The sequence below is a fragment of the Lucilia sericata genome, unplaced genomic scaffold (assembly GCF_015586225.1).
Source record: "Lucilia sericata isolate MDLA Ls3-8-SP2 unplaced genomic scaffold, ASM1558622v1 Contig000634F_arrow, whole genome shotgun sequence".
NCBI lineage: Eukaryota > Metazoa > Arthropoda > Insecta > Diptera > Calliphoridae > Lucilia > Lucilia sericata.
The window spans coordinates 1-72,089 of record NW_023994640.1 but is presented as its reverse complement, the minus strand read 5'-3'; the positions used below and the strand labels follow the sequence as shown (position 1 = coordinate 72,089).

The 72,089-nt window shown below is 31.0% G+C and overlaps 6 protein-coding genes across 7 annotated transcripts in view; 2 read left to right on the top strand and 4 right to left on the bottom strand.

The window, feature by feature from the left end:
- Positions 1–4,697, bottom strand: part of LOC119606907 — a 22,412-nt gene extending 17,715 nt beyond the window's left edge. The window contains 2 exon segments of the mRNA XM_037960569.1: positions 3,188–3,554; positions 4,497–4,697. The gene's annotated coding sequence lies outside the window, so the exon portion shown is untranslated.
- Positions 4,698–17,526: 12,829 nt separating this feature from the next.
- LOC119606902 (fatty acid synthase) lies at positions 17,527–33,153 on the bottom strand. Its single transcript, XM_037960563.1, has 4 exons — positions 32,485–33,153; positions 19,045–26,439; positions 18,800–18,943; positions 17,527–18,723 (listed from the first exon to the last, which is right to left on the bottom strand). The coding sequence occupies exons 2-4, from the start codon at positions 26,056–26,058 to the stop codon at positions 18,610–18,612; spliced, it is 7,272 nt and encodes a 2,423-aa protein (XP_037816491.1). The 5' UTR covers positions 26,059–26,439; positions 32,485–33,153; the 3' UTR covers positions 17,527–18,609.
- A 3,240-nt stretch (positions 33,154–36,393) lies between these two features.
- LOC119606905 lies at positions 36,394–37,248 on the top strand. Of its 2 annotated transcripts, none has more exons than XM_037960567.1 (3): positions 36,394–36,632; positions 36,701–36,906; positions 36,979–37,248. In XM_037960567.1, the coding sequence occupies exons 1-3, from the start codon at positions 36,566–36,568 to the stop codon at positions 37,156–37,158; spliced, it is 453 nt and encodes a 150-aa protein (XP_037816495.1). In that variant the 5' UTR covers positions 36,394–36,565; the 3' UTR covers positions 37,159–37,248. The 2 variants fall into 2 exon arrangements, with proteins under 2 accessions (XP_037816495.1, XP_037816494.1); XM_037960566.1 differs by having other exon boundaries at positions 36,976–37,248.
- An 8,536-nt stretch (positions 37,249–45,784) lies between these two features.
- Positions 45,785–50,995, bottom strand: LOC119606896 (UV radiation resistance-associated gene protein-like). The gene is made up of 9 exons (XM_037960552.1): positions 50,397–50,995; positions 49,168–50,343; positions 49,026–49,103; positions 48,402–48,959; positions 48,203–48,338; positions 46,982–47,306; positions 46,717–46,925; positions 46,048–46,653; positions 45,785–45,970 (listed from the first exon to the last, which is right to left on the bottom strand). Exons 1-9 carry the CDS (start codon positions 50,837–50,839, stop codon positions 45,863–45,865), a joined length of 3,639 nt encoding a protein of 1,212 aa, XP_037816480.1. The 5' UTR covers positions 50,840–50,995; the 3' UTR covers positions 45,785–45,862.
- Positions 50,996–52,122: 1,127 nt separating this feature from the next.
- On the top strand, positions 52,123–56,142 carry LOC119606895 (MTOR-associated protein MEAK7). The gene is made up of 7 exons (XM_037960551.1): positions 52,123–52,408; positions 54,249–54,500; positions 54,567–54,891; positions 54,957–55,211; positions 55,291–55,409; positions 55,474–55,674; positions 55,742–56,142. Exons 1-7 carry the CDS (start codon positions 52,280–52,282, stop codon positions 55,853–55,855), a joined length of 1,395 nt encoding a protein of 464 aa, XP_037816479.1. The 5' UTR covers positions 52,123–52,279; the 3' UTR covers positions 55,856–56,142.
- A 4-nt stretch (positions 56,143–56,146) lies between these two features.
- LOC119606894 (neither inactivation nor afterpotential protein C) lies at positions 56,147–64,016 on the bottom strand. The gene is made up of 17 exons (XM_037960550.1): positions 63,404–64,016; positions 63,039–63,342; positions 62,699–62,979; positions 61,858–62,525; positions 61,244–61,792; positions 61,035–61,185; positions 60,831–60,972; positions 60,501–60,772; positions 60,093–60,379; positions 59,877–60,026; positions 59,265–59,368; positions 59,134–59,181; positions 57,927–58,114; positions 57,347–57,460; positions 56,987–57,288; positions 56,649–56,916; positions 56,147–56,585 (listed from the first exon to the last, which is right to left on the bottom strand). Exons 1-17 carry the CDS (start codon positions 63,686–63,688, stop codon positions 56,283–56,285), a joined length of 4,416 nt encoding a protein of 1,471 aa, XP_037816478.1. The 5' UTR covers positions 63,689–64,016; the 3' UTR covers positions 56,147–56,282.
- Positions 64,017–72,089: the final 8,073 nt, after the last annotated feature.

Sequence of the window (72,089 nt, the reverse complement as noted above, 5' to 3'; positions counted from 1 at the left end):
GTTGACAGTAAAACAAAAAACTACATTCATATGTAAGTAAGTGTGCAAATGTACGTGGATTAAATAATAATTAAGTTCAAAATAATATTACGATGATAGAATTGTCCACTGGCAAAAACGTCATAATGCAAAATATTTTAAATCTATCATTTAAGATTTGTAATTGATAATTTAATAACATACATTTTTAATTATTTTATCCTTTAAATACATTTCCTAACTCCATATTATTATTTTTTAATATTTAATACTTTATATTTGGAGCAAGTTAAATTTAAATTTAACAAAAACTTCTCAACTCACCCTCGTATGTAATTTAATAAAAAACAAAGCAATTCTTTTCACTAACTAAAAAAGGGCGCTAAAATGCTTCAAATAAATATCGCCTGAGTTTTTTTAATTTCAAATATTTCCTAGCTTAAAGATTCTTCAGAACACTAATGTGTGACACAAGTCCATTTAAATCAATTGTTCGCTCATTTTATCAACGACTTCGAAAGTGCGTTTCCTACGAAGTGATCGCACATAGTAATGTGGGAATGGGAATTAAACGCTCATAAATAAATTAACGGTGACATAAATAAAATTAAAAAAAAAAAGAAAAATAAACAAAATTCATATGTTTTAGTACGAATTTAGTTGATGTGCGCCAGAATTGCTAAAGTCAAGGCAAGATTATTCCTGAGTTTTAAATTGATCTCTCTTTAAGCTAATTTTTTATTTGTCGAAATGAGCAGTTATCACAACACATTCTCCACAACTGAAGAGTGTTTTTTTCCTGCGATCACTTCGTACGATTGAAGCACGACAAATTAGCCAGCATCCACATTAGTTGCCGGCTAATTTTGTGATTTTACTGGTGATAAAAAAGTGCGTTGACTTTTAGATTTTTATCTTAAAATGTGTTTTTTTATGTCTATAGAGTAGTTGTAGAGTATATTGCGATAGGTCAAGGTCTTTTAGATACGATGTAAGAAAACGTTTGTGTTTAGAATTTTTTAGAAAGAGAGGAATTTTGGAAATTGAAGTTTTTGACTAATTTAAGTCAAATAAGAAGTAGAGTAAATGAACATGTTTAGTTCAGTTCTAGTTCAGTTCTAATTCAGTTCTAGTTCAGTTCTAGTTCAGTTCTAGTTCAGTTCTAGTTCAGTTCTAGTTCAGTTCTAGTTCAGTTCTAGTTCAGTTCTAGTTCAGTTCTAGTTCAGTTCTAGTTCAGTTCTAGTTCAGTTCTAGTTCAGTTCTAGTTCAGTTCTAGTTCAGTTCTAGTTCAGTTCTAGTTCAGTTCTAGTTCAGTTCTAGTTCAGTTCTAGTTCAGTTCTAGTTCAGTTCTAGTTCAGTTCTAGTTCAGTTCTAGTTCAGTTCTAGTTCAGTTCTAGTTCAGTTCTAGTTCAGTTCTAGTTCAGTTCTAGTTCAGTTCTAGTTCAGTTCTAGTTCAGTTCTAGTTCAGTTCTAGTTCAGTTCTAGTTCAGTTCTAGTTCAGTTCTAGTTCAGTTCTAGTTCAGTTCTAGTTCAGTTCTAGTTCAGTTCTAGTTCAGTTCTAGTTCAGTTCTAGTTCAGTTCTAGTTCAGTTCTAGTTCAGTTCTAGTTCAGTTCTAGTTCAGTTCTAGTTCAGTTCTAGTTCAGTTCTAGTTCAGTTCTAGTTCAGTTCTAGTTCAGTTCTAGTTCAGTTCTAGTTCAGTTCTAGTTCAGTTCTAGTTCAGTTCTAGTTCAGTTCTAGTTCAGTTCTAGTTCAGTTCTAGTCAGTTCTAGTTCAGTTCTAGTCAGTTCTAGTTCAGTTCTAGTTCAGTTCTAGTTCAGTTCTAGTTCAGTTCTAGTTCAGTTCTAGTTCAGTTCTAGTTCAGTTCTAGTTCAGTTCTAGTTCAGTTCTAGTTCAGTTCTAGTTCAGTTCTAGTTCAGTTCTAGTTCAGTTCTAGTTCAGTTCTAGTTCAGTTCTAGTTCAGTTCTAGTTCAGTTCTAGTTCAGTTCTAGTTCAGTTCTAGTTCAGTTCTAGTTCAGTTCTAGTTCAGTTCTAGTTCAGTTCTAGTTCAGTTCTAGTTCAGTTCTAGTTCAGTTCTAGTTCAGTTCTAGTTCAGTTCTAGTTCAGTTCTAGTTCAGTTCTAGTTCAGTTCTAGTTCAGTTCTAGTTCAGTTCTAGTTCAGTTTCTAGTTCTAGTTCAGTTTTAGTTCACGTTCTAGTCAGTTCTATTCAGTTCTAGTTCAGTTCTAGTTCAGTTCTAGTTCCGGTTCTAGTTCAGTTCTAGTTCAGTTCTAGTTCATTTCTAGTTCAGTTCTAGTCAGTTCTGTTCAGTTTAGTTCAGTTCTAGTTCAGTTCTAGTTCAGTTTCTAGTTCAGTTCTAGTTAGTTCTAGTTCAGTTCTAGTTCAGTTCTAGTTCCGTTCATAGTTCAGTTCTAGTTCAGTTCTAGTTCAGTTCTAGTTCAGTTCTAGTTCAGTTCTAGTTCAGTTCTAGTTCAGTTCTAGTTCAGTTTCTAGTTCAGTTCTAGTTCAGTTCTAGTTCAGTCTAGTTCAGTTCTAGTTCAGTTCTAGTTCAGTTCTAGTTCAGTTCTAGTTCAGTTCTAGTCAGTTCTAGTTCAGTTCTAGTTCAGTTCTAGTTCAGTTCTAGTTCAGTTCTAGTTCAGTTCTAGTTCAGTTCAGTTCCGTTCTAGTTCAGTTCTAGTCAGTTCTAGTTCCAGTTTCTTTAGTTCAGTTCTAGTTCAGTTCTAGTTCATTCTAGTTCAGTTCTAGTCAGTTCTAGTTCAGTTCTAGTTCAGTTCTAGTTCAGTTCTAGTTCAGTTCTAGTTCAGTTCTAGTTCAGTTCTAGTTCAGTTCTAGTTCAGTTCTAGTTCAGTTCTAGTTCCGTTCTAGTTCAGTTCTAGTTCAGTTCTAGTTCATTATTATTAAAAAATTCCCTTATTAGCAGATTATTCTCAAATCTGTTCTAACTGTCAAGGATCATATTATGGAGAGTACTATAATTCTAGAAAATAATGACAAGTTTTACTCAATCCCTATAATGATCTTAAAAGATATCTATGTAGATCTTTAGAGTCTACAAAATTAAATGTTGCAGAACTTCTAAAAGGATATTTTGGGAATTCTTATTATGCTTATCATTGCTATATAAAGCTCTAATAAAATATTGATGTGCTATTAAAGTAAAAAATAAAATTTCTAGTTTGCAGTTTTATTTTACAAACAATAAATAATTTACCTTTTCAAAGTTAATTCCAAATGCTACAATGATGATAACACCGGCTCAGCTTCAATTTGTTATATTTTTTCTTTCACAAAAAATTTCGAATCACGTTTTTCAGTTTTCGTTTAGTGACACGTACAAACGTTAGAAATTAAATTCACAGTAAGTGTTTAACAATAAAATTGTAAATTTTCATTGTTCACCAAAAGAAAAAGATCTCATTAAAAATAAATTGTGCACTTAATTGATTTAAATATTCCAGTGGATTTTATTTAAATGTTACATTTTTATACACAAATATAATTTTTTATAGAAATTGATTATTTTTTCATTTGAGTTTCTTGAATGTCTTGATATTTTAAGAACAAATGGGAAAAGATGCCTGTAACCAAAAGAAAAGAAATAAATTATAAGTAAAAAGTATTATTTATACTTTTAGAGACAACACAAAAAGGCTAGACAAGATTGAGGATCTTGCTATTGGTGGTGGTGATTGTGGTGATGAAGTGATAATGATAATAATAATAGATTGATTATCTACTTGAAAGTTGAACAGCATGTGTTTAATAAACAAAACAATTGTTATAATAATAAATATTTATTTATTTCTTTTGTTGTTCACTTTTAGCACATTTTTAGCGATTGTAAGTTATCATCATCAACATTTACACGCGATTCCAAAAATTATCATTATCTTAATGAAAAAGACGATAATGATGATCACGATCGTATGTAACAAACCAAAAACAAAATAAGGGTTCAAAAAAAATAATAAAAAACAAAAAAGAATGAATGAAAATATGAGTGAATGACAGATTGTTGTAGTGATCGTTACTAGCGGTAGTAGAATGACACAGATTTTTTTATTTATATTATTTTAGTTAATGTTTTAGCACAACTTGTGATGATTTTTTATTTAAAAAAATATATTTCTATTTTCTCTTTGTTTTTTATGAATTGTCACTGAAAACTTGGTTTTTAAAAAATGCGTGTTATAAATATTTCACTTTTGTTTTTATTTCTTAAGTTGTGCTTTCGATTTAATTTTAACTATTATATTCAATAATATTTCAAATATACCACAAAACACAAAAATTTATAAACCGGAAGTATTTGCAAGGATAATGTTTAATCAAAATATATTGTATGGACTAACTCGTGCATTTGTGTCAAACGTTTAATCTGTAACTGATTTTACAAATCTTCATTAAATTGATTTTCTGTTCCCACTAAAATTTAACTCAAAGTTTTTGAGTTGATTTTTTTTTAAATGATTTAATATTTATTCCAAGACTTTTCTTTTCGTTTACGCGAAAATAACAACCTGTTGCAGGAATAACTCGTTTGTCAATGCCTTCCGTACCGTTAGTCTGTAGTCATTAGAATATCTAAAGCATCCGATCGTCTCTCACAATATATTCGAATACTTTTTAGTTCGTAGACTTAAAGTTTATGTCTGAGCTGGCACGATAATCGTAATATACTAACTAGTAAGTAACTAGTATACAATATGAGTAGAAAAAACTGTTACTGCAAAAAAAGAAAATACAAATGGAAAAAAGTTGAACAAAAATCTACGTTATTTTTTTTTTTGTTGTTTCGCTTAGAATTCATGTCAGTGGCACCGTTGTAGTATTCGCGCGGTGTTTCGATGATAATCGTTGTGTTGGTATTGGTGTTTTATTGTTGGGATTTTGATCATCCATCGTAAGGGAATAAGACTCAATCTCTTATCATCACAGACAAACAAATATTTGGTCTCGCTTATATTCAAAATATTTTTATTACAGACGTGTGAGTAGTAAAATGAACGAAAAAAAAAACAATCACTCAATAAAATATCAAAGAGATTAAAATGATATTGTGTTTACATTTGAATTTTCCATACACTGAGCGAAAAGCTTAATGGAAAGAAGTTGGAATTTTTAAAATTTTTTTGATTATATACCGATATTATTATTAGGATTCTGTTGTCAATTATGGATCCATCCCGAAAAAAATTCAAGAAATATTTTTGTGATCGATCTGTCCGTATTGCATTACGATTAAGTGATTTTCAAAAGTGGACCAATTATGGGCCGATCCGAAAAAATTTCGCTGAAATTTATTAATGTGTATAATATATTCGAATAAAATTTTATCCCGATGTCATTCTTAATTATTATTTACGATTAAGTGATTTTCAGAAGTGAACTTTATATGGAGGCTTTGACCATTTATGGGCCAATCGGAAAAACAATTTTGCTAAATTTTTTTATATGTACGATGTCATTATTAGTTATTTACCATTAACGGATTTTCAAAAGTGGTCTTTATATGAAAGTTATGACAAATTATGGGCTGATCTGGAAAAAAATTAACAGAATAATTCGTGTATATAATCAGCTTATTTGAGAATAATTTCATACCGATTTCGTTATTAATACAAAAGTTCTTTGTATTTTCGGAAGTGGATTTTATCACCCTTATCGCCAATAGAAGTGAAATTTTTGTTCCCCTGAAATATTCATTCTCCTCGAAGGGGAAAATTTCTATCGTGACCTTGTGAACAATTCATTCACAATAGTTGATTTTGTATGCAACAGCTGTTCAATGTTTACAAAATACCACCCAACAAATTTGACAACATCACGACAAAAAAGTTAGCGAACAAAAAAGTGAAAAGGGAACATATTTCACGTGAAATGTTGATTGGCGATAGAGGTGTATGTGTATGAAAGCTGTGACCAATTAGGGGCCGATCAGGATCCGGTGTCTCATATATGTACGTGAAGGGGATATGAGAACTATGGTCAATTATAGACTGATCCAGGCTTTAGTTGTTAATAAAATGTATATTTATATTAGATTGATATGTGGTAATACCGATATCCCAGAAAGACTGATATGGTTTCCAAAAAAATGGTAATATTTTAATAGGTTGTTTCGGAGTTTTCATAGATTTTGCTGACTTTAATAGCGTTCTTCTCGAAAGCATGTCTGATAGAATTAAACAGGCCGACAAATTTTTAATCCAGAGACAAAGTATACCCGTTGAATCCGAATCGGGCCTTAGAATTTCTCCATCACATCTGGGATTTGAGATATCGTGTCCTGAAGTTTGGAAAACTCTATTTTTGGCACTTTTTGAAACGAATCCTTTAGAAATGTCTAACTCGATCTCAGGGTTTTCAAATTTTGTCGACCTGTGTTATTGAAGATTTGGATCTCGCAGAAATCTGGGTTTTACTATTAGGAATCGGAAATGGAAAAATTACGGACAGAATGACACCTTTTTTAAAGAAAGTAAATCTTTTTTTACAAAAAGGGGATTAGATTTGTTTCTTGGAAAGATAAATGGAAAAGTTGGAATGTCAGTTTTAAAAGTTTTCTTGTTTAGCTCTACAGTGTTATTTTTTAACTTTTTTGTTGTCACATCATTGTAAAAGTAAAGACAAATTAAAAACCTAAAAATAAAACCATGCTCTAACAACAATAAAATTTTGAATTCAACACCCCTGATCGTAATACTTATTCCTCCTCGAGTGCTTATTTGCTCTCACCCAAACACCCACACACCCTCAAAAACACTTTTTCACTCACACACTACTTTCTCTTTTATTGTTTCGTTTAGGGGAGCGTATGAGTGATATAAAATTTATAATCATATTTTTATTGCACACACTTTTGCTTTTATCATTATTCTTTTTCATTTTTTTTTTTGCTAATAATATATATTTTTATTTTTCCATTATTGCTTTCTTAATAGTTATTAAATTATTTATTTAATAATTTATCTTTATTTAAATGTTTATTTCATATATTATCTTCGTATATATTTTTATATCACATTAATAACAAAAATATTTGCCATTTGCACAAGTAACTAAATGACTATTATTTTTTTGGGGGAATTTGTATTATTTTCTGTTTTTTCCCATCATAAAAATGACGATGATAATGTACTAAAAACAAATCTAGTTTATGTTTAATGCGAGTATGTTGATTTTGATTACTATTACTCTCACAGTGATCAAATAAAATCCACAATTTCTGGTGGAATTTCGAAAATCACAGTTGATTTGTTGTGTTTGTTTTAAAGACGGGGTTGTATTTTTAGAGTAAGTGTTTTAGAAAAATGTAGGATTTTTGCAAAATTCTATTTAAATATTTCTGCAATAATAATTAAGATTTAGTGTATTAATATTAAAAAAATACCTTTATTTGGTAAATTATGATAATTTTTTTAAAGAAATTATAACATTTATGAAAATATAACCGTGTAGTTTAATCTTAAAATAAATTTTCTTATAAATAATTTATAAATTGATATAATTTTTTAACACCCAAAAATACTGGCAACTTATTTCACATCTTAATGAATTATTTTATTTTAAAAATAACATTTGTATACAACTTAATCAGTTTGGACGTACTTTAGACCCGATCCATTACGCTAAATACATTACAAAACTGCTGGTAAAATTTAAAACAGATCAAGTATATGTGCTTATCATTTGAAGATCGAAAAAGTACCCAAAATCTCCTTCTTATAAATACTCATTTAATAAGGACCCAACTTCATTAGTTTCGGTTCCCCGCCAAAGAAAATTCAAAAGGTATCATTTAAAGAATCAAAAGTACTAAAGCGTCCCCTCTTACAGATTCTTATTCAATCAGGACCCTGCATGTTAAAATTGCAGTTTCATTTAAACGACGAAAAAGTACAAAAAAAATTTTCTATTAAAGAATCTCATTCAATAAGGATCGTTATGTTCAATAATTATGGCTTTATATTATGGAACATATAAAAAATACCATTTGAAGAACGAAAAAGTACCAAAGAGTCACCTCCGACAGTTTTATGTTTCTAGGTTCAATAGTAATTAGACCAATTCTAGCTTATGCTTCAATAATCTGGTGGACTGCTTTGGGCAAAAAGTGTTATATCAAACTACTACATGGAGTTCAGCGTACATGCTGCTTGGGTATAAGTGGTACCATGTGTACTACTTCAAGCAAGGCTCTGGAAACGTTGCTAGATATTCCACCCATTGAAACATATTTAAAATATGAGACGGCGCTTACAGCCGAACGTCTCTTTTCTTTAGGCGAACTGGCTAAAAGCGGTTATAGGACACGTTATCAATGTATACTGGACACATTGGAAGGTTAAACACAATCATTGGACGTGACTGATCTCATACCGGAAACTTTGAAACACTGATTCCAGATAGAATGTCTTGGTCAAACGGAACATTAGAGCAAATACCAGTAGGAATCCGTTGCTAAACGGATGGCTCTAAATTGGGGAACAAGGTGGGCCTGGGGTTCTATATTGAAGACCCAGAAACAAAAATATACCACCATAACACAAGCTTCCAGGCAGAAGTCCGAGCAATAATGGAATGTGTAAATTGTATATATAAATATGGCGCCCACAGGGCTTAATATATTTACCGACAGCCAGAAGGCAATTAGGGCGATATCAGGTGATAGAATTAAATCTAAGACTGTATTGGATTGTAAGAAAGCTTTAACTGATCTAAGACCGTATTGGATTGTAAGAAAGCTTTAACTGAATACTCTCCCAGAGATAAAGTTTACATCATATAGGTACTAGGGCGAATGTAATAAATAGCTTTAAAAAGAAGGGAGCTTGAGGTAGTTAACCTGACATTCCTGACTAACACTGATTGGAAAATTCTTAGAAATTATGTCCAGGAAACTGATTTTTTTTTCATAAAATGGATTGCACAACAAGGCCGATAGTGGCCTAGTTGTATTTCTTCAGATTTGATGTAGTATACATCCTCCTATCAACCTAACCTAGGCTCAATATTACAGAAATGCAAAAAGTGAATGAAAAAAAAACCGCAAATTAGGGTCGTTGTGATAAAACATTTTTGTTTCTATATTAATATTGTTAAAATTTATGCATTTAGAACGATGAAGTAGCGGAATCAATTCATCCTTTGCGGAAAGTTCCAACAAAAATGGAACTATTTTTCCCCTTTTCGCCCAGGAATAGACTTTTCGAGAATTAAGTTTGCAAAATACAACTAAATTGTTTTTTGTTTTAGAGATCTTTGGACCTGCTCCGGATGCGTTTGTGAGGACTAACATAAACTTGAAAACGTATCCTCTTTAGCTTTGATGACAATGTGTAGTGTTATAGTCTGTCAGATCGAATGTCGGATCTGATTTAATTAACTAAGACGATTTAGTTGTGTCCTTCCGTCTGTTGAAGGAGGTTGGCTCCTAATGGTAGGAGTTGTCTTTCTTCCTTTTATTAAACCAACAAAGACTAGTTTTCTAAATAATTAATTAAACAAATTTGAAGAATCCCCTTTTTTATTTTCTATATAACAATGGTACGATTTCATTTGATTTTCATTTAACTTAAGCAACAATATTTAATATTTTTTTTTTCTAATCTAATTATTTTTACAAATAATTTGCCATATTTTTTTTTTTATTTATAAACAATATTTTTATTGAAAAAATCAACAATAATTTTTAGACATAATCACAAGTTATTGATATGAAATCGTCTGTAAAATTTTAACTATTATTGGCTTCATTAGCACCTACCGCTTGAGCTACTCTTGCTGTCTATTTTAAACATGTGTTAATAAAGCACTTTAACTATTTAATTGAAACCATATTCAATTTTAATTAATTTATACAAAAATATATATAAATATAAATTTGTTTGAAAATTCATAACTGCTTGATAAAAGCTTTTATTAGATGAAAAATTTGTTTTATAATTATAAACCTTTTAAAAAAAGTAGCAAATAATTTAAACATGTGTTTGATTATGGTTATGGATCGTTAGCAAAATATAGAAAAAAGTAAATATTTGAAATAAATTTATTAGTTTTGTATGGATTTTATTGTGGCATAAAATTTCTGCTAATCATTTTGACGTCGTTTCGAGTTATATTTAAATATTTTTTAGACTATTTATTAGACACAAAACATTATTTGTTTTTTAAATCAGTAATATATATATATTTTTTATAAATTTTACATGTTTTTAATCGTTACATTTATGTATACAAAAGGCCTGGATCTAATCTAAAATAATGAAAGTATAGTGTTAATAATAAAAAATTTTTATATTATTTCCAATAGTTTAGATATTCGTCTATTTTTGCTAATGACGGAAAATGTTTCCCGATTCTATTATACCTATTTTTATCGATTAACAACACATCTATTTAGACATGGAAATTCAGTACTATTTTACTTTTTGATATCAATACCTTCATGTCATATTAAGTACATTTTTATATTACGAACTTTTAAAAGTAGTTCACACATTAGTCAGTTTATTGCTCTATAGACTTGTCCATGGACTAGTATAAACATAAGTTCGTAGACTTGTCTATAGGCTAGACCATAGATAAGTTCATAAAATAGTCCATAGAATAGTCAGTCAAGTGGTCAATAGCTTATTGAATTGATAGGTCTATAGCGTAATCAATAAACATGTCGTAGTCTTGTGCATAGACTAGTCAATGGGCATTGTTGATTTCTTGCGTCTGCATGGACAAAATTCTTTAACAGAATTTTCTGGGGTCGGATTTTTGCTCATATCTCCATGTGTGATAGAATTATTGTATGTTTAGATTCCAAAGGTATCTAGTTTCTTCAGAAAAGTAATTTTAACAGTCAGTTAGTTAGTTAGTTAGTTAGTTAGTTAGTTAGTTTAGTTAGTTCGTTAGTTCGTTAGTTAGTTAGTTCGTTATAGTTAGTTAGTTATTAGTTCGTTAGTTAGTTAGTTAGTTGTTAGTTAGTTAGTTGTTAGTTAGTTTAGTTCGTTAGTTCGTTCGTTAGTTCGTTCGTTCGTTCGTTAGTTCGTTCGTTCGTTCGTTTCGTTTCGTTCGTTCGTTAGTTCGTTTTCGTTCGTTCGTTCGTTCGTTCGTTCGTTCGTTCGTTCGTTCGTTCGTTCGTTCGTTCGTTCGTTCGTTTCGTTCGTTCTTCTTGTTCGTTCGTTGTTCGTTCGTTCGTTCGTTCGTTCGTTCGTTTCGTTCGTTCGTTTTTCGTTCGTTCGTTCGTTGTTCGTTTGTTCGTTTGTTCGTTCGTTCGTTCGTTCGTCGTTCGTTCTTCGTTCGTTCGTTCTTCGTTCTTAGTTCGTTCGTTCGTTTGTTCGTTCGTTCGTTCGTTCGTTCGTTCGTTCGTTCGTTCGTTTCGTTCTTCGTTCGTTTTCGTTCGTTCGTTTTTTTTTTTTTTGTCGTTCGTTCGTTCGTTCGTTCGTTCGTTCGTTCGTTCGTTCGTTTCGTTCGTTCGTTCGTTCGTTCGTTCGTTCGTTCGTTCGTTCGTTCGTTCGTTCGTTCGTTCGTTCGTTCGTTCGTTCGTTCGTTCGTTCTTCGTTGTTCGTTCGTTCGTTCGTTCGTTGTTTCGTTCGTTCGTTCGTTCTTCGTTCGTTCGTTCGTTCGTTCGTTCGTTATTTCGTTCGTCGTTCTTCGTTCGTTCGTCGTTCGTTCGTTCGTTTCGTTCGTTCGTTCGTTCGTTCGTTTCGTTCGTTCGTTCGTTTCGTTCGTTCGTTCGTTCGTCGTTCGTTCGTTCGTTCGTTCGTTCGTTTTCGTTCGTTGGTTCGTTGGTTCGTTGGTTCGTTTGTTCGTTCGTTCGTTCGTTCGTTCGTTCGCGGCCTGCTCCCTTCTGCCCGCCAATGATTCATTGCTTGTCAAAGTGTCAGTACTTTCAATTTACATTTCTGTTGACATCGCGTGACCTATCAGATAAGCTAGGGTCTAAATATTTAAATAACTGTTGTTTCATACAAACCAAATTAATTGTTAATAAATTCAAATACAATTGCTTTTAAATAATAATACAACAACAATAATGTATGAACTGTAGACGTTTAATAGATTTATTTCTCTTTATTTTATTATTTATTTAAATATTTTTAAATTCGTTTTTTTAATAACAAAATATTTAAGTTACTAATTAAGTCCAGTTAATACCATTTACAAATTCAATGTTTACTAAAATAATTTGTATAATTCAAATGTTTCTTTGTATAATATTATATTAGGTTCATTTTCATTTGTTACAAAATTTATTGCAAATATAATTTTGCATTATCAATAATTAACACCTTACATACATAAAGGTTATTAATTAATTTAGCTATATGAACTTTTTCTTATTTAAATATTCTTTGATTGTTCGTTATATGTACATCTCATTATGAATTTGATTTAATTTTGAGTTTTAATTGTATTATTTTATATATTTTTTTACATTATTCATTTCATTTACATGTTATCAGTTAATAATACGTAGAGTAACAAGATGATTTTTTTTATTAACTCTGCACACTTTATTAAGCAAATATTTGCTACGTTTAGGTCACTGATTTGTCTCATTTGCAGAAGATTACTTCGCAGACTTTATGACTTTTTTAGAAGAGCAATAACATCATGAAAAGCGGTGGACATGAATTTCAAATTATTTTCGTTTTTAATGTCTGTAAATACAACAAACAAAATTACAGATTACTACTAAATAATGGCTATTTTCTTACTTGTTATATAGCTTCTACCTTTTGTCTGCTGGGTTGTGTTAAATTATTCGTTTACACTCTTGATTTGTTGGCAGAACGATTGGACGCTTTTCTATAGTCATGTAGTGAGTGATAAAGATATTTTTTTTTAGAGTTTGTTTTCTAACATTTGACTTTGTGTTTGCTGGGTATACATCAATACACGCGAGTCATAATTAATTTAATATCAATTAAGTTAATTTCTTATCAATAAAATTACTCTCTAAATACGTTTAATTTTTTGTTAAACAGATTTTAAAAAATTGCTACAGACACTACTAAATGTAATTAATCAATACGATGCATAAGTGTGCCAAGTAAGCACTCTTAGCAGACAAAGAATATAATTAGAAGTATAGCGAGCATAGGATTTTGTTTCTATTTCCCAGAAATAAAATGATTTAAATAGACATGAGAAACCTATACACTTTAGAACAGGCATGGAAAATTAAAATCTATTGATTAATCTATCCAGTAGTTAATTGAATAGGCTATGGATTAGTCTATGGGCTTTTCTATTGACTGATCTAAGGATTAGTTTAAAGTCATGTCTATTAACTAGTATAATGATTAGCCTATTGACTAGTCTATATAACTAGTCTAAATATTAGACTATTGACTAGTCTATGAACTTGTCTATGGACTAGTCTATTATCTAGTCTAGTAACTAGTATATTAACTAGAATACTGACTAGTCTATTGATTACTCTGTAGACTAGTCTATTAACCAGTCTTATGCCTTTATTATTGAATAGTCTGTTGACTCGTAGACCAGTCTATCGTTTTATCTATTGACGAGTTTATATACTATACTATTGTCTAGTCAGTAGACTAGTTTTGTCTGAATGATAATTGTTTTGCTCATCTTGTGTTTAATACCTTTTGTTCTTTGTCATAACTTTTATTTTGTTGATTTGCCATTCGACTCATCTCCGTTTATATCCCATAAAGAAACGTTCGTCTTCTTCGTGGATTTGTCAATCATAGCGCTTTAATCCCTTATCAATTGCTCTTAAGGTTTGGTTTTCTAGAAAAATCAACTTAATTAAGTTAAATTTAACTTTTGTTTAACATTATTTTAAGTTAACGACATCATAAGTATGTATTTTCAAAAACAGGTTTTGAACTATGCTTTTCATTTCTGCTACATTTTTTAAAATAATTTGAAAAAGCATTGTATACTTTTGGGCCTATGGAATAATAGAGATTTTTACTGTGACTGGCCAGACTTGGCTGCGGACCACGCGAATTTTATCATCGACAGCTAACGGTATTTCTGTGTTTAATATGGGTGATGGGTGATCATAAAATATGCTTATTTTTCAATTTAAACGTGTTTTAACAAAGTTATAAGCGATTTAATATTTTGACAAAAACATCGATTTTTGAAGGAAAATATGGATGATCACAAAATAAGCTTAATTTTCAATTTAAACGTGTTTTAACAAAGTTATAAGCGATTTAAGATTTTCGACCAAAAAAAAAACATTTTTGAAGGAAAATATGGGTGATCACAAAATAAGCTTATTTTTCAATTTAAGCGTGTTTTAACAAAGTTATAAGCTATTTAAGATTTTCGACCAAAAAATCGATTTTTGAAGGAAAATATGGGTGATCACAAAAGAACCTTATTTTTTAATTTAAACGTGTTTTAACGAAGTTATAAGCGATTTCAGATTTCGAACAAAAAAATCTATTTTTGAAGGAAAATATGGGTGATCACAAAATAAGCTTATTTTTCAATTTAAACGTGTTTTAACAAAGTTTTAAGCTATTTTAAGTTTTCGACTAAAACAATCGATTTTTGAAGGAAAATATGGGTGATCACAAAATAAGCTTATTTTTTAATTTAAACGTGTTTTAACGAAGTTATAAGCGATTTAAGATTTTCGACCAAAAAAAAAACATTTTTGAAGGAAAATATGGGTGATCACAAAATAAGCTTATTTTTCAATTTAAACGTGTTTTAACAAAGTTATAAGCTATTTAAGATTTTCGACCAAAAAATCGATTTTTGAAGGAAAATATGGGTGATCACAAAAGAACCTTATTTTTTAATTTAAACGTGTTTTAACAAAGTTTTAAGCCATTTTAAGTTTTCGACTAAAACAATCGATTTTTGAAGGAAAATATGGGTGATCACAAAATATACTTATTTTTCAATTTAAACGTGTTTTAACAAAGTTATAATCGATTTAAGATTTTGACAAAAAAATCCATTTTTGAAGGAAAATATGGGTGATCACAAAATAACCTTATTTTTCAATTTAAACGAGTTTTAACAAAGTTTTAACTATTTTAAGTTTTCGACTAAAACAATCTATTTTTGAAGGAAAATATGGGTGATCACAAAATAAGCTTATTTTTCAATTTAAACGTGTTTTAACGAAGTTATAAGCGATTTAAGATTTTGACAAAAAAATCGATTTTTGAAGCAAAATATGGGTGATCACAAAATAAGCTTATTTTTGAATTTAAACGTGTTTTAACAAAGTTATAAGCGATTTAAGATTTTGACAAAAAAATCGATTTTTGAAGAAAAATATGGGTGATCACAAAATAAGCTTATTTTTATACCCACCATCAAAAAAGATGGGGGGTATATTGATTTTGTCATTCCGTTTGTAACACATAGAAATATTGGTCATAGACCCGCAAAAGTATATATATTCTGGGTCCTCATTAAATTCTAAGACGATCTAGCCATGTCTGTCCGTCCGTCTGTCTGTCTGTCTGTTGAAAGCACGATAGAGTCCGAATGGAAAGAGCTAGAGGGTTGAAATTTCACATAAATATTTCTTATAGGTAAGGTTTGTTTGGTATTGAAAATGGGCAATATCGGTCCACGTTTTCGGATAGCCCCCATACAAGTGGCCCTCGAAAAGCAGCTTTAACAGCCATAACTTGCTTAAAAATACGAATATAGCGATGAAATTCGACATAAGTAAGTTTCTTATGATCCAAAATCAATATGCGAAATTTTATGAGGATCGGTCCATAATTGACCCTACCCCCCATATAAGGTCCCCTTCAGAAAATGACTTTAACGCTCATTACTGGCTTAAAAATACTAGTATATAGATGAAATTCGACATAAGTAAGTTTCATACGAGTCAACATCTATCTAAAAAATTTTTATCGGTCCATGATTGACCCTACCCCCCTATATAAGATTCCCTCCAGAAAATGACTGCAACGCTCATTAATGGTTTAAAAATACGAGTGTAGCGATGAAATTCGACACAAATAAATTTAATACGAACCAAATTCTATCTACCAAATTTTATCAGGATCGACCCATAATTGACCCTAACCCCCCCCCCCCCCCCCCCCCCTATATATGGTCCCCTTCAGAAAATTACTTTAACGCTTATAACTGGGCTAAATATACGAGTATATAGATGAAATTCGACATAAGTAAGTTTCATTCGAGTCAAACGAGGATTGATGGTGGGTATATAAGATTCGGCATAGCCGAATATAACACTCTTACTTGTTCAATTTAAACGTGTTTTAACAAAGTTATAAGCGATTTAAGATTTTCCACCAAAAAAATCGATTTTTGAAGGAAAATATGGGTGATCACAAAATAAGCTTATTTTTCAATTTAAACGTGTTTTAACGAAGTTATAAGCGATTTAAGATTTTCGACCAAAAAATCGATTTTTGAAGGAAAATATGGGTGATTACAAAATAAGCTTATTTTTCAATTTAAACGTGTTTTAACAAAGTTATAAGCGATTTAAGATTTTCGACCAAAAAATCGATTTTGGAAGGAAAATATGGATGATCACAAAATAAGCTTATTTTTCAATTTAAACGTGTTTTAACAAAGTTATAAGCTATTTAAGATTTTGACAAAAAAAAATCGATTTTTGAAGGAAAATATGGGTGATCACAAAATAAGCTTATTTTTCAATTTAAACGTGTTTTAACGATGTTATAAGCGATTTAAGATTTTCGACCAAAAAAATCAATTTTTGAAGGAATTATGTGCCTATGCCGTTTTGACAACGTTTTTGCTTGAAGTTACAGTCGTGTTCTTTTAATCTTTTCAAGCTTTTAAAATTTATTACTTCTTGTACTTTGCAAGTACTTGGAAAATATTTCAATTTTGGAAGATAAATTTCATTTTTAATAAAAAATGTTCAATGAAAATTTAATAATAACAACGAATTTTCCAAGAATATAATTTTTGTGCGGTAAGAGCTTTGAATGCGTCAGTGAGAGAATAAAAAACAATTACAATGTTTTAACAAAGTTATAAGCGATTTAAGATTTTCGACCAAAAAATCGATTTTTGAAGGAAAATATGGGTGATCACAAAATAAGTTATAAGCGATTTAAGATTTTCGACCAAAAAAATCGATTTTTGAAGGATTTTTGATCACAAAATAAGCTTATTTTTAAATTTACACGTGTTTTAAAACAAAGTTATAAGCGATTTAAGATTTTCGACCAAAAAAATCGATTTTTGAAGGAATTATGGGCCTATGTCGTTGTGACAACGTTTTTTCTTGAAGTTACAATCGTGTTCTGTTTCATCATTTAATCTTTTCAAGCTTTTAAAATTTATTACTTCTTGTACTTTGCAAGTACTTGGAAAATATTTCAATTTTGGAAGATAAATTTCATTTTTAATAAAAAATGTTCAATGAAAATTTAATAATAACAACGAATTTTCCAAGAATATAATTTTGTGCAGTAAGAGCTTTGAATGCGTCAGTGAGAGAATAAAAAACAATTACAATGTTTTTTTATTAATTTCCTTTATTTTTATTTCTATAAATATATAGTATACATTTATAATTAATTCTTTTTTTTTTTTTCTTTTAATAAATTCAATTTTGAATATTATTTCTTTACATACATAAACGTATATATTATAGTATATTATTATATCCACTTATTTGCATAATTTTTTCACAATATATAATAATATCAATTTAAAAATTTTTAGTGCAAAATATCTAAATATACATACATTTATTATGTTATTATTTTGTTTATGTTGAAATTTGTTTGTTTGCATTTTCAAATAATATTTCTTAAAAAAAATATATCAAAAATGTGGAGAAAATATTATACATATTAAAAAAGAAAAACAACTTAAAATTAGTAAGGATTTTTGAGAAACTATAAAAATATAAAAAAAATCAACTAAAAGTAATCACAAAACGATATTAAATTTAAATTATTTGGTAGATTATAAAAAAAAACTTAAAATTATTAAACGTATAGTAGATTTTGTTTGTTTGTTTGGTGGTTAGATTGTTTAAGGAATGTGTAGTGTTTGTTAAAGTTTATATACCAAGAAATCGGTATATATTATAATGAAAATATAAATTCATTTATTAAATCTAACACCGATGAGTTGTCGTTTAAGTTGTAAACAAAAATTGGACCTACATGAAATACAACCTAAACAAGAACACATCAGAGTAGTTAATAAATTAAACGAAAAGTTTAGATAGTAAGGAAGTTAGACTACTAAACTAGGGTAAGATATACATAGATAGATATTTGTGTTTAAGTGCCAAAAACAAAAATTAGAAATGAACATTTAATGTGCATTTTGTTTATGTTTTTGTTTGCTTGCGATTTTAACGAACGATTCCTTTAACAATATTTTATATAATTATACATAGGTGATGTTGTTTTGTTTATGTTTTAGTTTGTGTTAACAATTTGCAAATTACCCATAATTATTATGTGTGGTAATGCAAATATTCTAAAATTTGGTTTATGCCTTAAATGAAAGATAAAATGAACGTATGAATAAAATGTGCGTTTTGTTTGCTAAATGATGAACAACTAACGTTAAGTTTGAGGTTGTAGAAAAAATTTCCTATAAAGAAATTTTCCCAATTTTGTTGGCTTTGTTTTTGTTGATTTAGATTTAATTGATAATATTATTCAATATGCTTTCAATCTTTTGCAATGATTTCTCTTCCACCAAGAAGGTACGGTGATTGCCTTCAACGGTCAAAACATTCACAGATTTCTGGCAGACCTAAAAAGGAGGAAAGATGAAAAGCAATAAGTAATGGCTCACACTTGTTATGGGCATATAGCAAATAGATATTTACCTCATTAAGACCATAGTCTTCTTCTAATTTGGCATAGTTTTCAGTGGGTTTGACTAGAGTAACATCACACGATACTTTGGTGGAGGGCACGTATTTGTCGGCGGCATACAATTTCTTGTAGAACGATGTAGCTGCTTGTACAATCTGTAATAAATAAATAAATAATAATTATTATCATGAAATTTTTAATTTACAAAATATTTTCATAGAAATTTAAAGTTTTCTTACAAAAAAAAAAAACTTACCAAATCTGTGGGCTGGTTAATTTCGGCTGCAACAATTTCTGCACATTTAGCTACCTTGCTTTCCCATGTGGGAATGTTCAACAACACCTTGGCGACCAAACTGTAATCAATGTTGGCTACAACCATGCCGAAGTAGGCCAAACCATAAGCTTCATTTTGATCATCGGAAGTATTCAAACGTTGCTTGAAGTTGGTGGTATACCAGTTGACATATTTGGGAGCACCGTCCAACATAACAAGTTGGGCATTTTCCTTCATCTTCTCCAAATGCAAAACAATAACAAAGGCCACTAAAGCACCGAAGGAGTAACCAGCAATAGCATAGGGACCCTTAGGTTGGACAGTGCGGATTTGTTTCAAGTAGAAATCGGCCAAGGTATCGATGGATTCAAGATTGGCTTCAGCAGTGCATTGCAGACCATAGACAGGACAGTCCAAACGGGAGGCCAATTGCTTGAGAGCATCGGCAAAACCTTCAATGGGAGAAACCACGAAGAAGGGACGTTTCTTAGAGTCGGCAGGAGCAGCTGATTGTAGACGTACAATGGGTTGAGTGGGCATAAGTTCTGTGGTGAATACCACTTGAGTACCATCACCAAATGGACTTGGGCTAGGTGTTCTGTGTACAGGAGATGCAGGTGAAGCTGCAGCATCACTGCCTTCTCCACCGCTTAGTTGTTTCAATTGACCGAAAGTCAATTGTCTGATTTCTGCGGGGGCCATTACAATGTCAAAGTTACGCTCAAGTGTTTGTTTGATTTCAGCGCCCATCAAAGAGTCCATACCCAAATCGGCCAAAGAAGCAGAATCTTGTACGTTCTTGGTGTCTCTTAAGCCCAAAATGTTGGCAACACAGGCAATTAAACTAACACCACCGGATTGGTCGGATTTACGTTTCTCGGCTACCACCATGGAGGCCAAGACAGGGTGTGGTTGTTGCAGGAAGAAATCAATAGTTTGTAGGCATGAGGACATTCTTTGTGGCAAAGTTCCACCAATAACTGTGTCATTGTCACCAAGATTTTCAATAACCAAGCCAGTGTCACCAATAGCACCCCATTGTATGGCCAAACCAGGGAATCCGCTGGCTTGTCTCAACTCACAGATACGTTCCATGGCGGAGTTGGCGAGACCATAGTTAGTTTGACCAATGTTACCACGACCGCAGGACACACTGGAGAAGCAAACAAAGTAATCGAGTTCGGAGCACATGTTTCTGGAGTATTGATCCAAGTATTTGGTACCTTGTACCTTTGATTCGCAAACAGTTTCAAAGTCCTTAACAGTTTGATCTTCGAGCAAGGCATCTCTGAGTACAGCAGCCAAATTGAAGATACCACCAACTAAAGCCAAATTGTTGGCATTCTCTAGCAATTGTTGGCAACCCTTGGCGCTGGTAACATCGCTAGTGTCAACCAAAACCTTGACACCTCTATCTTGCCATCTTCTGATCATAAGGGATTGATAACCAGTCTTAACGCCGGATCTGGAGGTGAGTACTAGATATTTGGCACCTCTGGAAACCAACCAGTTGGTCAGCTCAAGACCAAAACCGCCCAAACCACCAACGATGATGTAGCTCTTTTCGGGGTGCATGTAGGTACGGGGTATAGCATTAACCAAACGAGCTGTAGGTTTGACAGTTTTACGACCATCCTCTTCATCTCTGACTTTAACGACAACCTTGCCGATGTGTTTGCCGGAAGCCATGAAACGGAAGGCGGATTCAACTTGGTGTTCGTTGAAAACTGAAGTGGGCAAAGGTCTGACGGCACCAGATTTAATACCCTCAGCTACTAAGGAGACAACTTGGTTCTGCATGGCTTCTTCACCTTCCATGACACTGTCCAGGAGAATACCATGGAATGAGGTGTTCTTGAGGAACACGGACATGCCCAAAGGTGAGTTGTTGCTCAAATCGAATTTACCGATTTCCAAGAATCGGCCATTCAAGCCCAAACAGCGTACGGAAGCTTGAAGTTTTTCTTCAGCCAAGGAGTTCAAGACTAAATCTACACCACGTCCTTGTGTCTCACGCATAATCATTTGTTCGAAGGAACAGTCACGAGAGTTGCCAATATGGCTGTCCTTAAGTTGAGGGAAACGTTTCTTCAAGAATTCTCTCTTTTCCTTGCTGCCAACAGTGGTGAAGACAGTCAAACCATGATGTAAAGCAATGGAAATGGCAGATTGGCCAACACCACCAGAGCCGGCGTGAATCAAGATCTTTTCACCCTTCTTCATTTGACCGCGCACCACCAAAGCGTAGTAGACGGTGGCATAAACACAGGGTACAGTAGAGGCTTCTTCCATGGTCCAGTGGTCGGGAATCTCCCACATCATGTTCTTGGAGGCAACACATGTGGTAGCCATTGATTTGGCGGGTACCATAGCCATAATTCTGCGACCCTTAGAATCGCGACCAGCAAACTCCAAACCTAATACGCAGTCCTGTTGGGCCAGATCACCGGGCAAAGCATCAGCTGAAAGTTTGCCAGAGGACAACATGACGTCACGGAAGTTAATGGGAGCATAGTAAACAGTGCACAATTCTGAATTATCATCCAACAAAGAGGTGTTCATTTGAGGAGCTTCAATCCATTTCAAGGAAGCAAGATCACCCTTGGTTAAGGCATTGACATAAGCATGCTCAACTTGCAAAGTGGCCACATCAGTCTCCAATTTCAAGTGACGGAATGTGCCCCAAGTGGAGTTCTTCAAAACGTTGTTAATAAGATCCTTGGACAATTGTTCGGCATAGAATTTGCTGGTGAGCGAGAACTTTTCAGCGTTCTTATCTTGAATAAAGACCATGCGGGCCAATTTTCCACCATTTTCATTCTTAATGCAGTTCATGAAACCAACAGCACCGAATAGTTCTTCTCCTTGGCACACAACATAGACGTAACGTTCAATTTCGGCGGCCTTAGCCAAGGCTTCTTTAAGGTCATCTAACCAGTTGAAGTTGGTTTCGGTGACTTGTACGACGACAGCTTCTCTTTGTTTCAAGTCGACGGGTTTACGAGCCATAACTAAAACTCTGGAGCCTCCAATGACTTGTTCAGTTACAACGGTCAAACCAGATTTCTTTAATAATTCACGGCCAGACTTGTCGTATGATGTTGTAGATTCTTCAAAGATAAGGAAGCCGTTATCTTTAATGGTGGCTTTACTGTTCTCCAAAATCATGGTATCAGGTCTCGACAAAACATCCAAAGCATAAAGGAAATGACAGTTCTGCTCTACCGGTTCTTGAAGAATATTTTTGGATATAATGCGTACACCAGATTCGGCACCTAGAGCTGAGGCAATAGTCTCCTCGTTGTTGTTATAGGTGGCTACAGCGACATCGGCGGTGATAGTGGGTTCTCCCTCAATAATTTGTAACAATTTAGCGGCCAATAAGACATCGGGGTTGCGGCCATTAGCCAATTCTACACCCTTGATTTTAATGGCACCCTGAGAGTTTTCAATGAGTGTGTGAAGAGCCACAGTCAAGGCTTGCAAGCGGGATTTCTCAGAGTTTTCGTGCAATTCAGCGTGGTTAACATTGGGCACGAAGGTGTAACGTTCCAAAGTGGGTGGATTTTGGGTTCCAGGTCTCTTGGAAGCCAAAGAGGCCTTCAAACCTCTCATTTCAACACCAGCACTCTTGATGACATTGATATCGCCATACATATACACGGGCACACCATTCTGAGTTAAGAATTCTTCGGATAGTTTGGACATCTCTTCCAAATGCTTGGCTGGATTAAGGACGGCCTTTTCAATACGAGTAGGCAAGTATAATTCTCTCAAGTTCTTGCTCAAGATGCTGAATTGTAGCATGGTATCCATGAAACTGATCCAGTTGCCAACCCATTGCAATTGACCAGCATTGGCAACAGTATCGGATTTAACAATACCTCTGAAAATGCCAGAGTAATCATAGCCACGAAGTCTCAACTCCTTGTACACATCGTTAGTGTTCAATTCTTTGCCCAAAGTGCTGGCTGGCAAAGCATCCAAAGGCAATTCTTCTCTCTCAATATCATCGGGAATGGAAATCTTACCGGAAACAGCTAAACTGCCACCCTCGCAGATTTCAAAGTTGCCAGTGCCATCGAAGAAGTTCAGGCCGAATTTGACCACACCTTCCTTGTTAAGAATGGTAGCTCTGTGGAATACGACATTCTCCATAACGACGGGGCACTTTTGATATTCCATACCCTTCATCTTGGCGAAGGTCATCCAGGCCAAAGTCATGTAACCAGTAGCAGGGAACAAAATTCTACCATCAATGGTGTGACCAGCCAAGAAAGCGTCCTCTTCTTTGCCCAAATTGATTTCGATGACGGTTTCACCAGAAGTTGTTTCTTTGCCGTATTTGGGAACAATCCATTTTTGCGAATGATCCCAGCCAACCTTGGAGTTCAACATAGGTGTACCACGACCAACAGGATAAGTAATGGGTTTGAACAAAGTCAAAACTTGAGGTTGAGCACCAGCAGCATAGATTTTACCAATGTTCATCAACAAGAATTCAACATTGTTCTCATGACCACGTTTCACCAAGCTGACATTGGTGGCATCGGGGCCCAAAGCTCTCTTGAGAATGGCTTGCAATAAACCAGTGGGAGCAATTTCAACAGCAATAGCATTCTTGGGAATATGTTGCAAAGCCTCGTGGAACAAAACAGGCGAAAGTAAGTTGTTCACATGATAAGCAGCCGATGATTGTTTAGCTACGGGGGTATTCCAGGCAGATTCGGGAATACTGGTACTAATCCATCTGCTAGTACGGTTCTTGGCATTGGGAATGATTTTCTCCAAGCTCTTGCGCAATTTTGGTCCGGCATCAGCAATGTATTTGCTGTGGAAAGCATAACCGGATGATTTGACGGCCTTAGCAAAGATACCTTCAGAGGAGAGTTGGGCTACCAAAGCGTCAATCGAGGCATCAGGACCAGAAATGGTGCAGTTATCACCACTGTTGTGGCAGACGGGGAAACAATCGGCAGGCATACGTTTGTGGGCTTCTTCCCAGTCCAAACCAATAGCAGCCATTTTGCCGCTGGGCAATTTAGTATCTTGAATGCTTTTACCTCTCCAGTAAGCAGCCAAAACAGTCTGTTCTGGAGTAAAGCAGCCATCGGCATAAGCACAACCCAATTCACCTACGGAGTGACCAACAATGCCATCAGGCTTGATGTTGAGAGAAGCAAGCAAATCGGTTAAAGCAACCTGCATGGCAGCAATCGAAATGAAAGAGTTCAAAATGTTATCGAAACTTTGTTCAGTTGATCTGGTCAAAACATCGACCAAGTCAATGCCTTCTGGTCTTAAAGCTTCAGCGCAGCGATGAACAGAATTGGCAAAAACTTCGAATTGCATAAGATCCTTAGCCATACTGGCCCATTGACTGCCCATACCGGAGTAAATGTACCAAATGGGGCGGTTTTCATCATTGAACTCCACAACCTCACGTTGCAAGGAACCCTTGGTGTCCATGACGCAATAACCACGGTAGTAGTGGAGAGGAATGTTCTTGGAGTGGATGTCGTTGATCAAAGCCAAGTATTCATCGTCATCTCTGTGGGCAGTAGCATCTTCCAAAAGCTCTTGAACAGCATCAAAAGTGCGACCGGAGCAAACGACCATCTTTGGAGGTCCAACAGTGGGAGTAATGGCCTTGGGTTTGGGATTGGATTTTAAGATAACATGGGCATTGGCACCGCCAAAACCGAACGAGTTGATACCAACAATACCGCCTTCCCAGGGAAGATTTTTGTCAACTACCTTCAAACGGCCATCCATTAAACCGTATAGATCAGGATTGGGGTTTTTGTAATGTAAATTGGCTGGAATAACACCTTCTTCCATGGCAATCAATACCTTGGCAATGGAGCAAACACCTGATGCGGGTTCAGAGTGACCCATGTTAGATTTTACTGAACCAATGAGCAAGGGAGTCTTACGGTTCTTGCAGAAGAAGTCGGTAATGGAGTTGACTTCTTGAGGGTCACCCACTTTGGTACCAGTACCGTGAGCTTCAACATAGACGACATCGTTGGGGTCCAAGTTGATTTCTTCATAGGTTTCTCTAATCAAACGATTTTGCATCTTACCATCGGGATAAGTGATACCCTGTTCTTTGTAACCATCAGTGTTGGTACGTACATTCAAGACGGTGGCATAAACACGTTTGGATTGACTGACCTTTTGCAAGAAGATGACCACACAGCCATCGGATCTTACATAGCCATTACCAGACTCATCGAAGGCTTTGCACATGCCATCAGGACTCAACATGTTAAGACGCTTGAATTGCAGAGACATGGTGGGTTTCAAAATAACACCCAAACCGGCAACGACAGCTGAATCACATTTGCCATCTCGCATATCAGAGAAGGCCTGTTCCAAGGCATACAAAGAACTGGAGCAAGCAGTGTCAACACTGTAACTGGGTCCTTTAAAGTCAAAAGTGTAGGAAACACGATTGGCGAACATAGCTCTGGCGCAACCAGTCAAACCATAACCATTGACACGATCTTGATCGGCAGTCCAGTATTGTTCGGTTTCCGAAGCCGAAACACCAACATACACACCAGTGCGGGAGCCTCTAATTTCAGAAGGATTTACACCGGAATCTATAATAGCCTCATAAGTACACTCCAATAACATTCTCATTTGGGGATCCATACATTCGGCTTGCTTTTGATGCACACTAAAGAATTGTTGATCGAAATGTTCCAAATCTTCATCCTTGATTTTACCAATACGATCGGGTAAACCGTACAAACCCTTTTCCCATCTTCTGGGATCATCATTTACCATATCGACACCTTCGAACAGATTCTTCTTGAACTCTTCGATGTTGGAACTTTCGGGCAAACGGCCAGAGAAACCAGTAATAGCAACATCACTGGTTGTCATGGCACCGCTTGAACGAGCACCGAAACGTCCCTGTAGGTCATGGGGAACATTACGGCCCTCGTTTTCATTTATAACACCATCAGCAAAACGGGCAGGCATATTGTTGATTTCTTGATTGTTAGTATGGGCGTTTGAATTTGCAATAGAATTAGAATTTATAGCGTTGATGAATGCGTTGTGGTTTGAGTTACTTTTTACAGTTTCCTTATTAACCACTACTATCTGATCAGTTTCGACGATATGTTCTTGTTGTTGCTGTTGTTGGGGGATATCTTGTTGCGTGGGCGTTGAATTGCGTTGCTGTTTATTACGTCTCTTTTTACGACGATTTGCTGATTTGCCTTTGTTAGCAGATTTTTGCAATGATGGCGATGATGATGAATTAACGTTATTTTGATTATTGACTGAATGTTGTTGCGTTTGGTGAACAGTTTGTAAAGAATGAATTTTATTCTCGGATTTCAACAGTTTGAAAGAAACCTGAAAGTTAAAGAAAATAAGGAATTATTAATTGAGATTTTAGTTTTAATTTATAGAGATATAAAGGGGGGCGATAAAGTGTGCGTGCGTGTGTTTTGTGATAATTATTGATTTTTTGTATTATTTTTAAACTAAATTGTTTGCTAATTAATTAAAAAAAGCTTTTATGTTAACTATTAAGGACTAACAGTTGTTTTGGGTTTTAAATATATTTTAGCATTGTTAAATGGGTTAATGTAAAAGCTTTTTGCTCTTTTATTGTTTTGCCAAGAATTTAAGAGAGTATTTTTATTGCTAAAAAAACTCTTAGTTAGCAAATTTTTAGTTCATTTTGTTTTGTTTCTGTTTGCTACTACTATTTTGAAACCGTTGTTATGTTTTGTCTCTATTGTTTTTGTTTATTTTTCTTTTCTGTGCTTTTTTGTTTTGTTTGAAGTAGTTGGAATTGAAACGTTAGTATACATTGTGAAAATCAGGTGATTTTTGGGCTAACTTCAATGTTATGGCTTTCTTTATATCTTTGTATACATACATTTGTATGCATGTAAAAGTATGTATATTTGTACATACATTAATATGTAGATATGAACGAGTGCGGACGGATATTATGTTGTAGTTGTAATACTATTGTATTGTTGTAGGTTTAGTATTGTAGTTGATGATGTAGTGGCAAATTTGTATGGCATGATTTTTAGTTTGTAAATGATGCCGGTACAATTTGTTTTTGCAAAATAATTTGTGCAGAAAAAAAAATAATGAGATAAAGTGGGCGTTAAGTCATATACGACTTAAAAGTACTCTACAATATCCTTGTTTCTGCATTATTTTTAGTTTACATTTAAAGCTGTCTTCTTCTTTTTTATAAAACATCCATAGTTTTGATAACAAATAGGTAGTTTTTTCTGTTTTATTAGAATATTAACTAATCTGACTATGAATTAGTGTTCTTCAGCACAAAAATCTGTCCTAAAAGAATCAAACTAATATTTTTTGAATAATAAAATAAACAAATAGGTACATATATTTATATACATATATTTAGTATCTACACGTCGTTCTTAAAAAATAAGTTAATACGAAATATTTAACTTACAACTTATTATTCATATTCTTACTTCATCTTGACTTGAGTTAAATTGTTGTTAAGAAAATTTTATGGAAAATTTATTAAATTTAATACAGTCATAGATACGTTATCAAGGAAAAAAACAACTACATATTTTTTAAACAAATTATATTTTTTGTGATAAGTAGTGATAGTATATTTGAATATTATTTCCTTAGAAAAAACTTTAAATTTACTAATCAGATTTATAAACAATTTTAACATCTATGTGTTACCAATTGCTCATACTATATAATTATATAGAGACACACACTTATGATTCTATATTTATACAGTTATTGTTTTTTTTTTTTTTTTTTTTGTAAATTTCTCTTGCAAAAAAATCCAAAACACAAATCAAAATAGTGAGAGATAAGGTGGCGTGATTATTAAATATTTTCAAGTTCAATGTGAGTTAAATGGAAAAGAAACCCCTCGTATGATTAATAAATACCCATACAAATACATACAAAACGATAATAATAATAATAATAATAAAAATGGTGATGACACCTCTTGATCAAACAGTTATTTATGCCCAAGTGATAATCAATATTAATGTAAACATTATGAAAAGAGAAGAGTTGTTTAGAAAGAGAGAAAGTTAAAAGAGAGTTTTTTATGAATTTATTATTGCTGTGTAGGTATAATTTGTTTATAATTTCATTAATTTTTTTAAACTTTTTACAGCGTTTTAATTAAAATTTTTATTAATTTATTACTTTCAAATGCTTTAATAAAAATTCAAATTCTTTTATATTAATTTATATTGCTAAACACGCAAATTAATTAAGTTTATTTTTAAATGTAAATATTTTATTTAATAATAATGTAAAATGTATATAGGATCAGGAAGGGCAAATTTTTATTTATAAAGTTAGACACTAATAATTCTAAAATTTTTTTAACAATATCTTCAAAAAAAAAAAAAAAAAAAAAAAATACATTGTTAAATTATTAGAAATTAAATTTTGTAAAGAATTTTTGCGAAATAATGCTGATCAAGAGAATTTGGGAATTTTTAAAGAAATTTTGGGAAATCATATTTTCGGTCTTAGATTTTAATTTACATATATCTCAAATATTTATTTTCCAAGACGGAAAATATTTGTTTAAATTAATGAGTTAAATTTAATTAAAATTTTCAAATTCTACTTTATTTTCTAGCCACGGTTTTGAAAGTACATATGTTAAAACAAAAGCAAAATAAATAAATATACTTTTTATCAAATTACCCGAGGGGCAAACACGTTTAGAATTTTTTCTTTTTGGTTTTTTTTTTGCCGGCATATCAGGCGATATTAATATTACGTCATGATAAGCAAAAAAACACAACAAAAAATTTATAAAAAAGAATTTTTAATAAATAAAAAAAATATCTTTCGTTTTATACAACGTGAATGAATATATTAAAGGAATTACCAAGCGGCATTAAAGACCTAAACAAGTCAACTACAATATTAATGCACATACAAAACAAAAACAGAAAAGGAAAATTTATTCCCAATAAAATAAATGTTTATTAATTTTTATTAGAATAACAAAATGACGCATAACATTTTAACATGAAGTTCAAATGTATGGCATTAATTAATTCAAAATTTTAAATTCAGGCAACAAAAATAAAAAATATAAAAAGTATACAATACAAAATGACAAGTGAATGTCTGGCGGATTGATTTACATAAATTAATTAAACTTTAACATTAGAAATTACAAAGAAAAAAAAAAAACAAAAAAACAAGTAAAAGAAAGCAAATTAAATAATATTGTACTAAATTAGGAATAACATTAAACAAAATCTTGTATTTATCTTGTCAAATAGACAAAAATGTTTAAAATAAACGAGACCAGGCCAGTGTAGTGTACATACGTTTGGAGCGTGATTGACACAAATCGTACGATCGCACAAATTATATGTATGCAAACTTTTGTTTGCGGTTACTCTACATATTTATTACTATATACATACATATATATATATGGTTGGATGTACATACAGATGTATATGCTAGCACATGTTTTTTCTTGTTATTTTTTTTCTCACATTTCTTTCTAAATAAAAATGTTTTGTTTATTTTCGAGAGTTCAAGTTTAAAAAGAGAAGTAATACTAATGTAGAGAGCGTAATATTTTTGCAAACTAGAAAAGATCGTATGATTTTTCAAAATATAAAAGAAAAAAACTTAAATCTGATGAGGTGATAGTATTCTAAAGCAAATACAGAGGTATACAAATTGTGGGCGATTTGTTGCTTTTTTAATAGAGAAATTTTGTAAAAATTCTAACAATATTGGTTAGCAACCATGTATAAATGTTATTAGCCACGCGATATAGGGAATGGGGGGTGTAGATTGGCCTTTGAAGCAAATTGACTAGAATATAAAGTCAAGAGGATCGGTTGGTAGCAAAAAGTAAAAAAAAAAATAATTATTTTGGAGGGATTATAACCGCTGCTTTAATATTTATGAACTTTTCTTATACATAATGAAGAAAATGGTCTGTAAACAAATCATACTACATATTTATTACAAAATTCATTACAGTTATGAATTATTTTTTTCTGTGTGTTCTAAAGTTTTCCTACAAAGGTTTAAAATTTCTCTGTAAATCATAACAAATTCATTCGTCATTTCTAAGTTGTTTACAGTTTGCATAAACTATTTAAATTTTTATGGCCAAAATGTTATTATTTTTAAAATTTCTTTTCCACTCTTTCTTTTATACCTAATTTTCGTTAGTTTTATTTTATCATCTTCGTAAACTATTTAAAGTTTAAAACAAAACAAAAAACAAAAGTTCAATGGCTTTATAGCTTCGCTTATTTTCAGTTAGTTTTATAAAAAATTTAAAAGTAAAATATTTTGAAATACTTTTTTTTGCAATTTCTCTTTTAAATAAGCATCACCATTTAAAATCACGCCACCTTTAATATAATAGCTAGTATTTTTGAAGTTTTGAATATTGATTAATACGTAGTTATTCGAATAAGTAGTGGTTATAGTGAAATTGTTGTATAATTGTCAAAAGATATCTATAAATTAATTAAAGAAATGTATAAGGCATCCTTTGGTGGTTAGCTTTTTCATTATTAATTAGTTTTATTTTTGATTCAAGAAGTCCTATAAATCGGAAAAAATCTATTAAAAAAAAAACAGAAATGCAATAAAGAAACCTTAAAAGTTTATGGTAATAAGAATATAATTGAAATTAGTTAGGGTTGCAAATAAAATGAAGAATGTAAGAAATATAAATGAAATACAATTAAAACCAATATTTTTTTTTCAAATTGGAACTCATTATCTTTAAGGGAAAAAGAAGACTTTCTGTGATATTTAAAGTTTTTTTATATTTAAAAACTATGAAGTATTTAATTTCTTTGTATTCTCTGTTAAAATCTTTATTAAATAAAATAATCTTTTAAATATTTTTCCACTAAAAATTTTGTAAAAAAAATACTGATAAGATTGAAATCATTAACAATTTATGTACAATTTTGACTTGATTTATGGTTGTTGTTATATTTTTATTATAATTATTTAAAAAAAAAAGGCATCGCAACGTGTAATGTTTATTAATTTTATATTTAAAAAAACGTATAATAACAGGTATAAATATTTATTAAAAATTTTTAACTTTGCTAAATTCCTTTATAATATTTCGCCTTTTTAAAAAGTTTTAAATAAAATAACACAAAAGTGGAAATTTCTAAAACAAAAACAAATAATTTTAAGAAATTTTAAAAGATTAGATAGATGTTATGTTTATAGAAGTCAATAAAACCTATTGTAGTGGAATTGTACGTTTCAATTATCTATCCATGCTGGGGGTCTATTAGCACACGAGTTTTTTTGAGTGTACTTTAAGTAAAATTTGAAATGATTAAGATTATTTATTAGTTATTTAATAAAAATTTTCTGATTAGGAAGTAGCAAAAAGTTTTTAATTTTAAATGTTTATATTTAAACAGGGTAATCAAAATAAGTAGATTTTATCAAAAATCTTCTATATTAGAAAAACTTTGAATTTTAAAGGATTTTTGAAAAGATTTTAAAGATATTTTTATTTAAAATTAGTTTTATGAAGTGCTAAATTTGAAATCATTTAGTTAAAAAGTAAAAATTATTTGAAAATATACCTATATAATTTGGATTCAAACATTATATTGAATTGTTTTGAAAGCAAAAATTGTAATAAAATTGACATAATGTCCTTAACATTTGTTTCAAACACTATTGTACTGTCATTCGCAAAATCATCATAATACTTTTTTCTAAAAAGGTACCTATTATGATAAAATTTCTTTAAAAATGTAAGTAAAGTTTTTCAAATTAAGGAGTCAAACTAATAAAAACTTTTTATTTTAATTTTTTTTTAAACTTGACCAAGTCTCAAATTTACAAAGAAAATAAGAAATCGATTTTTTCCTTTAATGAAATTTATATAGAAACCATGGTAAAAGACCTCCTCCCTCTTCTACTATTAGCCAAACAAAAAGACAAACCAAACGTTTCAATACCAACCACAATAAATTAGTTACAATTCTATTGATTAATCGAGAAAAAAAAAATACATTAAATTGTAATTGGAAAACGAATTTACTAGAAATTACAAGAAAGTTGACGTTATTGGTATTTATTTAAACGAAAAAGTTTGTTTTCTATATCAAACTTTTAAGAAAATTGTTCTAAAGGATCCTTAACAAATATTGACTTTTACCGGTCAATTTGCTAAAGTACACAATTTTAATTATTTGTATGTATAAGTTTTTCTTTTTTTTGCAAGGACACACCTAAATGTCATAATATATCAGATGTTTTACTCAAAGGAGCTACTCTAAGGCAAAACCATAAACATCCATCCATATACACGGAAGCTAAGGCACAAACACTTTCACACACACATATGTATACATACTATATAAAAAAATGAATACATACCTTAAAATCAGGCGACTTTTATAAAATTTCTTGTTGCTGTTGTTATTGGTTAACCAAGTCCTTTTAGGGCTTTTTTTGGGGGGTTGTTTAACTTTTTATTGTTGTAGTATTAAGCAGGAAAAAAACTAACTAAAGAGTGCTATACCGTAGGTCCAGTAAAGTAAAGCACAAGGTTCAGTTAGTTAATTTAACAATATAAACTTCCAACAAGATTTGTTCGTTTTTATGACGTGGGTTAAATTTCAAAATTTTATTGATTTTGAAATTTTCTTTGTTTTTTTAATTGAAATTTTTGTAATTTTCAGAGTTTGTTTTGTGATTTTATTTATTCACTTATTTTGGTTTTTCTTTTTAATTTCTTTTTTTGTTTTAACACTTTTATTTTGTTTTTAATTTTCTAGTAGCGGTTTTTTTCTCAAAAATTCCGTTACTTTTTTATTATGTTTATGTTAAATCATTCAAATATTAATAATTATTTTGTTGTACAAAATCCGTTTTTGTTTTATGGAAATTAATATTTTTTATAATAATAATAAATGTCCTCAAAGAACTTCAGCTTCAAAATATGAATAGCGATTTAGGAAATATTTTTAGTTAGATCCTCAGAATTTACTAAACGTCTATTCGTTTTGAACTGTCAATGAAGACTAATATAAAATTGCCACTGCTAGCGCTCATTTAACCCACTATAAAATTGGTCTGAAAATCTATTTGGAACAGAACATTGTGTCGTGTCACCACTACGCTAAACCAGAAGAAGAAGCAGCAGCAGAAGTAAAATACGAGAAAAGCTACAACACCAAAACAATTGTACACAACACACAACAACAAAAAAAAAACTGCAACAACAGATGATGTGATGATGTTTGAAATGAAAAGGAATTGTAGCAAAAGCAACAACAAAAACCGCCTCGATATTAAAAAAAACACACATCAGGCGACATGAAAGTTTATGTGTGCATGAGTATGTGTTTGTGCTTTTTTACACAAAAAAAGTTTTGTTGTTTTTAAACGAGACAAGTGGAATTGAAACGCACAGACACACGCCACAGAGAGCGTTAAAGAAAGTGTGTGGAAAAAAACTATGTAAAGAAGAGAACTCATAAAATCATGCAAAAAAAAAAAAAAAACATATGCAAAAATAATAACAATAATAAGAGAAAGAGAGAGAATAGGAAAGACGGCTTGTTGCCGTTACAAATTGTTTAAAATTATTTACAAATTACACAGAGACGTCGCATAATAGAAATATGAATATATTTTATCAACAAAAAAGTGTGACTTTTTTTGAAATAATAAAATAAAACAACAACTAGTATAAACTACTTATAACTAAATATGTGTGGATGGATACTTGTGTTAAAGTAATGGATACTTGTGTTAAAGTAATGGAAACTAAAATTTTTAAAAGAAAAAGACAAACATTTTGCAACGTTCTAAATAACTTTTATTCTTGAATTCTTTTACTGATTTTGATTTTTCTGTGTTTCCAAGACACTTATTCAATTATGTATATCAGGCAATCAAAAATCCTGTCAAGAAAAATACCTACATATGGGCAATTCCATACGATTGTATGTGACGTTCGTACACCTTCAGAGTGGTGTAGATTTGGTACAAATGGGAGTATTTGGAAAAACAATATTGACATTCTGCTCCATTCAGAGAATACTATGTTTGCAAAAGGAATCATCCCATATATATTTTGGAAATATATGCATACACACACCTCAACAAATATAAAGGAGTAGGAAAGTGCAGTCGGACATGACCGACCTACTATATACATGTTTAAGCAATTTATAGATAAAAATAAAAAACAGAAGTTATATGGCGACTAGGGTCAAATATGAACGAAATTTTGGGGTGGGATTTTTATTCATATAAAACTTATTTGTGCCAAATTTTATCATAATACTAGTGCTTATAAGTGAGTTATAAACGTTTAAGTGTTTTTCTGAAATTAAACTAGGAACTAGGGTCAAATGAGGTCCAATCGTTATAAAATCGGCATAATGGTTTAGGCTTATATACATTTTAGATCTGCCGATTTTGGAAGGGTATATTAAAGTATTATAATTAACAGAATTATGAGCTAAAAGTAGATATTTGCGGGTCCGTTTGTATGGGCGCGAGGTGTTAAAATAGACCGATTTAAAAAATTTTCAAAAGTCTTCGTCTTTGGTGCTACAAAAGATCATATACCAAATTTTGTTGAATTATCTTGAAAAATGCAAAAGTTATAAGGGTTTTATTTTTTCATGGAATTGCCCATATGTACGTTAAATATGGACATTTAAGTGCAAGTGCAATTTGACTTCATTAGAAAAATAAGGAACTTGTTAGTAGGAGTTGTAATACATAACAATAACAATTGAAAATGAAAGACTAAAAAGGTATAAAAGAAGTCCATGGCAATATTCATAGGTAATGGAGCCTTAGAGAAAGCAGCTTTTAATTGTTAGTGTGTTCATTTACGCAACTAGCTCGCGTTACTGGAAATAATAGATAAATAGATAGATAGATAGATAGATAGATAGATAGATAGATAGATAGATAGATAGATAGATAGATAGATAGATAGATAGATAGATAGATAGATAGATAGATAGATAGATAGATAGATAGATAGATAGATAGATAGATAGATAGATAGATAGATAGATAGATAGATAGATAGATAGATAGATAGATAGATAGATAGATAGATAGATAGATAGATAGATAGACCTCCTGGACCCTTGTCGAGTCTGATTTTGATCAGTGTAAAGTTTATACAAACAGGTATGTATATTAACCAAGTTGTTCTCAATATGTATTTTTATTTTGAGAAGTTATTGCCCTCAGACCTCCGATGGTATTCAATTTACTAACATAAACTAAATATTTCCTTATTTTTCATTAAAATTTAATTTAAAAATAAATTAAAAAATGTCGTGTTAGTTTAAATTGATTTAATTATAAACGATTAGGGTGGCAACTGAAATGTTAGATTTTAAACAATTTCACAAAGGTATTAGATACAAGAATATGTATGTATATCAAGCTAAGATTTCTGAATATCTTTCCAAATCAAATTCGTTTCTTATATATAAAGCTACAAGACTTTTATTCGAATAATGTTTATATGTTATTGGCAATTTATTTGCTATAATTTATTATCATCATATATTGATTTGATTTAAAATTTTTACGGCTAAAGCCTACCAGTCTGATTAGTTTGAAGTCTCAACTATAGTATTTTTATTGACCTATAATAAATGTATTAATAATTTAACTTGTTTAAGGGAAAACCTTATATGCGAACTTATTTTTTTAAATTATTTTGATTAAAACTTTAGCGACAAAAACCCCTGATAATTTAACAATATTATTTTCGAAAATTCAAAGTAATTTTCAAAAATAATTTAAAATTGTTAAAAAATACTTAGTCATGACTATTCTTAAAAAACCTAAAATTTGATAAATCTTTTTAAAGCTTTTTAAATATTTTAATGATGGGGATTCATAAACAGATAATTTTATTTGGGACCCATTTCTTACAATTTAAAATTTCGAACTTAAAAAACAATAACAATTTATTTAAGAAATTATTGAAGGGAAAGGGATTTAGTTTTACCAAATAGCATTATGTATAATGAATTTCGCTCTTTAACTATTAAAGTTTGAAAATAATCTTAGAAATTTTAATTCGCAAGAGTATTAAACAAAGTCTAGACAAAATTCCAATTTTAAACACACTGCAAAATATTAGACTTTGTTCAATTTTTAAATACATCTGATGATGACTTTGAATTCATCTGCCGTTCTTAAATCGTGGAAGATTCCACCTTTCATTATCTACTTTAACAAAAATAAACTTTGTAAATTAAAAAAATAAAATATACGTTTTCATCAAAATACTTTTGATTTTTTTGTTTTTTATTGTTTTGTCAATTATACATAATTTTTTTCAGTGAGACACATAAAAATTATTAATTGCTGTGGAAAATATTAAAATAAATTAATTGTGCCATTTTTTGACCTTTATAAAGTAAAAATCTTAAATAAACGATTTGAAGTAAATTATATAAACAAAACCATGGATAATACAAATTCAGTGCTATTACCGCATATTTTAGAAAGTCTCAGTCAAAAACCTGAATTATGTAAGTTGATTTTTTTATAGAACACAGATTTTTATGTAGTTTTTTATAATTTTGTAAAACTTTTTCAGGTGATACCTATGAAAATCTTTGTGAAGAAATTGGTTATGTTTTGTCCTCTCACAACTTGAAACAACAATATGGCAATGTTGAAAATGCCTTGGAAAGTGCTTTAGATGTGGGCCGAAATTTGGGTATAATAACACTAACAGACGATCTAATAAGGGTGCCATTTAATCTAAGTAAAAGTGCTAAGGGTGCAGCAGCAGGAAAAAAGGTAAACATAATATTTGTTTTTAATTTTAGCAAACATGTTTTGTAATTGTGTTCTTTTGTTTTTGTTAAGAAGAGTGCAGTCAAACCTATTTTATCACCCACAGATGAATCGGAAAACTTTATTATGCAACCCAGACGTACACATACTGTACGACCAGCCATGATACCACATGGCCGCCGATCTAGAAGAATTTCACGAAGTCGTCGTCGTAGACGTAGTGGTAGACGTCGTTCTCGTTCTAGACGTCGTTAAGTAAATGTCTTTCTAAAATATCGTAATAAATGTTGTTAAAACAAATTTTTTTTATAATAAAATTGCTAATGTACTTATGTTTTATACATATCTGTTTTTGTTTTTCTCTTTTATTCATTTTGTATTCTACAGGTAAAGAAACGTGGAGGGTTATTGACTAATTAGATACGAAATTTATTTTGCAAACAAATTTTAGCAATTTACCTTACCTATTGCTTTAATTTTGAAGACTTCGTTATCCACCTAAAATTTTATTGGCGGCAAGGGTAAGGGCCGGATAGCGAAATTCGAAAGAGTATGTATAACAAGCGGATTTATGTTATATACACGACATTTGCTACGTCACTCAACGAGCATTATTTCGCTATAGCTAATTATTTTCTTTTTTTAAATTTTGTCACTATACGTTCATTTTCATGGATATGTTTACCTTGAATTGGGTATAAAATTAAAATTTAATTAAAATCCAAATAAAATTAATTTGTTTGTTCGCATAATAAGGTAATTTAGTATTTTCGTTATGTACAGTTTGTTTGCATGTAAATTGGTCAGACATAAAGTCCATCCAAAAGACGCGTGTTTTTAGTTTATTTTTTAAGGAATTTTTATAATAAATAAATAAATGTAACTGGGTATATAGAAAAGTTCTTTTTTTTTAAACAATAAAAAAAAAATTGTTTTCAAAACAAAAAAAGGAAAATCACTAAAAATGGATATTGTCAAGTTCGTATACCAAATGTTTGCATTACATTTTTATTTAGATCAGAATTTACAGTATTGTTTGAATATTGGCTCCATAAAATGTCACACAATGTCTGAGGGAATTGTGCTACCAAATTCAAAACTTATATCTATGATAGAATTAAATCTAAGACCGTATTGGATTGTAAGAAAACTTTAACTGAATACTCCCCCAGATGTAAGCTTCACATCATATGGGTACCAGGCCACTCGGGAGTAGTCGGCAATGAAAGGGAAGGGAGCTCGAGGAAGTTAACCTGACAAGCGCAAAACCATTCGACGCAAAAAAAGCTGAATTAAAAGTATGGGTGAGAGAATTCCATAAGGCCTCTTGGAATAATGAAACGGTGTGTAGAACCACAAAGATCCTATGGGGTGACCCTGATGAGGGCAAGACGCGAAATCTTCTCAAAATGAGTAAGTCTAAAGTTAGTATAATGGTACGTTTTCTGAGTGGGCACTCAGGATTACGAGCACATCTATGAAAAATTGGACGGGTGGATTTAGACTACTCTATAGTCTACTCTACTCTATAGTGAAACTCTATAGTACTTTCTTTGCCGCTGTTAGTCATTAATCGAAGTTAGATCCAAGTATCTTGGAAGTGATGTTATTCCGGAAATAACATTTCTGACTAACACTGATTGGAAAATTCTTAGGAATTACGTTCAGAAAACTGAGTTTCTGAACATTGAAAAATAATCATTTTTTTCATGAAAAGGAGCGCACAACAGGCCCGAAGTGGCCTATGTGCATTTCTTCAGATTTGATGTAGTACTCACCCTCCTATCAACCTAACCTAAATCCTATTAGCAAACACCAGATCTTAGACTTTATGTTTTTGTTTATTCAAAAATTCGTAATTAAATTCAAAAATCTAAACAAATTTTGATTTTTTTTTTAATTTAATTTCAAAATTTGAAATTTTCAAGTATTTTTAAAGAAGTTTCTTAAGATATGTTCGAATATTTCAAAACATTAAAAAACTGTTAAAATCAGTGTTAGAAAAACTACGTTGCTACCAAGTATTATATTATTGCTTTAACTACTGCTCCAAACAATTGTCTGAAGTTGTAGCAGTAGCATTTGTTTTGTTTTATAATCATACGTTTTTAAAACTTTTGCTACTTATAAAAAAGTAAATCTCAAAATATAGCAGTAGTAATAAAACAGTAGCAGTAGAAATAGTTCTAAATAAAACATAAACTACAAATGGAGTAGTAGCTTAAAAATATAAATAATTTTATTGCTACTTTTGATAACCCAATAAACCAAACGATATTATAACGATATCGAAACGATATCACTTAGGTGATAAAAAATATCATAAGTGATAGTCGTTTTCGTATCGAGAACGATAGTATTTACGTACTAAATGGTACCTTTCCTTATGATATCGTTTTTCCATAAAATTATGATATCGTTTTCGCTACCATAATTTCCCAAAATAATGATAGTTAAATCGCCTTTTTCAGTTTTTTTTCTGTATGCTCTTTTATTCTTAAAATTTCATTTAAAACGCTATTTAACTTAATATTTCGCTATTATACATATAAAAAAGCCTGAAAAGGGAAGGATTGCATTCATTTGTACATATTTACATACATACATTAATACATATTTTAAAGTAATCATATTTTTCATCACATTATGCATTATCTTGCAAATACCTGAAACTTTTCAAAATTGCATACATGTCAACTTACCACAAAACTGAAGTATCGAACGAAATTCGCGTATTTATTTGGATTATTTATCAATAATTTAGTTGATTTTATTTTAATATCCTTTTTAGTTTTCTTATGTTCGAAAATTTTTATTGAAATTATTTTTATGTTTGAAGTTTTTTTCAAATGTTTGTATTTTCTTAATTTTTTTATTGGAAACAAAATAATATAAAACGATATTATAATAATATCGTTTTAAATAATGAAATATGATATCATAATCGCCCTTTAAAAGCAATACCGTTTTCGCTATCATATCGTTCTTTGGTTTATTGGGAAGTAGCAATAGAAATATTTGCTACTAGTTGATCGTTCTATTGCTACCAAATTATTGAAGTAGCAATAGAATAAAACAAAAAACTTCGACAAAAAAATAAACTAACAAATACACATATCTCAACGGGAAAAAGATTCAGTATAGGGGCCTTACTAAGGGCATTTTTCTATAGACACAAGTACATACAGCCGCATTGCAAAATCGTTTCAATTTTACATGCTTACTTAAAAAGGTCTTCCGTTAAAGGCTTTTTAGAAGATTTTCAGTCGAAGGATTTGTAAAATAGCCTTATAGGAAATTGCATTAATAATTATACATTAGAACTTATAAGAATTATATAAAGCAAATTTTCATACAAAATTTGATTCATAATTATTTGATAAATGTGCAAGAATCCTTTTAGTAGAGGAAACAAAATCCTCCTTGAATATCTTTTGCGAAAAGGCAATGAGAAACTTTCATAATATATAAATATGTCTTCAGAAGGCCCACGAATCGAAGTCCTAGCATTTTTCCCCGCTACTTGTGCCTTTTTCTGAATGTCATAATTTTTTTTCGTATTTTAATAAAATTTTTATTTTTTTTTATGCTACCAAAATTTATGTAGCATTGCTACCAAAATTTTGGTAGCATTGCTACTTTATTTAGGTAGCAGTTGCTACCAAATTTTTTATTGTTGAAAAATATAATATCGTTTATTGCTACTTCAGGAAAATATTTACTGCTACTATTTGAAGTATTCAACTGCTACATTGAAACATTTAAATACTAATGACTGTACTACTGCTATCAAACTTTTTATTTTTTTGCTACATCTATAAATACTGCTACCAAAATCTAAAGGTATCAGTAGTAATAGTAAATGATTTGCTGCTAGTTTTTGAACATTTTCTAACTACAAAAGTAGTTATTTTTCGTTACTACAGCTACTTGTAGTCTAGTTTTTTAAACACTGGTTAAAATAATCTCAAAATCAAAAGGATTTATAAAACTATAACTTCAGTTTCATATGGACAAAGAATATTTATTACAAGAATATGCATTTCGATATTCTTTGATTTCGATTTTTATGAATTTTAAAGTATTTTCATAGCCCATTCAGACCAAGTCGAAATTAAGTAATTTGGGCTCGAAATTATAAATGAAATCTTACCTGTTCAGACCGATGTTTTTGACACTTGAAACGATTTTGCTTGCAAGTAAAATTGAACTTTTTGAAATTTCATTCAAAACTATTTGAAATTTTTTATGAATTAAAAAAAATATAAAACTGTAAAAATAATCTTTAAATCAAAATCAAAAGGATTTATAAAACTATAATTTCAGATGCGTTTTGATACAATTCGTACTTTAAAACTTAAAAAAAATTAAATTTTTATAAAAATTTTATGAACGTAAGCTTTTTAGTTAAGAAAATTCGTTGTTGTGTTCGAACAAACTTTAAAACTGTTAAAATATTCACTTTAAAAGATATGTTCAAACAAAAATTTGGAGTTTTTTCTAAAGACAGCTTTAGAGTTATTAAAAAAACTTTGAAAATTTGAAAAAAAAAAATCGAAATTTCGAGCTTTTTTATGAAGTTGAAAAATATTCTAATTTTCTAACAAAATTGTTTACTGCTATTAAAATCATCTCTAGACCATAAGGAAATTCATAAAAAACGAAAACTCGAACAAATTATGTTTGAAAAATTTTTCAAAACTTTTTACGTTCAACATTAGGAAAATTTACCAACCACTACAGTTATATTGTTTACAAAATCCCTAATCGAACTTGATAGTTATAATCTCAAATCATGCAATAACCATAATTGATTCTTTGTTTACTTGTGTATATTTATTATTCAGCTGATATCGAATAAATCAATTTGATTTTCAGGGAATCGAATGTTTTTCTTTACAAAAAAGAAAAAAAATTCCAATTCAATATCTCAAACTAAAATTAGCTACCAGAAACCACTTTAAATTTAAATTCAAAACAATTGATGAGGAGATAAACACACACTCGTACATAATATGACCAAAATGTTTATGAATATATTTATGAGTATTTATAAACGTCGATCTATAAAAAATTTTCCTTTCGACGATAATGATTTCTTTTTGTTTATTTGCATGTCAACCAGAAAAAACTAACTTAAGAACTAAATAAAAAATAATACCAATACCTAAGAAAAAAACTAGACAACAACAAAACGCCTGAGCCATTGAACTTTTTGATCTAATCATTAAATATCAGATGGTCGTGTTAGGAGAGAGAAGTCAAACTTAAATATAAAATACATATTCGGAAATCCACAAACGAACATAGTAATAAAGAATTATTTTGGTGACATTTCTCTTAGAGAACACACGTGTAATGAGTGAACAATTCATGCTATTCGATCACTTCTATGCGAAACGACACGACACATACTTATTGTCGATACGATTAAACATGTTCGTATGTATGTGAGAAGTGTGGTACGATGATGAGATGATGAGTTTATAATAATAACAACAACAACAACATGTCCATGCTTATAATAAATTGTTTTTTGTTATTTTAATTTTAGTTTTTTTTTTGCTTTAATTTATTTTTTAGTATAGATTAATAGGTATGATCACGCGACAAGGTAGCAAATAATAATTTTTATTTAAAAAAAAGAAATGATAATAAAAATGTACATAATCGAGCGAGCACACTCTCTCAAGTGGGTACATTTATAAATATGGGTTTGTAGGCATGTTTGTGGAATCATGTAGAAAATAATAATAAAGATTTGATTATTTTAAATTGTTATAAATTAGTTTTCGTATTAGCTGAAATTATCGATAAGTGCATTTCTTTTTTTTTTTTTTTGCATTTTTTGTTGTACTGTTGTTGTCTTTGATTTTCTATTTAAAATGTTGCTATAGCGAATATATTTTAATATTTTTTTTATAATTTTTGCATTCGTGTTATAAAGATTGATAATAAATGTCATTTAATTTTTTTAAATAACACGTTTAAATTATATTTTCAATTCGTCCACTTGATAGATTAACAGATTTTAACCAAAATTATTTAAATCAAGTACTCTTAAGATTTTTCCATATAATCGAATGTTTTTAATTGAAATAAAAAAACTGAAGATCTTTGATCATTGATATTTTAAACAAATGGTTTTTTTTATAAAAGAGTAAAATATAGAAACTTTCCCTTAAAAATAGATTTGTGATCACTGATCACTTATATATTCCCTCAAAAATCATGTTTTTTGTATGAAAACTTAAAATCGACTGTAACTTCGTTAAAACTCGTTGAAACGGAAAAAGATATTTTATTAAAAAAATAGATATTTTATTAAAAATTTAACAACGGCTCCAACTTTGTTAAAAAAACGTTTGAAAAAATAATTTCGTGATCACCAAAGTTTTCTCAAAAAAATCGATATTTTGATCGATAACATTAAATCTGCTGTAATTTCGATAGGTTTTCAGGCTGCATAGATGTCCACTTGGGTCCTATTGCTCGCTTTGTAGTACGTTTAAAGATATTAATAGAATAAAATTGAAAAGTATTAGAATTTCTCCCTTTTCTATATTATGAATTCTTTTCAATTTGATTATCTTCTTAGGAGAAAGATCTTAAAAGTCCACGGATCAGTGCATTCAGGGTGATTTCGAAATTGATCACAATGCCTGAAAATATTGGTCCTACACCAACTTAAAGTATGCCAATCGGCTCAGACTCATGTTCTGAGGCGATTTAGCTATATCCGACAGTCTGCGTGTCCATGTAAAGCTTGTGCGCACGCTACAGATATACTCTTCTTTTGAACCGAGGACAAAGCCTATTGAAAATGGTTAAAATCGTCAACAAAAATCGGCAATACTTAGTTCTATAAAAGTCTAAATAACACTGCCGATTTTCGTTATGATCGGGCTTCATTTGACCCTACCCTCCATACAAACTCCTGTTTAGAAAATGACTTGAAAAAATTCAAAATTCACTAATAACATGGTTAAATTCTGCATAATTTACTAACTTTAATATAGACGTAAATTCCTCTACCAAAATTTATAAGAATAGGCCCATATTTACCCTTACCCCCCCCCCCCCCTAAGGCCTCTAGTAGAAAACTCTTTATTATTGAAAAATAATCCACATTTTTAACATACTCAATGGTGTAGGGTATTATATGGTCGGCCATGCCCGATATCTCTAACAAATAATCGCAATAGTCGTTATGTGGTAAAATAAGTCTTCTTGTATGGTTTCCGAGTATGCAGTAACCGAGTTGGAGGCAACAAAATTTCTTTTTCCAAAATTGGTCATATTTTCCTGGTGACAGTGTAAATTGGTTCGCTGTTCTGTTTTGAGAAAGTTCATAGAACATTTTGCCTATTCGTTGTTTGCACACGCAAAAGTAGTCTATATCGGGATTGGAAGCTTTTACTTTGGTTAATTCATCAGCTATACAGTTTCTCAGAAATCCTGTTATAAGGATTGACATTCTCCTTAGAACTTTGTCAAGAAAAAAGTAACTTTCTTAGAACGTCATTAAATTAAAAATACTCTCAATTTGTAATCAAAAAGTAGTCTATATCGGGAATGGAAGCTTCAACTTTGGTTAATTCATCAGCTATACAGTTGCCCTTCTAATCATCTTCAGTTTAACATTTGCGCTGTTGATGTTATTCTCAGAAATCCTGCTATAAGGATTGACATTCTCCTTAGAACTTTGTCAAGAAAAAAGTAACTTTCTTAGAACGCCATTTAATTAAAAATACTCTCCATTTGTAATCATTTACACCATGATACAACCATTACTATATATTATGATTCAGGGTACACTGTTATGATTTAAACAAAAATGTTTAAAAATCGTTCATTTGGTTGAGAAGTTTTTTAAAAATTATAAATGCAATTGTGATCATTTGTTAAAACAAGTTAAAGTTGAAAATGATCTGTTATCAATCGTATTTTATTTGACTCTTTAATATAAAAAAATGTCATTGATTATGAATTTTGTTAATTGACGTAGTTTTGAAAGCGATGCAGGGTAAATAAACTGTTAATGAATAACAAATAAACAACATTAACACTATTAATAATAAAACGGTTAAATAGAGGTGAATTATTTAAATCAGATTAACAATTTACGTCATATAGTTACGAAATACATATATATGTCATAATTAATTGAACTTAGGGAAACATGCCTCATAAAGATTTTTCTTGTTTGATTAATCCCAGCAAAAAAAGTGTGGAAAAAGATGTAGAATTTTCATCACAACTAGTAACCCGAAGTGCTTCAAATTCGGGTGTAAAACCTATGAATTTTACATTAGCGTGTCATTGGAGGGATGTTGTTCATTTTTGGCAGCTTTGAACTACATCTGATCTTATTTTTAGAAGCAGTAAAAATCCGATATTTGGATGTCAAAAATAAAACACATTCTCTTAATGACACGCTTATGTAAATTTCACTACTCTTTCACCAAATCTTGATGTACTTCATTTGTAAGGAAATATTTGGTTTATAAAAGTGAAAAATATGAAATCGCATTTTAAGATGTGATTAAGATGTGGTTTGTAAAGTATGACATCAATTATTTTTTGCTGGGATATATTGAGAACCAAATCAATTTTTGTTTAAAACATTAGACACATGCTAAATATTTCCATAAACATCACCAACGTTTAGGTGGCAACATGCTAATGTTTTTTAAAATAAATGTGTTGAATAGCACTTACTTTGTGTTCTATTTTATAAGTCATTGCATATTTTTTGTTGCAAAATTAAGAAGTCGCTATGCAAATAAGTCCATAAAAGGTATGTAAGGGATTTTTGTAATTTACAAAATCCCTCATTCAATCTTAAACCGATCATCTCAGATGTAAAAAAACTTGTTCCTTTATCTTACCAAATTTAATTTATTTAATTCGATATTTAATAAACATAACAAATCATAAATTATACAAACATTAAACATTAATCAATATTAACTACAACCTTTCCGCGCAAATGACCTTGGCTAACTTTATCAAATGCTGCCGGCAACTGTTCAAATTCAAAACTACTGTCTATTAAAGGAGAAATCTAAAAGGAAAAGTAACAAGATTTAACAAGATTAAACAAAATTAATTTTAATTATATATTAAAAATTAGTTTTTTACCTTTTCACGCTCGGCCAATTTCTTTAGAAATTCAATACCTTGAGGAGCGGGCGAGAAGAAACCCCATTTTATTAAACCATTTTGTTTGGTTACCGATTTAAAGTTAGTTTCCAATATGCTGCCCACATTTTTCAATAGTCCCAAACCCAAACCGCTGTTATCGATATTTTTCAAAAGGGGTGATGAAAAGGTTACATATTGTTTATAGTTAAAGTTTAGGGATTCTGCACCCTGGGGTCCCTGACCACTGCAATCGAGTACAACATCATAAAGAGCAAAGGAACGCAAATTAGACATTTCCTCGGGATTGTTATAATCTATAACAACATCGCTACCTAGGGACTTGACCAGTTCTTTGGCATTTTCGCTACAGGTGGCTACTACTTGTGTGCCCTGAGCCTTAAGCATTTGTATGGCCAAAGAACCCACACTACCAGAACCGCCTAAAACTAAAATACGTTTTTGGCCACCACCACCATCGGCTGTGAGGGCACCACAAATACCGCCTATATTGGCGGTAACATAGAGACCCGACCAAGCGGTAAGACCAGCATATAGAACTGAGGCTGCTTCTTCATCACTAAGATTTTTAGGGGCTAGAGAAAGCTATAAAGCAAATTAAATTAAGTCAAGTTTAATTTTGTTTTAATCATGGAAATGGAAACTTACACATTGATTGGTTACGGCTACATACTCAGCATGAGCTCCGTTTGTGTTTTGTACGGGCACCACTCCCCAAACTCTTTGCCCTAAGGGTATATCCACATTCATGCCTTTTTGCACTAGAATACCACAGAATTCACGACCCAAAGTCAAGGGAAATTCTATGGAATTACCCTGACAACGCATGGTATTTAAAACAGTGGCTCCATAACCATCTAGAAATACATATTTTATAATATTTTAAATGACATTTTTGAAATTTTGTTATTACTTAACATGGCCACATCTATGGGATTGACTGTAGTTGTAGTTACTCTAACCAGACATTCATTGGCTTGTTTTAGTTGTGGCATTTTTAATTTGTCGGTAAATTGCAACTCTTCCACACCACCATAACTGTGTATTTGCCAGCCATACATTTTCAATTTCCATTTGCTGCTTTCATCTTTTGGAGTTCTTTTAAGGACGCTAGAAGAGGGTATTGGCTTTTGCTGCTGTTCTCCTCCTGTTTGTGAATTTTGGCCATGAGTAATGGTTCTTTGATTTATAATGTAGTTATAACGAACTACAGGTCTTAGTAAAGTCTTCATTTGCATTTTTTATTTATATTTTTAATAGTTTCTTATACAATTTGTTGATTTTTTCAGTTTTTTCCGGTTTATTTTGTGTTGTTTTTATTTTTGTTTTGTTTGGTTCAGCTGTTGAAAAGGGTTGCCAAGATAATTCTTAGTATTAAGGTGACCAAGAGAGTTCAAGTTAGCAAAAGTACCATAAAATGTAAATTTCTAAACGGAATTAGAAATTTAAACAAATCGGTAATAATTTAATTAAAAATCGGCTGTATCTGCACTAATATATTCCTTCTATATTCGTTTTGTGATGGTTTTGTGAAAACTAAAAATCAACAATAACATCTTTAAAATAAGTTTAAATTAAAAAGTAATCTAATAATACGATAAGTCATATTTGTGAATAAAAATCGATCTTTTGATGAATAATTTAAAATCGATGTTTCCCTTACTGTAACGATTCGTCACAAACATAAATATTTTTGAAATTTGAATACATATTTTATATACTAACGTTCGAATTGCTTATGGAATCTGTAGTAAATGTATAATAAAACATATAAATAAGCATTTAAAAGTTAATGATTTATTTCACCCACCATTCATTATAAATTACAATTTTCGCCAGTTGTAATAAATTTTTAATAGTTGTTTTTATTAAATTGGCTATAACACAAACAAGTATTTTTTTTTGTATATTAGTTATTTTCGATTAAAATACACAATATAAATATAGTAGTAGTATATTATATTACAAATGTACTTTCGCATGTTACTGTAATTATTATTATTATTATAAATAACATAAAAGAATGAAGCTGATTTTTTCGTGGTAGAAAAAATTGCTAAATGAAAAAAGAAGGAAATAAACTTAAACAAGAAATAATAAAAATAAAATACAATATCACATTAAGAAATCTTTAAATATGATGATGATGATGCCCAACACCACTTTGTAATGACGTCAAGTTAGAGTCTGAATTAGAAAAACATTGAATTGGAGTAGAATGACAAACTTCTTCTTCGCTATCTGTATAAGAGCCAACAGAACGACAATTTCTAAAGACAAAGAGATTGTATTATTGAAAAATTAAATAGGAAAACAAAGAAACAAAGACTTACCGTTGTTGATTTGTTATAAGTACTGACGATCGATCTTGTATATCGATGGGCTGTGAACTTATACGTGATGCATGTAACAGCTTATCAGCAGTTAATGAAAATACAGGCACATTATGATGATGATGGTGATGCATCAGTGTGGTCGGGGGCATCATATGATTCATGTCGACAGATGAATGTGACTTCGATAGCGAATAATCTTGTTCGCCATTGTTTGATGTAATTTGATGACTGAGCAAATTGTCATTTTGCTCCTGATAATTATGATTATTTAGATGTTGCAGCCGATGGGAACCATCAACCTCATTGGAATTATTAATTTCAGCTATAGTTAAACGTTTTGCAGCTAAAGTTCGTGTACGTGAATGTATTTCACGTTTATTTTGCTCGATTTGCACAAAGGTGGCAAATATATTTAGTAAATTATCAATGGTAGCACGCATATCACAGCGTATACCACAGATATCGAAACACAATTGAGAAATATTTTGATTTAATAAATTTACTGCATATTTGACTGGTTTCGTGGGTATGGAGGATCGACTGTAGAGAGGAAATCTACAAGTACGAACAATAATTTAATTATAATTTTACGATAAGAAAATGCTTTACAACAATACATACTCTCTTGATGTATACGAAGGTATATCTTTGATAACATCCATAATACGAGTACGTGAACCTTCATGTATAATGGGATTTCTGTAAAGGGGGCATGAAGAAACATTACTAATTGGATTGTAAACTTAAGTCTGAAAGAACTTACCTTAAAGGTCTGTTGAGAACAACAGAAATCATTTCAACTAAATGGGCCACATACCCTAAGGATGCACTCAAAGCCATTGGTGTTATATTCTCTGATATATGTACACTTTGAGCATTGAGTGAATCCGAAACATAGCCATCCATTGTAGGAAAGGGTACACCACAGATTGTATAGAGACCAAAACGATTACGAGCTATAGGATAAATGTCCCGTAGCTCTAAACACAAAGAGGACATTACCCGTTCTACATGTTGTGTAACTGAACGCCGACGATGACGACGTTCCAATTGCTGAACTAAAGAATTTTCCAATTCCAACTTATCCTCGTGTAGTTTACGACGTCTTGCTGTTAACCAAGTTTGCAATTGCTGACGCGACGTAGTGGCAGCATTTAATTGCTGCCTTAATTGGGTAATACGTTTTGAAAAGGTTTCCTGAGCACTTAGCAAAAGTCTCTGTTTACTTTTCAGTGACTCCACTTGGAGTTGCAGCTGTTGCGCTCTTAGCAATTGATGAGGATCTATGTGCTGCTGTTCGGCCAGCAGAAGACTTAGCGTCCGGCCCATGGAATGATACTGAGAGGCAGTTGAGGCAGACGATGACGAGGATGAATTTATCGAAGTCGTACGTGGTTTTCTCAATAGTTGTTCTTTGGTTATACATCTTAAACTTAAACGTTTAATGTCGGCCGTCATCTCCACACTTTCGCGCTGTGTTTGCAGACGTTGTCTTTGCAATTGTTGCAATCTTAACAATTTCATTAAATCGTAACTGGTCCTGACCTCCGAACGTACACAGTTCAACTGGACGTAACGAGTCTTGGACATGCGCAGCAAATCCTTTTGCCAGTCAACAGCAACTGGACTAGAGCTACGCGAAACTTGTGGTGAATTTATAGTAAATTCATCCGGTGTGGGTATGCTACACTTTGGCACACTGGCCGAGTAACGTTCATAGTTTAAGGCCAATTGTTGACGTAAACATTCCGTATTGAACAATTCCGGCGAAGCAAAGTACTCATCATTCATTTGAAAAATCAAAGAATTTTCACAACACTTGACTTCGGTATTTTGAGACAGGGGAATTAGACCGGAAAAGTAAATAGCCCAGCTGAAGAGTAAAGCGTCTGAGGGTCGGGGCAACTTTTGGAATTTAACAAATTCCCGCGTTAAGGCACTGGAATAAAAATATATAAATAACCACAATAAGTTTAATAGAAGTTTATCTACCTCATGGGTTCCTTAATTTTCTTTGTTCTTAGCAAAGTAGTTTTCTCTTCCTCTGCTTGTTGCTGCTGTTGTTCTGGCCTCGATTCTAAGGGCTCCTCGTCATTTTTTATGTTATCTACATAGTCAGTCTTCTTAATGCAGGCCCATATTTTAATACAAACACAATTAGCATTGGACTTTAGTATCTCTGGACATTGTATCTCCGCCCATTTCACATGTAAATGCTTTCTTAAGGCCACCTTCTCACTCTGATAGAATGGCTCATTTTCTGGATGATCATGTAGTGTATAATACAACAACGTCTGTGTGGATGCGTTGGAACTGTTGGCTTTTGTCGTCGTTTTGATTTCAATATTAACGCCTTGTATTGCTTGAAGGTTCCTTAATCTCAATTGCTGCGTACTTAAAGGCAGCCATTCACGACATCTGGGTCTTATATTCATGTTGTTGTTGATTTTTAACAAATACTTTTTACAAAATTTAAATGTTTAATAGCTGAATTAAACATAATTTTGCTTAAATATCCTATTTATTTAACACTTTTACTATTTTCTGCTAAATAATACAATTTTTCACAAAATTTTTCATTTATGTTTTTCTTGCTCTCGCTCTCTTTGTGTGTTAAAAAAGAAATGTCAAAAATACTATACTGTAGGGTTCTATAACTCGACTTTAAAACAATCGAAGAATCGACTTTTGGTCGGAAGTATTCGAAAAGTTGGCTCTCTTGTAAGAAGTCGAAGTTTCAATTTTGCAAATAATTATAAATAAATTTTCAATAGCAAATTTCTACCTATACAATTTTTATACAGTCAAACCCGTTTATAACGATTCCGAAGGTAAATAAGCGACGTTCATAATAAGACGGGTAAAGTTTTTGTATTTCCAAAAATAAAGTTTCATTTTAGGAAATTAAAAGTATAAATTTATTTAATTTACAAAAACCATCATTGATTTATTTGTTCATACATATATTTCATAACAAATTTCAGTTTTTTCTAACAAATCTTCGTTTCGTTTGACGACTGACTTTCTGTGTTATATGTATGTGGGTTTTGGTTGTAAAATTCCATTCCTTTAGGAAAATGTCGAAAAAATCTAAGTCGAAAAAAAGCATTGAAAAATGTCGAACAAATTTGGAAAAAGTCGAACAGAATCGAAAATAGTCGAAAAAGTGGAAAAATCTAAAGAAATTGGAAAAAGTCGATTTTTAATAAAATGCGAAAAGTTGAAAAGTCGACTTTTTTTCAACTATAAAACCCTACTCACAGCTGTTCGTTGAGAAAACGTCTGTGTCAAGGCCAATTTACAGAAGGTGGTTGAACTGTAACCAGCAGCATTTTGTTGTTTATCATGTTATCTACAGAGAGTAAATATAAAACATTATTGTTAACATTTAATAGAAAAAATATTTTTCTTAAATAAAATTTGCAAAAAGATACCAATTATGTCATTATATAATTAAAATAATATAAGTTTACAAAATGCTTGGCATTTTCAAATTTCTTACATAAACAATTGAAAATACTAACGAAGTTTTTCACTGTTTTAACGGAAATTTTTAAATATAAAACTGTAAACAATAATAGCCTTGAAGGCAGTACGTATGAGGCGTATTTCGAAAAAAATTACTAGCTGATTGATTAACACCACCATATGTTAATTCGCCTTGAGGTGAACTTAAAAAAATTAACAGCTGATTGAATAACACCACCTTATGTGAATTCACCTTTGTGTGTTTTGTTTTGGAATTGTTTCCTATTGTTTTTCTCATTCTCTTCAAAAAATTATTTTGCTGGTCGATTGTGAAAGAAACGTTTATTTTAGTTTTTGTTTTCATACGCTTTCGAATAGGTTTTTATTGGAATAAATAATCTTTAAAAATGGGTAATCAACAGGCCAAAAAAGGCGAACAACTTCCATTTACAGCTGATGAACTGAAAGTTTTGGAACATTCATTTCGCCATACCTCTGGTGGACATACAGAAAAAATTACTGAAAATAAATTATTGGTAAGTATCAATAAACCAAATAAAAACCGGTACAGGCCACATTCCCGCATACTAAATACGCATTAAAATAATTTAAATGTAACCAGATCACTTTTGAGTATAAACAAATAATTTGAATACTGTAAAAAAACTGCAAGGTCAGTAAATTTGTTTCCTACTACAGTTACCCACTAGAGAGGCTCAAAACAAAATGGGCAATTCTTATTAGATGATTTTGAGTTTCTGTTTTTTCTACCAACAAGTCATAAGACAATAGCTTGTGATGGATAATAATTAAAAAAAGAAAGGCAAAACTAAACTCTACACACTAATGTATCTGATAACTGATAACATGTAAAACGATCATGATGACGAAAGCATTAAAACAATTAAAATACATATAAGAAATCAAAGCAAACACAAAATGAAGCATATTAAAACGATGACTGAGTGACTGACAATGCCAACACGTTTAATGCCAATTGTTTATTTGTTTGTTTGTTTGTTGTATGCAGATAGATCGTCTAAGGAAATTGATAATGAAATAAAAGAAATTCAAAACGTTATACAACTTACAATGATTATTGCTTCCTAAATGAAACGGACAACAACAAATTGATCAAACAAACACTGTACGACAATGACGACGACGAAACCGACGACAATAACAAGTACACAAAAGAAATCAAACAATAATTATTTGTTGGACTAATTGACTATATGTATATTGTCTACCCTATAGTAGGATGGCTAATAAGTGTTTCTATTAATGTTTGTAACGGTCTTTAGATATCCTTAAAGTATACTGAAATTATCATTATTATTTCCTGTAAATTTAAACATTGTAGTTTGGTTCCAGGTGACAAATTTAAAAGTAACATGACTATAGCTTTGAGAATCGTAGCATATTAGCTTCAAACCTCCCCAAAGGACATTCTTCTGAAAAGCTGTATAACGCTCACAAATCTCGTACTATTATTGACATTGTAATACAATAATTTGGTATACCTAAGAATTTTCATAACTTTAATCATTCTTCGAAATTCTGCGAGGATCGGTCCGTTACAAGGCCTAGCACTTTTATTAGAACTTCTAACGAGATATGTAGGCTACCCTCATAGCTGGTGTAGGGTATCATTTAGTCGTAAATAATTTACTGCCTTACTTTTATAAGTATTTAGTACAACAATACACACTAGATTTAACATAAAATGTGTGTGTGGGTTTGTCAGTATATTGCTATGTTTACCGTTATAATCACAACGGCAAACAAACATTTAATTTATCATTCAAAAACGACGGTTATATACTTTAAATATTTATTTATTGTTAATCTAATTTAGTAGATTTTTAAAATCATTTAATTTTTTATACGCTTGATTAAAAATGATTATTGTCGGTAATTTAGACAAATTGAGTTTTGAAAAGAAACTTATTTCATATAAAATATGTTGGAGCTTGTCTGTTTAGATTTGAAATAATTTGGTTAGATTAATCAGGGTTTGAAAGCGAACTATTCAAAATAGGATAGGTGGAGAGAAATCAAATTTGGAGAATTGTCACAGAATTCCATTTCTACTGAAAGCTGCTTTATTTCAGTAAAAAACGACAACTTTTCGGAATGAAATCACTTTATATCGGAATGACATTCTGTTACAGGCCAGATGATTTTCAAATTTAAAGCAGAGAATTATTATAAATTTCGCTCCTATTTTTATTACCATCTTGATCAAATATTTTTTTAATGTTTTTCAATTACATATTTCCAAAATATTCGCATGCATTTTGCATTTAAGGTTTAATTGAAATTGAAAAACTAAACCCACCCTAAAGAATTGTTAAAAATTCCTTTTGTTTTTAGGAAACCTGGTCTACAATTGTCGATAAAAATTTGGCACAATTTATAGCAAATTTTCTATATACCGCCACGCCAACACCACAACAAAAACAACAACAACGACAACCACAACGCGTAGGCACCATAGCTTTTAAAAAATATGCAGAACCCTATTACATAGTGGAAAGAGGTTCTTTAGATGAACAAATCAATTTTATACACTTGTCATTGGCAGGTAAAGCTAATGATGAAATCGATTTAAAGCAATTGGAAATGGTAGGACATCATTTTGTTTTACAAATATCTTTATGTTTAACTGAAAAATTGCTTTCTTTTTTCTAGTATATAACTTCAGTTTTATTAAGTTATTTACATATAATGAGAGCTAAAAATTCTCCGGAATATGAATCTTGGATTAAATTTGGTTATCATTGTAATGATCGCTCGGCTCAATGTTTTGCCAAAGGTTTAATACGTTTGTTGGATAAGGAAACGGATTCAGAGTCTACAGCTTCTCTGTATGCTTTAGAGAAATGGTTACAAATAAATCCCACATTTCTTATAATATGGCGTAATGTTTTTTCTTATCTATACGGTTCGAATAATGGTAAAAATGGCAAATTGGGCACAAATCATATAAGTCAACAAATATTACCCATGCAAGAAGGTAAAGTTAATAATTTTGTTTTTAGTTTTTATTTAATACAAATAATTTCTAATTTCTTTTTATAGGACTACCTAGTGGTACAAACTATTCACCCATATTGGATATACCGCATGTGATTTATATCAATAGCAATATGCCCACAGATTTAAGAAATAAATGGCGTTTTTTGTTTTCTTCGAAAATTATGGGCGAAAGTTTTTCCACCATGTTGGGCAAATTGCTTAAACGTGGTCCTACTCTTTTGGTTGTGGAAGATGAAGATCATTATATCTTTGCTGGTTATGCTCCAGAATCCTGGAGTTTGGGGCCCAATTTTTTGGGTATGTAAAGACTTTTAGAATAAAATTGTTAAATATGTTGGCTTATTAAAGAAATATCTTTTTTTATTTTATTTTTAAGGTGATGATAGCTCTATGTTGTTTACTTTAAGTCCCGCCATGCGTTGTTTTAATACTACGGGATATAATAATCATTATCAATATTTAAATTTAAGTCAACAGACTATGCCCAATGGTTTGGTAAGTAGGAAATAATTAGCCCTTAAAACTAAATATTTAATAATTAAAACATAACTTTCTTTAGGGAATGGGTGGTCAATTTAATTATTGGGGTCTATGGCTGGATTGTGAATATGGTTTGGGTCATAGCTCTGAATCCTGCACCACATATAAAGATTATGTACAGCTGAGTAAACGTAAAGACTTTCGTATTAGGAATCTAGAAGTGTGGGGTATAGGTGATGAACCCAAACAAGGCGAGGACAGTGATGAGGAGGAAGGAGATGTAAGTACCATTACTTTCTTAACAAATGCCAATTTATTCAATTCATTTCATTGTACTTTCCTTTTAGGGTTCCAATAAACGTTCCATATTGGATCAAAATTTGGAAGATCGTGTTATGTTAGAATTATCTGGTCGTAAAATGCACTCCGATGGTCTAAGAGAACCTGATCTGGATTTATAAATTTCAAAATATATGAATTTTAAACAAGTTCTTCTTTAAAATTTGCACAGTATTAACGTAAGTTTCTGATGCAAAGTTTCCTATTAAGTGTTAAATTTTCAGCTTCTTCGTAAATTAGTTTTAACCAAAGACAGACAATAATGTGGACCATTTTTGTGAAATGTTCTTAAAAGAATTTTTAAAATGTTTAGTATTTAGTAAAAAACAACTCATTCCTTTAACAAATTGCTAAAAAAAATTTAATTAAAATATTCTTAAAAGGCAAGAAGAAAAGAGCAAATAAACAATTTTAACAGAGTTTAATTTTATTTTTACATCTCTAAAAGGTCAGTTTTATTTTCCTCAAAAATTTTTTTTACAAGTAATCCAAACCATTATGTTTCATCATTAAAAAAATATCTATATAAACCATTGTTCGTATACCATTTTAAATTTCATATTCTTCTTCATCATTAGTGGCACCCGCTTCTTGATTTTGATTGCTGTAATCGTTAGAGTAACTGCTAGACTGTTGATTGGAGGAGGCTGAAAAATTTCGATCACCAAATTTGTTAGCGGTTCCGTATTGTGGCGCATTGGTTTCCTCAAAGCGTCTGCCGGTGGGTCGTAGTTTTGGCGGTTGAAATTGATTACTTTGATTGAATTCATAAGTGGTGGAGTTGTTTTCAGGTCGGTTGTAATTGGTTTTGCGTAACATGGCCTTAAAATTGAAGGGAGGTTCCTCGGAATTCTACAAAATGAGGAAATTATAATTATAATCCTTTTTGCTTTAATATTACAAAACAAAACATACATCATCATTATAATCTCTACGACCTATTAGATTTTGTAGCTCATTTACCGGATTTTGAGCTGGTGGATATGAATTACGCATATTGGATTGATTTGGATTCATTTGTCTATTATACATGTTCTGTTGCGGCATAGGTGGTGGCGGTGGTGCAGGATAATTTTTAATACTATTACGCCTCGAACTATTGCGATTACCTTGCCAGGGAGGAAATGCATTATTATAGTTGCTGTAGCTATTGTAAGCATTCATTTGCATCTGCATTTGATTTCTGTCACAAAAGAATACATATTTGTTTTACATACATATATATTTATCATATCTTTGTTTACGCGTCTAACCTTCTCATTACGTTAGGATCACGATAGAAATTTTGATTATAGATGACATCACTCTCACCCATACGATCCCAGTTGGTTTGACAGGCCTGTTCCTTTTTATAGGCATTATATGTCAAGAGACATGAGGTCATTGAGGGATTTCTTTGCAATGGACTATCCCAGGGTTCATCATCATTTGCCATCATTGTTGTCATGGTGGAGGCATATGTTTGTCGTGTCATTGAATTGGCTGGATCTACCATATATTGTGTATCATAGAATGGTATTTGATCTAAACGCATGGGCAATTTACGCACAGCCACCTGATAGAGAGTAGAAATTGGTGAATCATATATGGCTTTGATTTATTGGCTAACTTACCGGCATTGGTCCCAGTTGTGAGGAATTGACTTCTCTTGTATTAATGCGATCATAAGGTACGGTACGTGTACATTTATTAAGACCCGCTACAACGCGCTGATTGTAAATGTGAACCTGTAAAATATTAATTAATTGGGAAGAAAATGTTTAGATTATTCAACCTTCCAAAATTCGTATCAGAAATTCAGATTTAGAATCCTTAATAGAATCAAAGAAACAATATAAAAGTATGTCTTGGCTGCAAACTAGGTTAGAAAGTGTGCTGATAAAATATGTTGTCAATCCTAACAGACAGATGCAAAACATGTTGGATTAACAATCGCATTATGACTCAGAAACGTTTATATTTCTATTTAATTATAAATTTTTCATTATTTAGAAAATCGATTCTATTTATTGAATTTATTTTAAAGCATTTGAATCTGTATAACGGTAGTAGTCGACGTGCAAACTTCTTGAACTTAATTACAAACTTTTGAATTGAAATATTTTAAAACATTTGTCCAACTATTGCAACAATTTAAAGCCCATAAAAAAAGAATGAATAACAATTTCAAACACATTAACAACTATTACTCACTTGTTGGCATAAATTTACAAAATCTTGAAATTTCACAGCTCTATAGTGCAAAAGTACTTGAAATAAAGATTTTTCACGCCATTTACGCACATAATGACGTATGAACTCAGCAGTCTCTTGATTGATTTGGCCCGTCTTTTCATTCACCAATGGAGCATAACGTTGGCGTTCACGAAAACCACGGTAAGCTAAAAACCATAAAAAAGTAAAAACAAAAAGAAATAAAAAGAAAAAAAAAAAATACAAAGAAAACAAAAACAAGAATATTAAAATGTTAATAAAATTTAGCAACAATTTATAACAATTAAATGAGACTAAAGATTGTTTATTGTAAAGTGCCTTGGTAAGGAGAAGGAAGGAAGGAAGGAAGAAAGGCTGTTAAAACATATGTTACATGGGTCAAGGCTATTGTGTGGTTGATTTTTTTTCTGGTAACGCGTTAATTTAATTAATTTTTCATTTATTTTCAATAGTATTTTTTTTAGTTTATTATAAAAGGTTTCATTCGATCGATCGATTGATGTTATAAATAAAAAAAAATATAGTGTTGGAATTGTTGTGTGTGTGTGTGTGTGGGAGAGTAGAAGAAGAAGGCCGTTATAAGCAGCTTTTCTTTTTAATCCCTTGACACTATTAACATACATTTTGCTAAATGTAAATTTGTTTTTGTGCTTCTAATTTTTTCCATTGATATGAGTTGTCTTGTTTGTTTTTCTGGAAAACATGTAAATCATACCATAGACATTTTTGGCCAGAAACCAAGAAAACTTTGTATATTGTTTATTAGAGAATGTTTACATTCAAAATTTATTGATATTATATTTTTCTTTGATATCATGTATTTAGGTACTAGTACTAGTTGTTTGCTAATAACGTTTATATGTGTAATAGTTATACATGTAATAAATATAAATATTTTGTTAATATTTTTTTTAAATATAAAGACGTTTATAATACGTCTGTTTGTTTGCTTGTTTTGCAACAAATTTTAAAAGAAGTTTTTTTTTTTTATCTATTTATTCATCTTGGTCATCTAGCATGGCATTTTCACGTTGAGCTACTCGGGCCGCTGCTAAGGCCTCTTCTTTGCGATCATCTTCGAATGTCTCTTCAGCTTCAGAATTTGTCTCACTTATATCTAAATAATCAACTTCGGGTACATTGAGTAGATGATCATTTTCATTTTCATCCTGTTTCTCATCATTACCTTTTTGTATTTTAGAAGCCGCCACATCATGGTGTCCCATAGCTTTTGCTATAAATTTTAAAGATTGAAGAAAAATTAGAATTTTTTCTATTTCTATGTTAGATTTTTTAGGTTATGAAATTATTTTTTACCTTTTGTTGCTGAGCTACTGCCACCCTTCATACGTTTACGTGCCAATAGAGCTCTGATCATTGACTGAACCTTTATGATTTTCTTTACTTGAATTTCGTATAATCTGAAAGTGGAAATGATAGGTTTTAATAGCGGAAATTGTATGTATGTTCTATTACTGTACTTTGTACTTCTACGACGATCCCTTTCTGAGATCTGTTCTAATTAGTTTTTTACGAAAACTGGAAGTTCTGGGACCGAATTACCGCATACTTGAACGAATAAACATTCGTGTCGAAAACATAACATTACGTTCATTGTAGTCGATCACTTATGCAGTAATTCGGGCACCAGTTTGAGTGAAAAGTGGCAAAACCTCAAGAAGACTTTTCTTTTGGACGGATGCTAGTTTCGATAATTAACTTTTTGAATAACTATTTGAATGAAAAGTTAATGTCCTAAAAGGAAGTACTCAGTAGTGTCTCAAAAAGGGGAGGCTTAACCAAATATTCTACTACTTTTGTGTATACTCATCGTGATTATCTTAAATTCTCAGATTAAAATTAAGAACAACTTTTTGAAAAACTTTGGAAATATTTCAGAAAATGAATTAAGCAAAAAAACGCCTTTACCTTGCCAAAAATTCATCATTATAGTAGCGTAAAAATACTTTAGTTTTTCCAATAGCCCAACCTTCCATTTTCAAACGAATCAATAACAAACGACAATTATCCGAAGTAATATCGACAGTTTCATCAAAATCGAAAGCCAAAAATTGATATCTATACAAAAGAAATAAATTTTTAAATTATTTCAATTTCAGAAATCCATAAAATTCAAAAACAAACCTCTTAAGGAATTCCTCAAATGATAAACGACAAGAGTAGCCCTGTTGTCGTCCAATAACCGTATCCAAAACGCCCAATGCCTTCATTTGTTGTTGTACCATATCTAAATGGAAATTTCGGGGTTTATATTCCAAGTCCGCACGTATACAGCGAACAAAATGAACGCCCACATTGGTGTTTTGGCTTAAAATTTTGAGCATGGTCAAGCAAGTGTAACGGAAATTGGCAGCCAGAGTACGTAGATTATTAACTTGTGATATGACACCGTTTGTTAAGTGATTAAGGATCTGTAAAGGAATTGGAATTAAAAACAAATATATGTATTCAAAATAAGGTAATTGTTTGCAATATATTTAGATTAAAGCATAATTAAACTAGATTTTTATATAAAACCTAAACTCTACTCACATAAGCTGGTTTCTTATTATCATCGGCCTTATGTTGGACCTCGAAATTCATAGTTAAATTACCGGCTTTAGTCAATTGATTCGTAAACATGATCATGATATTCTCATCACAAGACGATCTAAAAGCTTCAATCATTTCGGGTGGCACAAAATCACGATTAATATCGGTAAAAGCACGAGTATCATAAATAATACGTCCCGTATAATGAGCCACCGATACCTCAGTGGCTGTATGTTTCTTAATAAATTGACTATGTTTCTCCACAACGCGATCTAAAGCAGATAAATTATTTTTTTCTTTAATCCTTTAAATAAAATGTCCTTAACGTACCCATTATTAAATCTTGATCTTGACTAATGCGAGAGGCATCATCAATAATATAGAAAAGACCATCGGGTTTTGTTAGTAAATTATCCAAAGCCACTTTATTGTCATAGAAATTTAAGTTAATCGTGGGTATATCATCTGCTTCCTTTTATAATGATTAGAAAATTTTAAAGTTAATAGCTTAGAAAATCTTAAAAATTTGCTTACCATTTCCAACATTTCATTAACAAATATACGTTGATTATAATGATACTGCAATTGTTCATTCAGAGTATTAATCATTAATTGTTCGAGACCATTGCGATTGAAACATTCAAAACCATACATGTCATGTATGACAATAGTATTTTGATCGCCACTGTTTTTAAGAAAATACTTAAGATACAAACTTTTTCAAACCAAATTTATTTACTTACAAAACAGCCCTTGGAAATGCCATATTCATATTGATCTTATTGATAATCCAATCCACCAATCTGGAGTATATGGTGGAGGCAACAGCATCACGGGCATCTCTGGCCTCTTCTGTGGTATATTGGCGTCTTTCTGCTATGCCACCTTTGACCATAATGAAATTGGTCAAGGACCACATGAATTTCTTTTCATCAACTCTCAACAATTCAGCAATACGTGTCACTATCTCGGTATTATCCACCTCTGCGTATTTACCGGATGTACGGAAACGTATATTACCAATATTCAAAATGGCAGCTAATATTTTACGTATCGTTTCCAATTGTTTGTGATTAAAATCCAAATCTTTTAAAATAGACTCAAATTGACGATAATGTTCCACATTACCCTGGGGATCATCACGATGATATTTGAGTTTAGTGGGTGGCACATCGGGTGGTATACGCAAATAGCGATAACCACGTTCGGGTTTTAAACTGTACTCTTTCAACAAGCCCTCGGCATTCATGTAGTCATAGAAAAAATAGAATATATGGAAATTATGTTGGTTTCTGTAAAGGAATCATACACATTTTAAACTAAACAAATAATTTAACTTTGTAATTAACTAACTTACCCATCCATGGTAGAAACTCTTAATTTTTCCAACATATACATATTGTATACGGCACCCGACATCTTGCCCGTTTTGCCAAATGTTATAAAGTATTGCAAAACACAGCGTGTTGAATCATTATTAATCGGAGTACCCGCATTGACCAACATCATTATGGCCTTCATAGAATTCTCCACACGATCCGTGGCTCCTCGATTACCAGCCCCCAAATAGCACAAATGTTTAATCATTAGTTTAACGTTTGTCGATTTACCCGAATAACTTTCTCCCGAAAATACTACATGCTGCGGTTCCTTATGATGCAACATATCTTGATAGGCTACATCGGCTACGGCGAAAATATGCGGCAAATTCTCCGAGCGTGATTTGCAATTATATTTCTGATGAAATTCTATGGGAAATTCATTTGTCATGTCATTCGTATTAATGGCTAAGAGTATGTCGCCGATAAACGAATAAGATTGACCCATTTCTAAACGTATACGAAGATTTTCTAAAATATTCTCCTCTACAGGGTTCTCGATGGCAGCCAAATCTTCTTGGTGCATGCGTTCCGGTTTGCCTTCGAAACGTTTAATGTAGCCGCAGTCGACAAATATTTCAGGTTCCTTATACAAGCTGCCAGCATCTCGGGAAAGAACTATAAGTTCGCTTATTTCTGTTCTGATCTGTGAAATGAAACACAGTTCATATTAAACTTTCGCTTTGTATCTATTGTTGTCTTTTAATAAGAAAGCTTTGATATCAAAATATCAGTTTAATTGGGACGAATAATTTTGATTCAAAATTTCTTTATGGATGGATTAAAATAAGCAATAAAAATTATTTAATAATAACATACCTCATCATCATTTTCGAAAAGTTCTGTCAAAAATGGATGCTCTACCATTTCCACCATCATGGGTCGATTCTCTTGATTCTTTTCCAAACATTCTGATATGAAATCGTTCATTTGTTGAGACCAATTCGAGGGCTTAAATAACGTAGGAGGGGGATTACGTACAATTTGAAACAAGGCACGCGATGGATGCATATCGGCAAATGGAGGCTTGCCATCCGCCAATTCAATGGTAGTAATGCCCAAGGCCCAAACATCGACACGTGTTGTTATTTCAGGATCCCCTAAAAAAATGGAAATGAGCAAAACATCTCAAAACAATCCAACAATTAGGAATACATACGGCTTTCCATGGCTAGTACAGTTTCAGGTGCCATCCAGCAAGGAGAACCAATACAAGTGCCACGTTTACCAAATGTTGATTCCACTTGGCGTGACAGACCGAAATCGCACAGCTTAACGCGGCCATCCCGGGTCAATAAAATGTTATCGCCTCTTATATCACGATGCAAAACATGATTACGATTAAGTTCAATGGCCCCACGACAAGTTTCGCGTATGATATAAGAGATATGCTCCTCACGCAAACGACGATCCAATTTAATTAATTTATTGGACAAATCTATGGCCGTACCTCCGCCACAGTACTTTAAAATTTTAACAATATATAAAAATTTCAATTGTTTTAATTATACTCCCAATACTCACCTCTAGTACAAACCAAATCTCATCTGGTCCATTATTCTTCTCCAATTTATAAACCCCATAGAACTCAAGTAAATTGGGGCTATTACAATAATCCCTTAGAGTGTGATATTCCTCCTCTATGGATACCTGATGTTCTTCATCATAATGTTGGATTTTCAAAGCCACTATACGATCATTTTCAAGCTCTTTAGCCCGAAATACTTTGGCATTAACACCTTGAGCGATTTCTTCATAAATCTCAAATTTATCCGTAGGATCCGGTAATTGAGTATAAGGCAAATACATTTTGCTATTGTTTTTTTTATTTAAAAAATTCTGTAGATATTTCTAGAACTAAAAGAAAGAAAACGTCTTTTCAGTTAAACACTCGTTGGTCAAGTGATTCCCAACGAACTGTTGTAATGTTAAAACACCTTGGAAAATAGGTGGTTCAATAGTTAAATTGTACATTCATTCGCTTTGGTTGTTGGGACGAAGGTGGTAGAATCAATGTAAATCTCATTAGACACGATTTATGTTTCGTGTTCCTTTTCTTTTTTTGCAAAATTTCTGTGTCTATCTATGTCTGTCTGTTCATTGTAAGCAGATGAAACCTTATAAATGAACCATTTGACCCTGGTTTTATTGTTTTTCTATTTTTAATTACGAAATTTAGTCAAATAAAATATTGCCAATTTTACCAGAACGTGCAATAAAAAACGACATCAGTATTTAGGGGAGGAAATAGCCTTATGAGTTACTTAAACATTTTAAAGTGAATTAGTTTGCTTTCGAATCTTTTAAATATTTTGCCACCATATTTTCATTGATCGATTCGGATTATATATGGTTAGACAGCTTATAAGTTAAGGTTTATGATTATTTTTTTTAATAAAAGTTTATTTCACACTTTTAAAGTTCATAATATTTTAAAAAATTAAAAAGTACATCGTTTTTATACCAGACTATGGGATATTCTATTAACTGATCAATTAAGGTAACAAATACTCATCATTTAAATGAATTCATTCTTTAAACTACCTGCTTTTTATTACCAAAATTAAGTTTGTTTTGATTTTTCTTACCAAGTTTCCTAAAATCACTTACACATACAAACCAACTACTCTATTACCAATAACAATAACAACATCTCTAATAACCAGTGTCGCCAGATGTGGGGATTTGTCCCCAAATTGGGGATTTCAAGTTTTATTTGGGGACAGATTTTCATGGGGAGGGATTTGGGGATTTTCGTAAAATTTGGGGATTTTTTTGTAATTTTTCCGCTATTTTTGGGGATTTTTATTTTTTCTTAAAAATATTAACATTATTATTATTTCTAGTCTAGTTTTTATGGGTTTTCTAGGTTTAAAACAATTTTAAAAGTAGCTTGGCAATTATATCACAAAAAAAATTAGAATGGGTTCATAAGGAGATCGCAAGAAAATTGAATTTTAGTAAATTAATTCACATTATTTATTTTTTGTTTGAATTATTTTTTTCATCAATGAACAAAAGTATAAATTTTTAAATTTGTATAGAAATGATATGGACTGTTTTACTAAAAGTTAACTTTCTAGAGATCCCCTCATGGTCCCATTCTGTTGTTTGTATATGTTGTATATTTTAGTGTAGTAAAAATGGAAGATACAAAAATTATAAAATCGGAAAAGTAGTTTAGAAAATATACGATATTAAATTTTATGCCTTTGAGAAAAAATGTGGATTTTCAACCTCTAAACCGTAACGAATTTGAAAAATTTGGAAAACTTTTAATTTTGTATTGATACAAAAAATGTGTATACCAAATTTCATCGAAATCAGAGAATCATGTTCGAAAATTTTAAAATTACACATATCGAGACACTATATTCAAAAAGTGCTAATTCAAAAATGTCTAGTTTTCAGGAGAGGAAAAAAACTGTTTAATTTGTATAATGTTGAACAAATTAATAACTTTCTTTCCATAATATGTTTATAATAATCTTACCAATTTATAATTATATACAAATTAATACATTTTGTGTTTTTCAAGGATTTATCTTTAGTTAGCACATTTTGTTCAAAGGAAAATTTTAAAATTGAAACATTTATTGGTAAAATAAAAATGACTATATTTCCGAAACTAAATATTGAATTCCAATTTATTAAACAGATTCCTGTTCAGTATGTCATATTTTATAATAGCGGAGATAAATATTTAATAAAATTATTCTTTCAAAAAATGTTGTAAAATTACTATGGGAGATAGCACTTATTTTCTTAAAAAAATATTCTACTTTGTGTAGTAGACAAAACAGATTTATACCAGACGTGGAGAATGTATTGAGGAATCATTTGCCATCAAAAACTCACTTTGGCCCAAGATTGAGTTAGCACTTTTTGAATATAGGGTGTCGATATATTGATATTAATATGAACATCAGGGAGATTTTCGGAATAAGTCCATTAATTATGTACCGAGGTTTACACAATTTGAAAGAGTTATTAGTTTCATATCATTTTTGTTAAATCTTATAGTACATTAATTTTTGAACGATTCACTACAGTAAACCGATTTGTTGTAAGAGAGGTAATATGGGGTTTCGGTCAATTATGGACTGACCCACATGAAATTTGGTAGAGAGATTTTGATTCATATAACAATTGTTTGTGTAGAATATCGTTTTTATACAGGCTTTTTGAAGCCAATCATGAACTTAAGCCTTTATAGCGTGTAACATTTCTGTAACAAACCCAAAAATTGACTCTAAAATAGGTCCTAGGCACTTATTTTCGAATCAAATTAGTGAAGCACATTCATGAGATTCCACTTAACTGTTTTGTATGTATGTATGTATTTTAACATGATATGTGGCAAAACTATTCACTTATGCTAAATTGAATTTTCAGTTTTAATAAAAAGTTAAATTTTGTGTTCAAGCTAAATTGGTAAGATAATTTCGATTTTTAAAAATTTTATAAAAGGGGAAAAAAAGTTTCGTTGTTTTTATAAGATTTTGTGTAAATTTATTATTAATTAAAAAAAATAAACAATTTAAAATTTCTTGTATCATAAAAATCGATTTTAAAATCAATCAAAAAATCATTAATAAAACGCTAATAACAAAAAATTTTAAATTTCTGAGTAAAACGTATTTTACTATTTACCGAATTCTATCATGTCACAAAAAATCAAAAAGATTTCAGCTCTTGGACTATAAAGGGTTAAAGTTATTTTTTGAAGGGATTTATATGGGGGCCAGGGATAGCAAATTACATTTTAAAATTTTACAAAATTACGTGAAAAATAGTACATTTTTGCTTCTAATAATATTTTACTAAATTAATATTAAAGTGGGAGTGTGCTTAATCGAAACAAAAACATTTCAAGCTATACATAGGTTAGGTTGAGAGGAGGATGTATAATACATCAAATCTTAAGAAATACTCTTAGGTCACTATAGTACCTGTTGAGCTCTCCTTATCCGAAGTACAGCAACTCTGTTTCTAGATGGAGTTCTTTAAAATGTTCCAATCAGTGTGCGTGAGGGATGTTATATCTGCTCCCAAGATATTCAGCATAAAATTTTCCATAGAAAATTAGTCTGATCTGTGTAAAGCTATTTTACATGTATTTGGTCTAAAATGCAATAAAAATTTTTATATTGCATAAAACTTTAATAGATATTGCGGAAATACTAGATTTTTTCACATTTGAATGGACTCATACTACTTTCAAAAACAATAATTTTATAATTTTGCTAATTTATTATTTTTTCATACAAAAAGGAACTCATATCAATTAGCAATAATTAAAATATATAGTTTTATTGTATTAGAAGAGTCTACTAAATTTTTCGAAAATTTCAACTTTTAGCAGAGATGCTGACAAAATCTCAGATGAGTGATTGGTGTACTACCATTGTACTTTTAAGCATCGAATTGTACCAAAAAGTACAATTGTGCCAACTTTGCCAACCCTGATGGGGGCTAACTGTGGCCCAATGATTACCATTCTTACAGCATAATTTCTTGGTACACAGAAAAAAGTTTCAGCATAAATATTATGAACTGCTTTCATTGACAAAAGTTAATAATATTTAAGAATAAGTTCCTAAATGGTATGAATTTTTTCATTTTTATTTTTTCAAATATAATCTAGAAGCCTTGACTTAAAATATTTCAAATTTAATTTTTATTTTTCTATTTGTTAAAAAATGTTTGAAATTTTCTTTGGAAAATTTTTTATTTCTTTATGATTTTTAGATTGAAATCGATGGGATGTGCACGTAATTTGCGGGATTTGATGAAGAATGGATGTTTAACTATGTTTGCTGATGTTTTCTTATTTCAGATTTCGTTTTTCAACATTTCTATTTAATTATCATACAAAATTTGCTAATATAGGATCACTATTTACAAGATATGGAAACAGATTTGTAGATAATGGACTTTTTCTGCAATTTTTTAAGAATATCATAGAAATAAGTAAAAGCCAAAAAATTCTGTCATGTTGAAATTCATACATTTTATGAACTCTTAATATTCTGAATGAAAATGGTTTGGGAAAAAAAGTCATGTTCGATTCATACTATTTATTACAAAATTCATTCCAGCTATGTATTATTTTTTTCTGTGTACATAAACCTAACTTGTGTAAAATTTTACCACGATTGTTTCATAATTAATATATGTGTGAGGGCTATGTAAAAATCGAAGTCCGATACTGCCCATTTTTAAAAGCAAACAGTGCACATTGGGGTCTCCTTTAAGTAAACTTGGCAAAAAGTCAATATTTAAAAATTATTTTTTTGCAAAAAATATAGCGTATCTTAAAAGCCAAGACTTTGTTCTATATAACGCTATAATTAGTTTTTCGATTTTCCTTTTGTAGGCCTTTAGGTTGTGCATCAAAGTTTAGGTTTTTATATATAATTTTTCATATTGTTTTTTTTTTAATTAATACCTTTACCTTTTTTATATAAAAAACTACCATTCCATAAATTTTCTTAAAATTTTAATTTTCAGTCCAAATATAATGTTGTTTTGTATGAAAAATTATATTTTAAATAACCATTACACAATAGGATTCAATTATTACACTTTTCATATATATATTTATGTTTTTTTGCCATTTTTAAAGGAGAAAAAGTACTATTTGGCCGCTGATGGCCCCTCGGCAACCATATACATATGTAAGATACTATAATGTGTTCTTAATATCACCACATCTATATTTTTTGCCTCTATGGCATTTTTTATTTATTTTTCTAACACTCCATAAAACAAAAATATTAAAACATTTGTATTTTATTTAAAAAAATCGAATTATTAAACACAAAATTAATTGATTTAAATAATTCTCCAATAGTTAACGAGTAACTAAAATTGATTTCACTAAACATTTCAAAGACTTTTTCATACGTTTTTACCATATATATAGCTTTTTTGAAAGAAAAATTAAATAAAAATTCACAGAGATTTTGTACTTGACTGTGCAAGTACTTACCACTATCGCTTACAAGTAATTAGAAAAATAAGTCAATTTAAATTGTATGAACAAATTTATACAGCTCCGATAGCTTCACGAAGAAGATGACAAATGAATTAAAAAGTAGTTATATATCACATTATTAATAAGACGTTATTAGACTACTTCTATGTAAACAGGACTATATATATTAGTCATTGAAAACTATGTTAATAGGTAAGTGGTTACAACTGAAAGTCATTACCAAGTATTTGCTGGAATTATTAGTAATTTTTAGCGCTAATGATCCAAAAAATATGAGAATACATAGTGTATTTTTTGCGAAAATTTGCACTAAGTTCAAAGTTCTTTTTTAATATTTCAAATCTAGAAGCTCTCCCCTTTCTAACGCTACCAATCACTTGTATCAAAACTTTGTAGTTTAGTTAATGCCAAGATTTGTTCGGGGAGACCCCACTGTGCAGTGCCTATCAATGGAGAATACTTGTGACGAACATGTCAGTTTTTCATGAAAGAAATTGGGGAAAACTATGGGGATTTCAATTTAAAAATGGGGATTATTTGGGGACTTCAAGCTTAAGATTGGGGACATAAGTCAAAATTTTTCTGGCAACACTGCTAATAACAACAATTTCCTTTCTACTCTTTATCTTCTTCTTATTCTGTTCAAACTTCTGTTTTAGTTTCTTCGAAATTTTGCAAGTGTTCGGTTGTTACGCGAGTAATTGTGTTCAATTAAATATTAATTTATTAATGAAATACTAAAGAATTTATTAATATTTTTGCATAAATATGTTAATTAAATGTTAATGAACATTTTTCTATAAAAATATAGTCGAAAAGTGTCGTGCTAGTTAATGAAAATTGTGTTAAAAATTTGTGAAAAAATGCATGAAAAAGTAAAATTGCTAATGTTTGTTGTTTTTGTTTTTATACCGTTTTTGGCGGAATTATAGGTGAGAGTTGTTGTTGTTGCTGTCAAGTTTATTCTCTTGAATGCATTTCCATAGATGAAGTTTTGTAATAAAATAAAAAAGTAGGAAGTGACATAGAGTAAATAGTAAATGTCACCGGTTTAATAATACCTATGTGTTTGTGTGTATGTAAATATGAAATAGTTTGTCAGTGTTTTTTGCGGAGAAAAGGAAGTTTGTGTTTAATGTGTAAGTAATTATTTATTATCATTTTTTAGGTAATTAAACATTTTTATATTATTTAAGATTAATATTGTTTAATTATTCTTAAATATTTTTATTTACTGATTAATTTACATGTAAAAGAGTGATGTTTATCAGCTTAATTTTTCAATTCAAAATTGTATTTATAGATAGGATAGTTTCGGCTAGTGAACATGTGTAAATCAAGGTATACTTTTCTAATGGATTCAGATCGAGATATCATGTCCTATATTTAAAAAACGTTATTATAGAAAAATGAAGACATGTAGTAAATGTAGATATTCATTTCATTCAGAATGTAGTACTTATTTTAATTTGATTGTAGACCGATTTTGGTCTACTCGTATTTTTATGCCATTAATTTCTTATGTCGAAATTTCATAACTGTATGTTATAACTCGTATTTTTAAGGCAGCAATGATCGTTTAAGTAATTTTCTGAAAGGGGAATTATAGAGGGTAGTGGGCCTAAGGGGGTCCATTATGGACGGATCCTCACTAAATTTGTTAGAGAGATTCTGGCTCGTGTAAAACTTATGTGTCTCAAATTTCATCGCTTTGCTAGTATTTTTAAGCCACTAACGTGGGTTAAAGTCAGTTTATGAAAGCGACATTATATGCCGATTCTCATAAAGTTCAGTCGAGAGGTTTTGGATTGTTAGAAACTTACTTATTTCGAATTTCATCGCTGTACTTGTACTTTTAAGCAAGTAATGAACGTTAATGTAATTTTTCGAATGGGGCCTTATGGGGGTAGGGTCAATTATAAGCCGACTCTCATAAAAGGCAATAGAGAGCTGTTGGCTAGTAAGAAACTTACTTATGTGAAATTTCATCGCTATACTCGTATTTTTTAGCCACTAACGAGCGTAAAAGTCATGTTCTGAAGGGGACTTTATATGGGGGCAGCGTCATTTATTGACCGATCCTCAAAAAAAAAAAAAATTATAGAGGACTTATGTGTGCCGAATTTCATCGCTATACTCGTATTTATAAGCCAGTAGTAATTTTTTGAAGGGGACCTTATATGGGGCGTCGGGTCATTTATGGACCGATCCTCATAAAATTTGGTAGAGAGATTTTGGCTCATATAAAATTTATTTATGTCGAATTTCATCGCTATACTCTTACTTTTAAAACAGTTATGCCCCTTAAACTGTTTTTCGGGGATCCACTTGTATGGGCGCTATCCGAAAGTGTTGACCGACATTGAACATTTTCACTACCAAAGAAACCTTATCAATGGATAAGGTTCGTTTGTTAGCCTAGACTTTTTCGTGTAGTTCCTATTGTGATTTCAACCGACAGACAGACGGACATGGCTTGATTGTCTTAGAATTTAATAAGGACTCAGAATATAAGGACTCAGAATATAAAATCAATATTCCCCCCATCATTTTGATGGTGGGAGGATTAAGCCAACGAAATAAAGTTTTGTGAATACTTTTTAAACTACTTAAACTCGACCTAATTTGACTCGACTTAATCTGAATCTGAACCAGACCAAATTCTCGCATTCGAATAAAATTTACAAGGAATCCAAGAATTTGGCCCCAGTTTTTTCCTTATGAATATATAGTAGCAATTACTTATACGGTTCCACTTAAATTCTCCAAGACCAGATAATAGATTTACATATATTTTATTTTAGTCCATTACGCGTATATTACTTCTCTATGGTTGTACAACCTGGAAAGTAATTTTATCATCATCCACCGACTCCAAACTTTTGTGAACCTTTGCCACAGAAGAATACTCCGCATTTGCTGGCCTACAATGATCTTAAAATCGGAGCTACAGTAATACGTGAACGCAAGTGACAGTGGGTTAGGCATACTATGTAGCAAAGCATTCATTAAGATGTAACCCATTTCACCAGTCAGATCGGCAAACAGGTAGACGCCGTAATACATGACGACGATCCATGGAATTCGAAATGAATAACCTAAACAAATGCTGGAATGAACTAACCTATTGCAATAAAGATAAACGATAAATATTATCTTAAAGAGTTAATTTTGCTAACACAAATTTAACAAATTTTTCTTAGAATTTAG

Bases quoted from the DNA above. Each gene is read 5' to 3' on its own strand.
- LOC119606902 (XM_037960563.1), bottom strand. From the start codon at position 26,058: ATGCCTGCCCGTTTTGCTGATGGTGTTATAAATGAAAACGAGGGCCGT. The intron at 18,944-19,044 runs GTAAGTTTTTTT...TATTTATTACAG, and splicing joins TTAACCAGCCCACAGATTTG to ATTGTACAAGCAGCTACATC. The intron at 18,724-18,799 runs GTAAATATCTAT...CCTCCTTTTTAG, and splicing joins AAGACTATGGTCTTAATGAG to GTCTGCCAGAAATCTGTGAA.
- LOC119606905 (XM_037960566.1), top strand. From the start codon at position 36,566: ATGGATAATACAAATTCAGTGCTATTACCGCATATTTTAGAAAGTCTC. The intron at 36,633-36,700 runs GTAAGTTGATTT...AAACTTTTTCAG, and splicing joins CAGTCAAAAACCTGAATTAT to GTGATACCTATGAAAATCTT. The intron at 36,907-36,975 runs GTAAACATAATA...GTTTTTGTTAAG, and splicing joins GTGCAGCAGCAGGAAAAAAG to AAGAGTGCAGTCAAACCTAT.
- LOC119606896 (XM_037960552.1), bottom strand. From the start codon at position 50,839: ATGAATATAAGACCCAGATGTCGTGAATGGCTGCCTTTAAGTACGCAG. The intron at 49,104-49,167 runs GTAAGTTCTTTC...CCCCCTTTACAG, and splicing joins GTTCTCAACAGACCTTTAAG to AAATCCCATTATACATGAAG. The intron at 46,926-46,981 runs GTAATAACAAAA...ATGTATTTCTAG, and splicing joins CATAGATGTGGCCATGTTAA to ATGGTTATGGAGCCACTGTT.
- LOC119606895 (XM_037960551.1), top strand. From the start codon at position 52,280: ATGGGTAATCAACAGGCCAAAAAAGGCGAACAACTTCCATTTACAGCT. The intron at 55,212-55,290 runs GTATGTAAAGAC...TTTATTTTTAAG, and splicing joins TTTGGGGCCCAATTTTTTGG to GTGATGATAGCTCTATGTTG. The intron at 55,675-55,741 runs GTAAGTACCATT...CTTTCCTTTTAG, and splicing joins GTGATGAGGAGGAAGGAGAT to GGTTCCAATAAACGTTCCAT.
- LOC119606894 (XM_037960550.1), bottom strand. From the start codon at position 63,688: ATGTATTTGCCTTATACTCAATTACCGGATCCTACGGATAAATTTGAG. The intron at 62,526-62,698 runs GTATGTTATTAT...TTCATTTCACAG, and splicing joins TTTTCGAAAATGATGATGAG to ATCAGAACAGAAATAAGCGA. The intron at 60,773-60,830 runs GTACGTTAAGGA...TATCTGCTTTAG, and splicing joins AGATCAAGATTTAATAATGG to ATCGCGTTGTGGAGAAACAT.